This window comes from Callospermophilus lateralis, chromosome 20 (genome assembly GCF_048772815.1).
Source record: "Callospermophilus lateralis isolate mCalLat2 chromosome 20, mCalLat2.hap1, whole genome shotgun sequence".
NCBI lineage: Eukaryota > Metazoa > Chordata > Mammalia > Rodentia > Sciuridae > Callospermophilus > Callospermophilus lateralis.
Window position 1 is genome coordinate 20,433,749 of NC_135324.1, and position 71,919 is coordinate 20,505,667.

Below are 71,919 nucleotides of genomic sequence, written 5' to 3' on the forward strand. Positions count from 1 at the left end.
GTGACAGATGCCAGTGAGTCAGGTCACCCAGGTTTAGGATTATTACTACCATAGCGGAGTTGCGTCTGGCCTACCAGTGGGGCTCTGAAGTGCGTAAGGGGAGGGTATGCTAATGGGCAGAACCAGAAAATTCACCTAATTACTTTCCCTGGCTTTTTGAGCTACAATGCCCTGGTGTGGAGTGACAGTCTGTGTTTTAGTCTCGTTAGGTGGTGACAGATGCCAGTGAGTCAGGTCACCCAGGTTTAGGATCATTACTACCACAGCGGAGTTGCGTCTGGCCTACCAGTGGGGCTCTGAAGTGCGTCTTCATGTTTGGATCCCAGTTTCCCCTCTTCTCCTGCCCCAGCTGTTGCTCTTGCTCCCCTGACTCCTTAGCTCTTTGGGGCCTGGAATCTGTGCTGCCCTGTCCCTCCTAAATCCGACTGTGTCCCTGCTCCTGCCTCTGTTTGCTGACTTTTCCCTTCCCAGAGGTGAACCGTCATGTTTCTATCCTGGTCTTTGCCGCATTGGGGGTGGGGGAGGGAAGCTCCTGATGTCTCCATTTCTTAGCCTTTGCTTTTGGCACCCTTGACTCCTGGTCAAGATGAGTCCGGCAGGAAGGTTCTCGGGAAGGATCCCACCTCCTCTGACAGCCTCCGGGCTCAGGTGGAGATCCCAACACCTCCCCGTGGGCCAGGTCACAGCTGTCATTGTTACTGAGCGTAAACCTGTTTAGGTGAATGCCCTCTGCAGAATCATTTATCTTCCATTCCAATTTACACTGGAGACGTGGCTATTGTCCAAAGCACAGTGATTTATTAGGGTTTCTATTTAGAACTGTGTTTAAAGACACTGTGCCCTACATTGGGAGGTTGTTAAAGGAAGAAATTCCCATATAATGAAATTTAGAGCACAGCACTGGGTGTGGGGGAGGAGAGCGCTGGCAGAGGGAAGCAAAGTTCCTCCCCAGGAGCCCGGGGCCCTCTGAGGCATGTCAGGCTGTCCTTGGCGGTGACTGGGCAGATGCAGAAGGCCTGGGCAGTATGACTTCACTCATCTGCATGTGCTGGGCTGTGGAGCTGCTTTGAATGTTTTGAATAGTTGCCACTGTGATTTTATTATATAATGACTTGGTTTAATGTCACGGTCATTTAGTGAAGTTTTTGCATTCAGCTCAGGTAAGCTCTGAGAGGAAGCAAATCATTACCTGCGAACAGGGACCTTTTGCAAATTTGTTCTCAGAGAATGTGAGGAAGAAAAGGGTGACATCCCTTGTGAATTGCAGTCTGTAGTTGGAAAGAGCCCCGGGTGCAATGCCCTCAGCTCCCTGCAGACCCTTGGCAGGGTGGGCACGGTCTGGGCCTCCATGCACAGGTAATGTGAGCTGCTGTCAAAGGACCCCAGAACCTCAGTGGTCCAGCCCAGGCTGCTTTCTCACCCGGTGAGTGTGTGGGTGGGTTCTAGCCTCCTCCCCAACACCTCAGCCACAGTCCTGAGAACACCGTTTGGAGACTTCCCTGAGGTCATCCCGGTGTCCTGCTGAGGAATCCTGCGGCGATCCCTCCCCTACCTTGTCCCACCCCAGGGATTGGCTCTATTTTTAACTTGGGTGGTAGCAGAAGGGTCGATAGATAGCACATGATACTAAATTATTACTCTACATGGGAATGCTTCAGCTGTCACCTGCCTCGAATTATGAAACATTTTTAGGCATCTTAATTGCTGAAGTTATTTAGAAGGACAAATGGAGTATCCTTTTAGCCCATTGATTCTGGATAAAACCTTAGCCATAAAAGCAAAGATATCTGGTTGCTTCAGAAAGAAAAGTTACTTTTTACAAAAAGTGTTTTCCGAGAGTAATTATATTGTGAAATTTCAATGGTTTTCAATATCCATATTCTTTTTTCTTTCTCCTTTGAGAAACAGAAGTAAAAATACTAAGTAGACTTCAGATCATCAAAAATAATAAAAAAAAAATGGACCAGGGGCCAGCACTTAGTATTTTTATACCGCCACAAAACTGCTGATATTTTTTTTTGTTTTTTCCTGCATACATTTAAGGTGTGCAACATGATGTTTTTTTTTTTTAATTTAATTGATTTTATTTTTTTAAATACACGACAGCAGAATGCATTATGATTCTTATTACACATACAGAGCACTATTTTTCATATCTATATATAATGTTTTGTTACACACAGAGAAGTGATCCCTGTAGTCAGGACCTTCAACATACCCATCGTCTCACCGTTTCTTCTCCTGTGTGGTGAGATCCCCAAACCTAGTCACCCTCTGAGCAGCTTTCCAGTATGAACATGGCATCAACTGTGCATTTGATCTCAGGGCTCCTTCATCCTGTAGAGCGATGCTTGTGGCCCTTGGCCTTCATCTCCCCTGCATCCCTCACCCCACCCCTGGTAACAGCTCTTCCAGATTATATGTGGGATCTAAGAAAAAACTGTGTGCAGTGTGTGTGTGTGTGTGTGTGTGTGTGTGTGTTATTTAGCCCTGGATCCTCCAGTTTCTCCATGCGATCAGATGGCAGGCTCTCTGTTCTTAAGGTCGGTCATATTGCTCTGTGTGTGTGTGTGCGTGTGTGTGTGTGTGTGTGTGTGTGTGTGTGTGTGTCTTATTTAGCCCTGGATCCTCCAGTTTCTCCATGCGATCAGATGGCTGGCTCTCTGTTCTTAAGGTCGGTCATACTGCTCTGTGTGTGTGTGTGTGTGCATGCGTGTACACACAGCTTCTCCATGAAGTGCCCATCAACAGATGCTATGGTCCTTCCCTTTCTTGGCCACTGGGAGTAACGATGGGTGCTCTCGGGAACATGGGGGCAGGCGGCCTCTGCCTGCTGCTTTAGTTTCTCATAGCACTTCTGGTTCTGGTTCTTCCCCCTGCTCCCTCGCCATCACCAGTACCGACGGTCGTCTGCCTTCTTGATAACAGCCATCCTGTCAGACCTGAGGTGGGGTCTTGCTGATGACTAATGGTGGTGACCATTCGTCAAGACCTTTTGGCCATTTGTAGGTCATCTTTGGAGAAAAGTCCTTCCAAGTCCTTTGCAAGGTTCTCAGTGGGGTCATCGACTTTCTTTGCTGTTGCGTTGTGTGAGTTCCTCTGCGTTTTGGACGTTGGCCCCTCAGCTGGTGTAGGTGTGCGGACCTCTTCTCCAGTCTGCAGGCCTCCTTTCCGCTGGGTGGACGGCTTCCTTTCCTGGGCAGAGCGTTTTAACCCGAGCAGTTGAGCGTGCACACTGTGACTTTTGTTGTGGGTGTGTGTGTCGTCCTGTGCAAACCTCGTGGCCACGAGCAGCGTCAGGAGCTCCCACTAGATCTGCTGGTTGCTCAGCCTCAGGTGGGTCTGACGTCTATTCCTTGATGCACTTTGAGTTGATTTTTGGATAGGACGTGAGGGAGGGGTCCCATTCCTTCCCTTTTCATGTGGATGTTGAGTTTCTCCTTATTGAAGAGGCTGTCCCCTGACCACTGTGCCTTCTTGTCCCCTTCTTCTCGTTAGAGCAGGACAGTTGTGGACAACATCGGGGTTCATTTTGACATGATTACACAAGCAGGGAATACAGTGGGCTCCAGTTCAGGCCCTGTGCTCCCATTTCCCATATCTCCTATCCCTGTTCCTTCACCTGTACCCTCCTGCTCTTCCTTATATTTATTTATAGTTTTTAAATCTATGTTTTTTAGATATACTAGAAGGTGAGACTCACTGTGGTGTATCCCTACAGGTACCTACAGGTGTGGCCAGGGTCATTCCACTACTCCTCTCTTTCCCGTTCCCGCCTCCTGCCCCTCACCCACTTCCTCTGCTCCACCCACCAACCTTCTGTTTCCATGGGATCCCAACTCCCTTCCCGATGGTTGGACCATCTTAACCTACCTCTGGCTCCTGATCTTGTTCTCTTCATCCATGCGTCTGTGTGGTGCCTGCTCTGTGCTGTGGATTTCCACAGCTTTTTCATGGAAATTGAAGTCAGGGAGGGTGACAAATCTAGCTTCCTTTTTCTTTCCCAAGATTGCTGTGGCTGTCCGGGGTCTTTTGTGGTTGCATATGAATTGTAGGATTTTTTTTTTTTCTATTTCTGTGAAAAATGCCACTGAGATTTTTATACCGATTGTACTGTGTCTCTGTTACTTCGACTAGTGTGGACATTCTAACAATATTAGTTCTTCCAATTTATGATCACAGGGTTTCTTTACATTTATTTGTGTCCTCCTCAATTTCTTTCATCAATGCAATACCGTCCATATTTCCTTTTGTCTTTTTAATCTAATAAGGCACAATAAAATGAAAGATATAAAATTAAGATACACTTTGAAAACACAAATTTTGCATTCTGCTTCAAAATTTAAGTTTTTGATACTTGTTGACCCCTTACATTCTAATTTCCTATAAAATGATGTTAAGGCATTTCATATTAAATTGTGCCAATGTGTACACATTAACAGGCTCAGGAGGAGCACTTCAAAGCCCAGGGTCTCTGGGAATCCCACGAGTCACCTTGGTGTGCTGCTGAGCTGGTAACACGGCATCTTCTCAGTGTGAGCTGGTTCCCTTTCCCGATGCTGCTGAGGAATTTTTCTGTCATTGGACATCGGAGGGAAGGGCCGTTTGGGAGGAGTGTGAGCTCCTTTTTCACACCCACCTGTGCCATGGTTGCACTGTGGGCCTTCCTTGCTCACAGTGAGGTTTGGGGGGCTGGTTGCGCTGTGATTTAGCTTGCATGTTTGGCTGGCTGTAGAATATTTTGGCACTTCTCCACTTCTAGGTGGTTTTTGACTCATCCAATGCCCTCTAATGAGTGGCCAAGATGACTTGAGTGATTGACACTTCACCTCTGAGCCTCTCTCATTGCCTTGGGCCTGGAGAACCCACCTGCCTGGGACATCCACCCAGCTGGGTATAGGCCATAACTCAGGATGGAGGAGAGTGTGGGGAGCAGGCTCAGGATGGAGGAGAGTGTGGGGAGCAGGCTCAGTGGAATGTGCAGAGTGAGGCTGTGCGTGGTGGGCTTAGAGGGACTGACTTTGGGGAGATGAGTGGGAGCTAGACAGAGGTAGCCTCAAGTGACCTGTTGGAATATTCTAGAGAAGGTTTCTCCTGGTATATTCCAGATAATATGGTTCCCTTATTTTGCTCCATAAAATGAGGATTTGCACATTTAAGAGAAGCTGCACATGACTATTAGCTCTGTATTTATATCCAACTTTGGTTTAATGTTGGATATAATGTTTGGTTTATTAAGTATTTTGCAGAATACTTAATAAACTTATAAGGAGGAAAGGTTTACTTTGACTTACAATATGCCAGGGTTCCAGCCATGAATGATTGGCCCAGCTGCCTTGTGCCTGAGGGAGGAGGCACATCATGGAGAAGCTCAGGGCCATGGTAGTGGGCTGGAATTGCAAGCCCAAAAATGGATCAGCCATCCTGTTTAGTGATTTTTAAACAACAGAGCCAGACAGCTCAAGCCAGGATATGTCAGAGCAGATCCAGTCTCTCACTCATGCCACTGTACTGCGTGAAATTGAGCTTCAGAAAGGTAACTTCTCCAGCAGAATACAGGTTGAATTGCAAAGGGAAACAGGTGCCTGGGCTCAGGGAAAACAGACCGCAAAAATCTAAACAGGTGTCACTGGCAAGTAAAAATAGGGAGATTATAGTAGCCGTGGACGGGAAAGAATGGGAAGGGGTCCAGGTAAGGACAGACTCCCCCATAGTAGTATCAATGGATGGAGAGAATAGGAAGAGGTCTAGGTAAGGACAGACTCCCCCATGGTAGTATCAATGAATGGGAGAGAACAGGAAGAGGTCTAGGTAGGGCAGACTCCCCATGGTAGTATCAATGAATGGGAGAGAACAGGAAGAGGTCTAGGTAAGGACAGACTATCCCATAGTAGTATCAATGGATGGGAGAGAACAGGAAGAGGTCTAGGTAAGGACAGACTCCCCCATGGTAGTGTCAATGGATGGGAGAGAACAGGGAGAGGTCTAGGTAGGGACAGACTCCCCATGGTAGTATCAATGAATGGGAGAGAACAGGAAGAGGTCTAGGTAGGGCAGACTCCCCATGGTAGTATCAATGAATGGGAGAGAACAGGAAGAGGTCTAGGTAAGGACAGACTATCCCATAGTAGTATCAGTGGATGGGAGAGAACAGGAAAGGGTCTAGTAGGGACAGACTCCCCATGGTAGTATCAATGGATGGAGAGAACAGGGAGAGGTCTAGGTAGGGACAGACTCCCCATGGTAGTATCAATGAATGGGAGAGAACAGGAAGAGGTCTAGGTAGGGCAGACTCCCCATGGTAGTATCAATGAATGGGAGAGAACAGGAAGAGGTCTAGGTAAGGACAGACTATCCCATAGTAGTATCAGTGGATGGGAGAGAACAGGAAAGGGTCTAGGTAGGGACAGACTCCCCATGGTAGTATCAATGGATGGAGAGAACAGGAAGAGGTCTAGGTAGGGACAGATTCCCCATGGTTGTGTCAATGGATGGGAGAGAACAGGAAGAGGTCTAGGTAGAGACAGACTCCCCATGGTAGTATCAATGGATGGGAAAGAACAGGAAGAGGTCTAGGTAAGGACAGACTCCCCATGGTAGTATCAATGGATGGGAAAGAACAGGAAGGGGTCTAGGTAGGGACAGACTCCCCATGGTAGTATCAATGGATGGGAGAGAACAGTAAGAGGTCTAGGTAGCGACAGACTCCCCATGGTAGTGTCAATGGATGGGAGAGAACAGGAAGGGGTCTAGGTAGGGACAGACTCCCCATGGTAGTATCAATGGATGGGAGAGAACAGTAAGAGGTCTAGGTAGCGACAGACTCCCCATGGTAGTGTCAATGGATGGGAGAGAACAGGTAGGTATCTAGGTAGGGACAGACTCCCCATGGTAGTGTCAATGGATGGGAGAGAACAGTAAGAGGTCTAGGTAGGGACAGACTCCCCATGGTAGTGTCAATGGATGGGAGAGAACAGGAAGAGGTCTAGGTAAGGATAGACTCCCCCATGGTAGTATCAATGAATGGGAGAGAACAGGAAGAGGTCTAGGTAGGGCAGACTCCCCATGGTAGTATCAATGAATGGGAGAGAACAGGAAGAGGTCTAGGTAAGGACAGACTATCCCATAGTAGTATCAGTGGATGGGAGAGAACAGGAAAGGGTCTAGGTAGGGACAGACTCCCCATGGTAGTATCAATGGATGGAGAGAACAGGGAGAGGTCTAGGTAGGGACAGACTCCCCATGGTAGTATCAATGAATGGGAGAGAACAGGAAGAGGTCTAGGTAGGGCAGACTCCCCATGGTAGTATCAATGAATGGGAGAGAACAGGAAGAGGTCTAGGTAAGGACAGACTATCCCATAGTAGTATCAGTGGATGGGAGAGAACAGGAAAGGGTCTAGGTAGGGACAGACTCCCCATGGTAGTATCAATGGATGGAGAGAACAGGAAGAGGTCTAGGTAGGGACAGACTCCCCATGGTAGTATCAATGGATGGGAGAGAACAGTAAGAGGTCTAGGTAGCGACAGACTCCCCATGGTAGTGTCAATGGATGGGAGAGAACAGGTAGGTATCTAGGTAGGGACAGACTCCCCATGGTAGTGTCAATGGATGGGAGAGAACAGTAAGAGGTCTAGGTAGGGACAGACTCCCCATGGTAGTGTCAATGGATGGGAGAGAACAGGAAGAGGTCTAGGTAAGGATAGACTCCCCCATGGTAGTATCAATGAATGGGAGAGAACAGGAAGAGGTCTAGGTAGGGCAGACTCCCCATGGTAGTATCAATGAATGGGAGAGAACAGGAAGAGGTCTAGGTAAGGACAGACTATCCCATAGTAGTATCAGTGGATGGGAGAGAACAGGAAAGGGTCTAGGTAGGGACAGACTCCCCATGGTAGTATCAATGGATGGGAGAGAACAGGAAGGGGTCTAGATAGGGACAGACTCCCCATGGTAGTATCAATGGATGGGAGAGAACAGGAAGGGGTCTAGATAGGGACAGACTCCCCATGGTAGTATCAATGGATGGAGAGAACAGGAAGAGGTCTAGGTAGGGACAGATTCCCCATGGTTGTGTCAATGGATGGGAGAGAACAGGAAGAGGTCTAGGTAGAGACAGACTCCCCATGGTAGTATCAATGATGGGAAAGAACAGGAAGAGGTCTAGGTAAGGACAGACTCCCCATGGTAGTATCAATGGATGGGAAAGAACAGGAAGGGGTCTAGGTAGGGACAGACTCCCCATGGTAGTATCAATGGATGGGAGAGAACAGTAAGAGGTCTAGGTAGCGACAGACTCCCCATGGTAGTGTCAATGGATGGGAGAGAACAGGAAGGGGTCTAGGTAGGGACAGACTCCCCATGGTAGTATCAATGGATGGGAGAGAACAGTAAGAGGTCTAGGTAGCGACAGACTCCCCATGGTAGTGTCAATGGATGGGAGAGAACAGTAAGAGGTCTAGGTAGGGACAGACTCCCCATGGTAGTGTCAATGGATGGGAGAGAACAGGAAGGAATCCAGGTAGGGACAGACTCCCCATGGTAGTGTCAATGGATGGGAGAGAACAGGAAGGAATCCAGGTAGGAACAGACTCCCCATGGTAGTGTCAATGGATGGGAAAGAACAGGAAGAGGTCTAGGTAGGGACAGACTCCCCCATAGTAGTATCAATGGATGGGAGAGAACAGGAAAAGATCTAGGTAGGGACAGACTCCCCATGGTAGTGTCAATGGATGGGAGAGAACAGGAAGAGGTCTAGGTAGGGACAGACTCCCCATGGTAGTGTCAATGGATGGGAGAGAACAGGAAGGGGTCTAGGTAAGGACAGATTTCCCATGGTTGGGTTGTGTCAATGGATGGGAGAGAACAGGAAGGGTTCTAGGTAGGGACAGACTCCCCATGGTAGTGTCAATGGATGGGAGAGAACAGGAAGAGGTCTAGGTAGGGACAGACTCCCCCATAGTAGTATCAATGGATGGGAGAGAACAGGAAAAGATCTAGGTAGGGACAGACTCCCCATGGTAGTGTCAATGGATGGGAGAGAACAGGAAGAGGTCTAGGTAGGGACAGACTCCCCATGGTAGTGTCAATGGATGGGAGAGAACAGGAAGGGGTCCAGGTAGGGCAGACTCCCCATGGTAGTATCGATGGATAGGAGAGAACAGGAAGGGGCCTAGGTAGGGCAGACTCCCCAATGGTAGTATCAGTGGATGGAGAGAACAGGAAGAGGTCTAGGTAGGGACAGACTCCCCATGGTAGTGTCACTGGATGGGAGATAACAGGAAGGGGTCCAGGTAGGGCAGACTCCCCATGGTAGTATCGATGGATAGGAGAGAACAGGAAGGGGCCTAGGTAGGGCAGACTCCCCAATGGTAGTATCAGTGGATGGAGAGAACAGGAAGAGGTCTAGGTAGGGACAGACTCCCCATGGTAGTGTCAATGGATGGGAGAGAACATGAAGAGGTCTAAGTAGGGACAGAGTTTCCATGGTAGTATCAATGGATGGGAGAGAACAGGAAGAGGTCTAGGTAGGGACAGACTCCCCATGGTAGTGTCAGTGGATGGGAGAGAACAGGAAGAGGTCTAGGTAGGGACAGACTCCCCATGGTAGTGTCAATGGATGGGAGAGAACAGGAAGGGGTCTAGGTAGGGACAGATTCCCCATGGTAGTATCAATGGATGGGAAAGAACAGGAAGGGTTCTAGGTAGGGACAGACTCCCCATGGTAGTGTCAATGGATGGGAGAGAACAGGAAGGGGTCTAGGTAAGGACAGACTCCCCATGGTAGTGTCAATGGATGGGAGAGAACAGGAAGGGTTCTAGGTAGGGACAGACTCCCCATGGTAGTGTCAATGGATGGGAGAGAACAGGAAGGGTTCTAGGTAGGGACAGACTCCCCATGGTAGTGTCAGTGGATGGGAGAGAACAGGAAGAGGTCTAGGTAGGGACAGACTCCCTATGGTAGTATCAATGAATGGGAGAGAACAGGAAGAGGTCTAGATAGGGACAGACTCCCCATGGTAGTATCAATGGATGGGAAAGAACAGGAAGGGGTCTAGGTAGGGACAGACTCCCCATGGTAGTGTCAATGGATGGGAGAGAACAGGAAGAGGTCTAGGTAAGGGCAGACTCCCCATGGTAGTGTCAATGGATGGGAGAGAACAGGAAGGGGTCTAGATAGGGACAGACTCCCCATGGTAGTGTCAATGGATGGGAGAGAACAGGAAGGGTTCTAGGTAGGGACAGACTCCCCATGGTAGTGTCAGTGGATGGGAGAGAACAGGAAGAGGTCTAGGTAGGGACAGACTCCCCATGGTAGTGTCAGTGGATGGGAAAGAACAGGAAGGGTTCTAGGTAGGTACAGACTCCCCATGGTAGTGTCAGTGGATGGGAGAGAACAGGAAGGGGTCTAGGTAGCGACAGACTCCCATGGTAGTGTCAATGGATGGGAGAGAGCAGGAAGTGGTCCAGGTGGGGACAGATTCCTCATTCTGAGCAATGAATGGAGATAACATGAACGGGTTCTAGGTCCGACCTATATTTCCCATGGTGCTGCAGCTGCTGGGACGTGTGGTGGGTGCTAGTGGGAATATGGGAATAAAGGCTGCCAAAGCGTCTCATGGGACTAGCTCCCACGAGGCTTGTCAGCTATGGCTATTGAAACCAGAAAGCATTGCTGCAGCAAGATGGTGCAGCCCTGACTTTGTGAACAGGAGGCTGCTTCTACCAGGGAGGAAGAACGTCCATATTGTATGAGCATGAATGCAGGTCTCCTGAAGGGAGCCTCACTGTTGTGTAAGAGCAGGGACTGCTCCCTTTGCACAGCCCTGACCTCACACCTGATCAGGCACACATGTGGTTAACTGCTTGTCACAGTGTGCTGGAGGAGCTCTCTGTGGTCGTAGAAACCACGTCACTCACATAAGTACTCATGCAGCCAAAGATTGTTGGTGCAGCTCAAAGCAGTTTTGTACATTTTCACATTAGTGTTTATGCCTTTACTGGCCATGTTGCTCCCTGAGAGAGGGCACCAAGTCTATAAATGACTCAGTGCCCAAGCTGTTTCCGATCACCTCCCTGGAAACAGACCTCTCCTTCCCAGTATATTGCCTTTTGAACCTGAGTCACAACATTAGCCAGAGTTCATCTTAAACCAGAGCTATTTATGCATACAGCTGTCTTATCTGGATTGCAGGCAGGTAGAAAGCCAGGCACTTTTTTTTTTTTCTAGAATCTGGGTTATTGCAGAGTACATCTGCTGATTGAGTCCAAAATTGGAACTAAAAGGACCTAGAAAGGATGAGGGTGTTGAGGGCCTATGAGGCTCGTGAGTAGACTTTGAGAACCATATAGTAGAGATGAAGATGATACTTAAGTCTTTACCAGATATTTACATCCCACTGAAATATGAAGGTAGTGTACTTTCTTCTGTTGATAAAAGAGATACTGAGTAGCAGGCAGGTTCTGATATCTTAGGAAACACCTGTAAGATTGCTACCATTTAGGGGACATGCAAAACGGAGATGCTGCCCAGACGGAGCTGGCGGGTGACTGTCACTTACAAAAACCTAAAATGCCAGACGCTCGTCAATGCAGGAAGGGCCATCTTATGTTCCAGCAGGGGAGGAGCGTCCACCCCAGGCTTTGCATGGTGTCTTAGTTGGGGTCTCCCCCAGAAAGACCTTGAGACTCAGGAAGTAAGTGAACACGTGGGTGAGGTGGGGGGGCTGGAGCAGAGAGTCATGAAGGGGTCCCCAGCCAGCAGGTCCCTGCCATCGGCAGGTCTTTTCAGAGCCCCCTGAGGAACCTTCTAGAAAGCACATCACAACTCTCATGTGCCATGGCCGAGGCTTTCCTTCAGAGCCTGGAGCTGGGTGAAGTCCTAGGGAATCAAAGCAGTTAGGCAGCGGGGAGGGAGAAGGCAGCGTGGGGACAGCTGTGCACTGTGGTGGCAGCTCAGCTCACTGTGCTGAGAGGCCGGGGTGTGGGGGCACCCCCAGCCAGCTGCTGCATCCTGGGAGCTAGGTGTAAAAAGAATGAACCGGTGGAGGGTTCCCTGTGCCGTGAGGCCCTGGGACACTGTCAGGGTCTTGGGCTTGCGCATCTTCCTGCGGGGGAGGGGAGCTAAAGGGGTCAGTCCCACCCTCCAAGGGCACCTTATTTAATCCCAAGGCTTTTCCATATCGGTTGGGGAGGAAGGAACCTTAGGCAGGAGAAAGTAACTTTTCCAAAATAAAGCGGCCACGGTTGCAGTGGGAACGAGAACCTGGCCGTGCGTGGGAACTGATGTCAGCAGTGGCAGTCCTTCTCGGGAGCTGGATGTCATTAAGAAGACTGCAGCCACAGCAGCGAGATCACCGTGGCATTTCTTTGTGGAGCTCACGTCAGTGTGCTTTCTGACTTGGTTTCCCTTGCTCCATTCATGGGGAAGACATTCATTTTCTCTTTGGACCGATGGGTAAACTGAGTCCCAACATGCAGTGCCTTGCCCGGGAAGCGTGGCATTAAATGAAGGTCCAACCCAAGCCTCTTCCCAGAGTGTGTGCCTCCCGGTGGGCAGCAGAAGACAAATGTTCTGTGCAAACAGCACTCTCGTTCCCTGTAGGTGTGTGCTCCTCTGCACTCAGTTCCCACAAAACATTTCCTAAGGTCAGAGTCCCTGTTTGCAGAAGTTTTGAAAACCCCACTGTTGCCAGAAGACACAGCCTTACTACATATTCTCGCCTCCCCACTGTATCAGATAGTTGATGTGACTACCTGCCATTCTCTAGGAGGAAGAAAGACTTAGAGGGGATGTGGAATCTGGAGAAATGGCAGAGGAGAGAATTGAGACCTTTTTAAAAGGAGTCTCAGGCTGTTACAACTGGATGTATCTGAGATTTTGCTCAGACTCTAAAGGAGAACAAAATTAGACCTTACCAAAAAAAATCACACAGTGACAGTTTGCTCATATGGACATTTGGATCCTGTGGCTTTCTCTGACTTTGGAAGGACTCGTGGTAAAAATGAATGGCATGAAGATGAAGTGTTCACTGTGTGTAGTTGTCCCCTCATCTATGGGAGAATGAAGTCCTGCCACGGCAGGTGACGTGAGGCTGAGGGTGGGCTGCATCACTTTGTAGTCTGTCCCCGTGGTCCTCAGCCCTCAAATGCACTGAGGTGCGTGTGATTCTCAGCACATCTGAAACACCCCATCAATTAACTCCTCACCTTTGTGAGTTTCAGGTTTTCTTCCTGACGTTCTTGTGCCAGAAACGAACGTAAGAAGGAATTGAATGTCACCCCTTGATTATGGGACCATCAGGGTCCACCCGAACTGGAAATTTCCTCTTGGGTGTCTTCCTTAATATAAGAGTCAAATAAAAATGGGCACAGAATAGTAAAAGAGTTTTAAATAGCGTGTGCACAGCTGCTTACTCATAATGGTTATGTTTTACACAAAGACCAGGAAATGATCCTGGCCTGGCCAATCAAGATGAGGTTTTGCATGGTCATTCATGCTGAAGAGAAGTGGGCCGTTCTTCTAGTTGTGGTTTCTTTTTTCTAGTTATCTGTTGCTGCTTAATGAAGTGAAGCCATACTACGTTGAGTGGCTTACGACAATAGCCGCCTTACATCACTTTTGCTCCCAGATCACACTGGTTGGGGATGGGTGGTCCCCTTCAAGATGGCCTCAGCTGTACAGCTGGTTTCTGGGTTTCCCTGGGCTTCTTGGCCTCAGTCTCGAGTCTTCTCCCCACGTGCCTGTCCACACGACAGCTTGGCTGTTATGGGCAGTGCTTCCATGGTAGCTAACCCTGCGGATCTGCGGTGTGGCCAGTCCCCCGGGTGATGCGGAAGCTACTGGTCCATGGGCCACACCTGGGAGCCAGCCTTCTCCAGGAGCCTGCCATTGCTGAAGCAGAGGGCTCTATACCTCTTAAGACGTCACCACATAACAGACATCTCATTACTTCAGTGACATTCTGGTGAGCCCAACGCTGGCCCATGATCATTGTGGGGGGTGGGGGTGGCTACACATGTGTGTGAATATGTGGGGGTGTCATTGGGACCACTGAAGTAAGTCTGCTATGCTGGCCCTATGCATTACAATTTAGGCCCAACCCATGACCTTTTGGGGGGAATTTGACTTGCATGCAGCCTGCTAAGGTGTGAAATTGGTACTCTGCAGTGGTTCCCATCCTGGGGCTGGAGAGATGGGGACAGCGTGTGGGGCTGGACATTTGTGGGACGATGAGCTGACACTGTCCGGCAAACGTTAAAAACCCGTGTGATCATCTGCTCACACGCACACAGTGCCAGAGAGACCACGAGGCCTGTTAAATCTTGAAATGAATGTTTAGCATATTATTTATTCATTTATTTAAAGAGAGAGAGAGAGAGAGAGAGAGAGAGAGAGAGAGAGAGAGAGAGGAGAGAATTTTTTTTTAATATTTATTTTTTAGTTTTCCGTGTATACAATAACTTTGTTTGTATGTGGTGCTGAGGATCGAAACTGGGTCGCACGCATGCCAGGCAGGTGCGCTACTGCTTGCATGCCAGGCGAGTGCGCTACTGCTTGAGCCACATCCCCAGCCCTAGCATATTATTTAAATGATGCCCCCACTATAACTTGTTAGGGGCAAGCAATGAAGATTTTAAGTGACTTGATTGCAATGCAGAGAATAAGTTCTGCCCTGCTGGAAGAAATTCTCTGAAAGAGCTAAGGAACCTTGGGTGTGATGTTCACTGTGCTGCTGTTTAGCAAATACCTGGCTTCCTCTCTCCTGGAGGCGTCCTAGGAAGGGGAAAAGCGCTTACATTAAAATTCAGGCTGGCGTTCTTGAGCACACGTTCATCAGATGTAGCTATGCTTGCCAGCATCATTAAAACTTGATGATTTGTTACTTAACTCTTTGGAAATGTGTCAAAGCTGGAGTCCTTACCCTTGCTAATAGGACTTTTACAGCAAGTCTGTGAGTTGATGTCCTAAAGCACTACTCCTTGTTGATCAAAGTCTCAGGCCCTGTGAGGTTCATGATCATTCCCGTAATTAAGATTTCTGCCTGATGTCAATCCCCTAGGGACGGCCCGGCTTCCCCAGAGGGTTGTTCCCTGATTTAAGACACCTCGTTAGTAAGGGCCTCTGTGGCACAGGGAAGGTTGCTAAGGACAGACGGAGTCATGATAAAATAGGGTAGCTGATAATGTTTCAGAACTCTGGCCTGCCACATACCGTGCAAAATTATGATCATAGCCCCTTTGTTTTCAAAGCAAAGGTTGAAATAAAAGGAACTAATTACATAAATTGTCAGCAGTCACACACTGATAATCACGGTGCCAGGATTCATCCCTGGCAGGGTTAATTCTGGGGTTGGGTGCCTCCTCCTGTAGGCCCGTGTGCAATGACAGCCCAATGAAGAAGGGTGGCTCCCAAACTGTGGTCCATGGACCCTCTCCTGGGGACTTGGGGACCAACACAGGATCTTGGCCATACCCTGGTTTGCTGAGCCAGAGACACTGGTGTGAAGCTCAGTGCTCGGTGTTTTCTTGGTTCTGGTGATTGATAGGTTGTCAGATTTGAGAACCACTTAAATCACCTATTTATTTTTTGCAAAAAGTGCTCTGTATGACAGGGCTCCCTAAGGCGTTGCACCACCCCTCATGGGTGGGGCGTCCACACGCAGCCAAGACCAGCGTCTCTGCAGAAGTGATCCGTGTTCAGCCAGGACCCGGCCGTAGCTCAGACTCCAGACCAGCTTTCCACATCTGGCTGGGAATCCAGATCTGCTCCGTCTCCCGACTCTCCAGCTGGTTCTGTGCTTCCGTTTTCTCTTATTAAAATATAGATGACGATGCTTGCTTTCTTCCCTCACAGAAATAGTCCAAGAATTAACGAGCTATATTAAACTCTTTCAGTTCCTGGAAGAAAGGCAGTAGATAAACACTATATTAATATTTTAAGCTGGTTGACTTTTTTATGTGAATAAGAGTCTTTTTTGTTTCTCTTAGTGATCAAACACATTGCCCTTTCCTAAAAGAATTGTTTTGATTTTTAAATTTCTTCTTTGAAGGCACCACATCTCCTTCTCGGCACAAGGGGAAGCTCGTTGAGATGAGAAAGCACTTTTTTCGGAGAACTGAAGTTTTAAAAAGGTCCTGGTTTTCCTAGTGACGGAGGCAGTGTGGTGAGACAGGAGGAGCACGGGGCTACAATACAGTGGTGCCGGCTTCAAACTCGGCATGTTCCTTCCTAGCTCTGCAGATTAGGGTGGCCCTGCCCCTTTGTTGGCCTGGCCTTAATAAACTGTGAAAGGTGACAGTATAGCACAGAGTGAGTCTAGACTCTGGCCTCAGAGACCTGCATGTGACTCCTGGGTTGGCCACTCACTTGCTGTGTGACCTTAGGTTGGTTATTTGCCTCCCCTGATCTTCCCTGTCCTCATAGATAGGAGGAAGGTAGGGTTGAGTAGAGAACTGACTCTGAAGTACTCAGCCCACTGCCTGCCCCCTGACCGTGAGTGCTAGCCACTGCCGTCATCTGAGACTTCAGATGTAGACCAGCGCTTCCCCAAGAGGCCCTGCACTCGCTCGCTTCCCCAAAGCTCTGGCTGGCTCACATTTTTATTGAGCACCTGCTATATGTCAGGCTGTTCGGAGCCTGGAGAGGTGCAGTGGACGTGGTGAAATCCCTCTCCTGTCGGAGCTGGCAGGCTGGGGGCAGGCCTTCTCGCAGGTCCTGCGCCAGGTACACGCCAGGACTCACTCTGTGCTGGGTCCACGGAATGAACTTCCCTGTGTACTGGAAAGTGTTCGGCCCAGACAGGCAGCGGTTCTCCTGGCCTTCACCTCTCGGCACAGGGGGAGTCCTCCTTTGGGCCTGGAGAACTCTGCTTCCCCCTTACGTTCCCCGTGCAGCCTGGCCCCTCAGTGGTGGGTGGTTAACTGTGACAGGAAGTGTTCACCTGTGCATTTGCTGGGGATCAGGGATCCCAACAGCTGACAATCAGTGCAGGCTCTGCATGAGAGTGTGGCCTCTTGGTCATCAGGATGCTGAACACCTTTCAGTGTCCGTCTCTCAGCTGCCGATCCCTGTTTGCAGGCTAAGCATAAGTTCTCTGTTTTTTTAGGAGATGTTTTTTGTTATAATTATTAATTTAAATTAATTGTACAAGTTAATAGGTTTCACTGTGACATTTTCACATACACATATAATGCTCTGACAACGTAAGTTGCTTAAATAATGCCCCCACTGCATCTTTGATGGGGTTAGTAAAGACAATTTTAACTGATTTCCTTTAAATACAGTGCGTCTTCTGTCCCTCCATCCCTGTCTGCAGGTCCGGAAGGAGAGGGCCTGGGAATTCCTCTGCTGGTCTGCGTAGGGAGCGGCGATCTCTCTGGAGGTTTGGGGACATCTGAATGGCATCGTGCCACCCTGCCCTCCTCCTGCTTTGGCTCTGTGGTCCTGGAGCCACAGTGAGAGATCTTAGCTGATGGAGACATTATTCACAGGAAGAAGTGCACTCTTATTTCTTACAGCATAAATTAAACATCACAGTAGACATCAGACTGGGGAAGTTACAGGAACTAAGGTGCCTCCAGCAGGATATTAATGCCGTCTGGGTAGCGCTGGGAGGGCACTGAGATCACCCTCAGCCTTGCACACAGGCTGGGCCTGGGCTGCTGAGATGCACTGCGTCCAGGAGATCTAGAGAGACCTGGAAATACAGGCACAGAGGCAGGACTAAGGGGCCTCATCAGCACCTAGCAGTCACACAGAGCCACTGTCGGGACAAGCTGGAACACGTCAAGACCAGAGGTCAGGCGGGGCTGAGGAAGGGGCCAAGATGGTACCTGGGCTCAGGCAGAGGCTGTGCCAGGGTGCTTGTCTGCGTGGCGCGGGTGTGCAGTTTCCGGTCACTGGAATCAGGTCAAACCAGGTCATTGGGCTAACCTAAGGCCAGTTTAGGGCCTTGTGTTTAAGGAGACTCCAAGGTATAGGGCATGGCTTAATCTCCCGGCCACCAGTGACAGGCTTGAAAGCTCACAGCAGAAATGAAATCTCTCACTGTCCTGGAGGCTGGCAGCCCAGAGCCGAGGTGTGGCAGGGGTGGCTCCGTCTGGAGGGCTGAGGTGTGGCAGGGGTGGCTCCGTCTGGAGGGCTGAGGTGTGGCAGGGGTGGCTCCGTCTCCCCAAGCCTCTTGCTGCTGCTCTGCTGGCAGTGCTTGGTGTTCCTCGACCCCAGGTACATCACTCCACCTCTGCAGCTCTCGCGACACTACCTTCCTTGTTCATCTGTGTCTTCCCTTCTCATGAGGGTACCTAGGATTGAACTTAGGGCTCATGCTGAATCCAGGATACCCTCATCTTGAGATCCATACTTACATCTGGAAAGACCCTTGATCAAGTAAAGTCACCTCCACAAGTTGTCGGGAGCTCACTATTGCACCGACCATGAGCATGTGAAGGTACAAGTCAGACCAGCTGGGTTTTAAACCCGAGCGTGTAACGGTGATGGTACTTTCAGAAGTGTTTGCCGTTTTTCAGGCACTCATTCAGGATTAACAAGTACTCACTGCACACCTACTGTGTTCCGGGTTCTACCTGATGTGTCTGGGTCTTAAGTAACAAAGCCGGCAGAAATCAGTCCTTGTGGAAGCCACTCTGTTGGGAGTAGGTGCATACAGACGAGTCGGTAACTAATTGGAGTACATGCCTGTCAGATGACAGTGGGCATGTGGAGGTGTGGAGTAGGGGCAGGAACAGGGGGCGCCGTAGCACAGAAATGGGGCTCCAATGCAGTGGCCCTGGGAAGCCCCAGTAAGAGCTACCATTTGAGGAAAATCTTTGGAGAGGAGAGGGGCACGCCCAGGGGTTGTGTGGACAAGAGGCCTTCGAGGTAGAAGTGACTGCAGGCCAAGGACTGAGGTGGGAGGAGGCCGGGCACGTCTGAGAAGGAGCCAACAGTCCAGGAAGGCAGGGGAGAGTGGGAGGGAGGAGCCCGAGGGTGAGGCCGAGAGAGGACAGGAGGCCAGATGACGTGCCTAGGCCTGGCTGTCCTGCTGGGACGTCTGTCCTTCTTCCGAGTGGCCGGGGGTTTTAGGATGGTGCGAGGCCTGTGATTCCATGATTACAGCAACCCACAGTTTATTGAGGAAAACGGCCTCAGGTGGAGGCCAGGGCAGAGCAGGGAGGCCCCTGGGCAAGTGGCCTAAGGGAGGAGGAGATGACAGGCCCAGCACCATGGAGACCTGGGGGAGTCACGGGGAGTCCTCATGGGTCCGAAGCTTGACCCCGGAGATGCTGGCTGCTGAATGTGAGGGTGGACCGAGGATGGCTCAAGGTTGGGAAGCATCTCCTGAGACGGGGAAGTGCCCCTGACCTCTCATACATCAGGCCCTGGTGGCCCTGTCTTGTGAGGTTGGTGGTATCACTGTACCTACCTTATAGATGAAGACGCCGAGTCTCAGAACTTCAGTGAGCCGTCTAAGAGTGTGCCACTAAATAGCACCTGCAACAGGATCTGTGCCCATGTCTCCAAAATGTATGATCCCGAAGTCCAGTTAGTTTCCACATAACTAGGATCTTGTGGTCTGCAACCACAGAATTGTACAGGTTACGTGCACAGTAATGTGAAAGTGCTTTATAAACTAGAATGTTCTGTCCAAATCTATCTCAGTTCTCTCTTGCTGTGTGATAAAGTACCCCAAACTTCGCGATGTATAAAACAGCAATGATTCACCAGGGTCTCTCGTGTTTCCTGATTAGATCTCTTACGTAGTTTCAGGCAGGTAATGCTTGGAGCCATCGCGTCATCTCAGGCTCTTCCTCACTCCTGCCTTGGCTGTTAGGGCTGCAGCCAGGATTCTCGCTGGCACACCTATGTGTGGCTCTTCCATGTGTCCTGAGGTCCTCACAGTATGGTTGCTGAGTTCAAGAGCAGCCATCTCTAAACCGAGGAATTGGGTTGATATGGTATCATCTGTGAGAGAGTCTGGAGTGTCACACAGAGGCCCTTCTGCCACACTCTTCATTTCACCCGCTTCAGGGAGAAGGGAAGTGGACACCATCTCTTGATGGTGGGTGGCAAAGTGATGGAGAGGAACAGATGGGAGTTGTTGTACGACTAGCTACCTTTGGAAAACACATTCTGCAACCGGGTGGAAGATACTGCAGGGTAAGAGGGCTTGACAGAGCCAGACAGGCTGGGCTGAGCGCTGGAGAGAGACTAGAACCTGGGAACCATCTCTCCAGGTACCAGCAGGGCCAGCAGGTGGTAGGGCAGGCAGAGGACAATGGGTGTCTGGCCCAGATCAGGAAAATCCCACACATGGTGGCCTTTGTTCCCATTTCTTTAAATGACTTGTTCCCAAACTTCTACCAAGAACTCTAGGTGATACGTATTACAGGAAAAAAAAACCCAGAAAGAAAAGAGCGGTTATAGGAAAAGACAGTAGAAGTACCCACAGTCAGGGTTGCATGCTGGTGCTGGGCCGAGCCATGCCATCCTGCTGGGTGGGGGCCCTGTGGACAGGTGAGAACCCACAGACCTGGGCGTGGACCCCAGCTTGGCCTCTTCTAGCTGTACTGTCTTGGGCAAGTTACTTGGCTCTTCTGTCCTTCACTTCCCCATAGAAAATGGTGATGATAATCAAGCCAATAACATGACCCAAGGCTGGAAAAGGAATTTCTCATGCATGCTAGAGTACACGGTCACCATTCCACAGACAGCTTTTCCCCAAAGGGTGTCATTTACAAATACAGCATGCATGTTGTCACGTATTTGCTTTTTTTTTCCGCATAAAAAATTTATCTTGAGCATTTTTCTTTATGGCTCTGGAGATAACACTTGTGTAAACATGTGTATTCCTCCATTGGACACATGTCCTACAATTTGTTTAACAGCCTCAAATTGTTAGATATTTAGCTTTAAAAATGCTTTACCTATCACATATAATCCTTCAGTTGTCAACTTAAATACTTGTCTAAATATTTTCTTATTGGTCGGTGCATTCATTAAATGAGTAATGAGAAGTGGATTTGCAGCATACAGAATGTTCTATCCAAACTTTTAAATTCACTTTTTTTAATCATGAAAAATTTCAAACCAGCAGAAAATCAGTGTAATGAACATCAGCATATGTCTAACGTGTGCATTTATCCTGTGAACATTTTGCCATATTTGTTGGATCTGTTTTTCTTAATTACTCAAAACCAAAATGCATCCATCACGACCTTTTGTCTTTCTACTGTAGTAAGGACGTGTTCCCATAAGGACGGGAGCACGTCCCCGCATGACCTTTATCATAAGTGGCGACGTGACTGACCAGGCCTCATTGTCTTCCAACACGGCCCAGTTCTCTTTGGCCCTTACAGCATTTTTTTCCCCCAAAGAAGACCCAGTCAAGGACCGAGTAGTGCATTGGATTCCCAGGTCTCACCAGTGCCCGTTCTAGGACGGTCACCACCCTTGGCTCTCCCCTTTCACATTGAAATGGTGCAGACACTGGGCTGCTGGCCTGGCTCTGCAGCAGTACCAGGTGATTGGCAGGGACCATTGCCCAGGGTGGTCAGAGAGGTGACTGTGGAGCACTGTTTACGCCATCCCGTGGAGACGGGGATGTGCTGTCTGGTGTGAAATGCTTGGCACAGAGCACCCAGTGCACCTTACTGAGTGGGTGGCCCTTTTCAGAGATTCCAGAGCTTTGCGGTGCTCTGAGCCTGTGCCTTGGTGGCATACTTGGGACCCCTCTGGCTTTCCTCTTCCTGGTGTAGTTCAGATCAACCGGAGGCTCAGTTCATCAATCATAGCAAGCAGGGGTTGTCAAGTGACATTGATCTGCGTCCCTGCTCTACCTGCCATGTTGATGTAGTGGAAAAGCAACTATAGCTGTTCTGCAGGGTTCTGGTGCCCCAGGGAGTCACTTAGTCACTGAAATCGTCACCTGGGCCCCCAGCCACCGAAAGCCTGCCGTTTGCTCACATGAATGATGGCGTGTACAAAGCACAGGCCGGGGCTCAAATGCCAGCTTGGACCTCAGGCTGATTCCTGGGCTGTGAGTTGCCTCTTCCGTAATTAGGAGCCAAGGCTGTGGAGATATTGCCGGGGTTGAATCTCAGCTCAACTCTTTATCAGCTGTGAGAACCTCGGGGCGACAGCTTACCTTATCTGTGAATCGTCACCAATAGTCACACCTGCCTTTGTGGCCTGGTGTGAGGACCAGCTAAGTAGACACAGCAAGGCACCTGACCACTGTGCCAGCAGACCCCGAGGGCTGTGTGAAAATGAGCTCAGCAGGCCTGCTTGGGGGAGGATATCTTGAAGGGATGCTCATCAATTACTCGGGACCTTCAGTGATTGCTCTCCTCACAGTGATGGTCGTGTGTGCTGGAACCAGGAGGCTGAACACAGAGAGGCAGAGGAGTCTTTCCAGGGCTAGCATCCTGCCATTTAAAAAATAGAAACGACAAGCGTCCTGCCGTTTCAGCTTGGAGAGAGATGTCACCACCACAGGAAGAGGTGACATGGAGCTTCCCAGGCTGTTCAGGTGACCGTCCGCTCGGCACTCAGGGCTTCCTTTCAGAAAACAAAATGTTGGCTTCCAGGGTGCGGATTGATATAGAGGTTCCAACTGAGAAATTCTGGCACCTGAAGATTAGACGAGGTACAGCTCAGATTTGCTATTCTTTCAACTAATGGAAATGTCAGTTCTTTGAAGTGTAGTTATATCATTCAATTTGGGGATAAGAAATGCACAGCCCTGAAGGATCCTTTTGAGAAATCAGAGTTGAGTCCTTGCCCGTTCGGACCTTTTCTGGCGATGCCCCTCATACTTGGAGGGGCTGCTGTGGTTGGCTGGCCAGATAAAATGCAGGTTGCCCAGGTGAACTCGAACTCAGAACAGCAATGCGTACTTTTTTTTTTTTTTAAGCAAAAATTAACTTACTTACATGTGGGTGGATGGTGATGTCAGAATATTGCAAGCATTTATTTGCTGGCCTGCCTTCAGGGCAAAGCTTCTTAGACTTGGTCTGCATCTTGGCCACCCGGCAGTTCTGTGAAGAGGCTCACGGTGGCCCCGCGGTTGCCATATTGAGGTGCTGTTCTAAAGGTCACACGTGCGTGGAAGGGGTGAGAAGAACAGTTCTCTAGTTTGCTGGCACGGGAGCATCATTCGTCGTTCCTGTAGAAGCTGCAGATACCCTACCACAGCCACGTGCTGGGTGGAACACATTTTCCAAGTTTGGGAGGCTGGGAGTCAAGGTCAGCTTTGTGGCAGGGCTGGACTTCTCGAGAGGCTCCGTGACTTCTCTTGCTGCCCCCTGCATACCATCTGCTTCGGTGTGGGCACCCTCCTGTGTTGCTCCTCGTGTTATAGTCAGCCCTTACCAAGAGACCGGAGCAGGGCAGATGCCCGTGGATGCCATTCAACTCGGGTACCTTGGCATGGTTTCTCTCTCCAAACACAGTTAGGTTCTGTGGTTAGGACTCTGACCTGTGGATTTTGAAGGGATGGAATTCAGTCTACGACACCATGTGAGACCCACTGAGACAGAACTAATGTGGAAAGGACTTTGAGAAGCTTATCCATTTGGGCAGATAAAAATGTTGATTGAAGGATGATATCTGGGATATCTTTTATCAGGCCTATTTTAAAACTCTGGGGGGAGATCTTTGGTCCCTGAGCTTGAGCATGAATTGGAACCATCTGCAGAACTTGCGAGTCCATTTCCAACTGCAGAGCTAGGCGGCTGCTGCCCCTCCTGCTGTCTGGCAAGCTCGCGGGGGCAGCCCTCCCTGGAAGGGGGGGCAGCAGTAACATGCTCTTCCTTGGCTGGAGAGTGCATTTCCCTATCAGACGATAGTGTTGCACTGCTGCATTTCACACGTGGTAAGGCACGGGAAGCAGAGCCAGTTGTTCTCATGAACAGAGAAACGTTGCCAAGTTGTCCTCGCCATCCCCCTGTGTGCTTCTTCTCGTTCAGTTCTCAGAAGAGTCCGCAAACTGCATTCCAGGTCTTTGTCTCTCGAAGACAGTTTTCCAGATGTGAGGAGGATTAAGATAAAATGTACCTCCTTTGGGGATAGAGGTAAGTTTCAGAGACCCCAGATCACAGGGCCCAGTCGGCAGGTTCTTGGGATCCTGTTAGTAAACATGTAAGTAGTGCCATGGAAGGAGGACTCGATGGTTTTTCTTACAAATCTCTGAATCACTTTCAAGACGGACTGTTTCTGGCACATTTGCATTATAGAATTCAGCCAGGCCAGGTAAATTCAGAGGTCTTCAGAAAATGCATCTTTCTCTACAGATAGTTTTGGAGGCTTCCCCATGAAAAACCAGTGCTCTGTCACTTTCTGTGTTTCCTGAAATGGGCTGCTGGATTGGCTGGTGAGCAATGTTAAAGGTCTTGCTTATAATCATGGACCATGGGTCAAGTTCAGTCCCGCTTCAGTGCAGCAGGTTGAGAATGTTCCCTGTTAGGACCTCAGTGAGGAATGCATGCTTAGGAAGCCACTGCCGGGACCTGGGGAAACAAACGCACTTTATAAATGTCAGGTGTTTATTTATATGATTATGTAGGAGAAAAAACTTACTGGGTTTTTTTTTTAAACTCTTACTTTCTTTGCTCTTCCTAACTGATGAATCAAAACACAAGGTCTATTTTGACATATAGTAGAAGAACTTGAGGTGGGATTTTTGCTTATTTTGTTCTTTAAGAAACCAAGGGACCAGAGTGGACATGGCTTGACCAAGGTCAGCCGGCTTGTTCTGACCAAGATGGGTCTGCACACAGGATCCCAACTGCAAGCTCCAGTCTCCTGGGCTTATTCTCCTCTAGTGGTCTCCAATTCACAGTGGACTGTGGCTAGGTTTTAGTGTTAAAACTGATAGGGAAAAAGAATGTATGATTTCCCGACGTCAACTGTGGACACACCAGCTAGTGATTAAGGCAGATCCCTTTGTCTTTTCTATAACAGTCTTTGGCTGTTGGGTTCATTAATAATGCTGCCAGAACTTTGTCAGTTTCACCATTTGGAGTTTTTGTTCACTGTGGTTGAAAACACAGGATGTGGTGTTCAGCATGTTGGCTCAGATTTGACGCCGGTGTGCGTGTCGAGGTGCAGACTCTCCAGTTGCTCGACTGAAGACCATCTGGTCATAGGTCCAGGGTGGATACCTAGAAGCTCACGGCAGTGGTTCTTTACCAGCCAGTGAGCATTTGAGTAGCTCAAGCCTGGCACAGCAGCACCAGCATGACCAGGCCTGGCTCTCTGCCCAGTGGAAAGTGTGGATCCTGGGGCGTGGGTGCAGCTCAGCGGGGGAGTGCTGGCCTAGCATGCACAGGGCCCTGGATTCCATCCCAGGCGGGGGAAGCAGAGAAAGCCTGGGTGGCTGAGCATTCCTATTCATTTGGGGAGTCAATGAAACCTGACTAATGTATAAAGACAAGTTTTCAGCATTGAGAGGTTAAATTTTTCTAGGTTAGTAAGAGCTATAAAATAAAGGCTAAAATTGGGGTTTTAAGTAAAAGCGACCTGTTTCTGATCACAGATGTGCATCAATCAGTGCCTGTGCCTCAGATCCTGCTGCTGCAGTTCTGACTCCGCAGGAGTGGGTGTGTCTCAGAAGTGGGGTTTCAGCGGCCTTCCCAGAGGCCTGGATCCCTGCTGTATGGAGGCTTCTGCTTTACCCTCCAGATGACCACTAGACTTTCCTTCACCAGGCTCTAGTCTTAGGCAGATGGACACTACAAGCTCCTTGAAGACCTCTTCACCCGTGGGGAGTCCCGGCAGCACTTGAGGAGTGGGGGAGACAGCAGAATGGGAAGTTGGGGTGTCTTATTCTCTAGGCTCCCATTTTAAGGAGATTTCTTTGGACTGACTGGCCCTTGACCTAAGGTCACAGCAGCCAGGAAGATGGCCCATCCATGCCTCTTTCTTCCAAGTTCGGAAGCTGTTGCTTATCCTTGCCCCCTCTACCCACGGAGCAATGGAGCCCTGCTGCCAGTCACGTGGGGTCGCAGTTACAGCTTTCATGGTGTGCTTGTGGGCTTTACAAACAGTTCCTTTGTTAAAACATCTCATTCTTCATTTGACTGCATTTATTTCCTGTCTACCTACTTCCCCGACATTTTGCCGGACATAGGAGACCTGTTCCCAGCACCTCAGCTGTCTGGCGGGAATGCTTAGACTTCCCCTGTCTATTTCTCTAAGGTTCCGAGAGACAGGGATGGAAAGCTAGCTGCAGTTCTAACATTTACCTTCCAGCCGAAATCTCTGAAGAAAGACTGGCTGATCCCAGATGGCTGAGAACAAATAAATTGAGGATGATCCTCAGGACAAAAAAAAAATCTTAAGTGAACTTTGTGGTTTTTCATTCAAATGATACAATATGATTAAAATATAAAGGAGTCTGCTCCCAGGGAGAAATACATAAAGAGGTCTTTACTTGGTCCTTGAATTCTGTGCCTCTCGATGTTTGCATGGTCAATTAATCCCTAAAAGGGACGACTAGCAGGCTGTTTGCTTGGATGGTGCAGAGGGCTAATTGTTGATATTGTTACACAAAATCATGTGGGCAAAAATTATGCCTCTCTTTAAAAAAATGTGTCTTTGGTATTTGAAAGGAGAGCTCTCATCCTGGTCCTCAGAGGAATTCAGCCTGCTGATGTCAGAGTTAATGAATAATGTGGAAACTCGGGGATAGGAAGGATGGGTGAAGACTGCATTAGAGATTAATGGTGTTAGAGTCCTGGGAGAGCCACATTTTCTGCTGATCAAAGACTCGGAGGCTTTCATCTGCAGTGCCGGGGAGAATGTTGAACATCTTGGAGTTTGTCGTATCGCCTTTGGTTAAATTTTAGCAGCCTGCTCTTCAAGATGCTCTAAAGAACCACTCCCCCTCCCGCACACGCACGCTCACACGTAGAGTCCAGCTGTGGTCTGATCATTCATTCAGCAAACATTTTCAGAGCACCTACTAGGTGTTAGGCATTGATTAAACATCAGGACAGTGGTAAGCCTAAGACACACGCATTCCCTTCTCTCCTGGAGTTCACAATGTGGCAACTTAAATAATAGAACAAGTGCACAGTTACTTTCTTAGGTGATTTTAATTCTTGTGATATTAAGTATTAGAATAACAAGAAATCCTCTGTTGTCAAAAGACCCCAAACATTGGATGAATTATAATAAGACTCATTTCTAATGGGGACCTGGATACCTCCCAGAGTCAGGGACATCCTCAGAGACCAGAAATAACAAAAGCACTGAAGAACCACCGGGCAAGGGGGGGGGGGCGGGGGATTGTGGGCTGAAGTCCAGATCACCTTGTCTTGGAGCCAGAGGGAGAAGTTCTCACACATAATACATAAAAGGAAAGTTTGCTTGTGTGTGAGTCAGTAGACAGCTAGTATTTGGATATTGCTCCTCAGCTGCGGCAGTATTCCCAAGAAAATCAAATTGCATTCAGAGCATCAAGAGGAACAGTCTGGTATGAGGTGGGCCTGGCATCTGTGGGTGCAGCTTTGCCAGGTCACTGAGCTTGGAGTGGGCCGGCCCTGACGGTGGGGAGGTGACAGTGGAGTGGCGGCCAGGCTTGGGGGCCCAGCAGAAGGTGGGACATTTGGATAGGTGGCTGGGTTGGAGGGCTCAGGGGGGTTGGAAGAACTGAAAGACTGATATGGCTGGAGAGAGAGGGGGAGGGAGAGGGTGTGCAGGCCTGTACTTGAGCTGAGATAATGAAGGCCCAGTCGTTATGCGGACATCTGAAAAGCAACGGGCTGGCATTATTAATGATTTTAAGCAGTGTGATAATGTCGCAATTGCTATTTTTAAAGCTCCTTCAAGCCTCTTTGCAACAGGAGGGAGTAGGAGGTGGCCCAGGTGAGGGAACAGGTGGTTCCAACCCCGGTGGGAACCAGAGCACTGTGTATAGAGCACCGTGGAGTCTGGGGAGGGAGACAGTCCCAGAGAAGGGCACAGACCTTGTTCGATGTCTCCGTTGTAGTCCCGGGGTTGAAAAGGAACAGGTAGGAACCTCCAATGGGAGCACTGCACATGCACGTTGTTTTTTTTTTTTTTTGCTTGAAACAGTTGGAAATAAATGTATAATCTACAATTCCAGGACAACCGACTCCAAGCCACAAGTCCCTGTAAGGGATGAAGAAGAAAAAGTGAATCGCACTAGATTCTAGGGTAGAGGGTAATGTGGAAAGGGGCTGTGATCTCATCTGGGCAAGCACTGCCCACTTTCTCCGACCCTCCCTGCTGCCCTGTGTGCACACCTGGGCAGTCTCATGTCCATCTTCCCTCTGCTCCATCCCGCCTCCCAAGGAGGGACCGAGGAGGCTCCTGCCCCTCCGGCCTTCCATGACTTCATTTGGCTGATTCTTATTTCCTCCAGATGTTTACATTAATAAGAGAAACCAACACAAGAGCAATCTCGTGGCGATGCTAAGAATTCTAATGGAGAAGTTTTTAGTTATACCCATTGCAGATAAAACAAACAGACAAAACAAAACAAAACAACCTGATGTTCAGGCAGGCCGAGGTTGGTTAATAGACCAGGATATAATCTCGGGCTGTCCATTTAGAAGAAATATCAAAATTAGTTCTTGTCTTGGGGTGGCTATGTCTGTTTCCTAAACTTTAAATTGAATATATGGGACTGGGGGAATAACTCAGGGGTAAACACTTGCCGAGGACGTGTGAAGCTCTGGGTTCAATCCCCAGTACTGTGAAAACAAACAAACAAACAATGTCTCGCTCAGAGAACTTGTTAAATGCCGACTTGGATTCTGTGGACTGGGGTTGGGCTCATGTTTGCATTTCTAACAAGCTTTACAGGAGACGTTGAGGCTGTTGGTCCACAAACTCCCTCACCCTGACCCCCGCTTTGGCCACTACTAGTGCCTGCTAGGCACTTAGTGAATACTCAGTGTGTGAAATGATCCCAGGGGAGAAATGTCAAGGTGTGCGTATGGAGAGCCTATTGTTACTTGGACTAATGGTTGCTTGAGCAGGAATTTTTCATTTAAATGTTGATCCAGTGCCTCCTGGGAAACAGGGGTGGTCCTGCATGGAAGATGCAGAGATGACTGAGATGTGGCTGCTCTGGCCTGGGAATCTGAGGTGGCCATTGTCTAGGGCGCAGCAGTGGCCCTGGATCAGTACCACCCACCCAGGCTGCTTGCTCTACCACTGTGCCCGGCTGTAACTGCCCTGCAGGTGGCTGAGTGTTTTATATACATCCTCTCATTTGTTCCCTCGACACCTTATACTCCAGATACCTTTTTTTTGGGGGGGGGGGTGGGTGGGTACCGGGGATAGAACCTGAGATGCTAAACCACTTGGCCACATCTCCAGCCCTTCTTATTTATTTTGATACGCTTAGGGGCTTGCTAAGTTGCTGAGGCTGACTTTGAACCTGGCGTCCTCCTGCCTCAGCCCCGCTAGTTGCTGGGATGACAGGAGGGGCATTGCCACTGTTTTCATACATAAGGAAATCATGGCAGAGGGCAGTCAACTGCCTAGCCCACAGGTTGTTAACTAGTAGGCAATCCAGGGGGACATGGGAGTCGAAGGGTCGCTGATTCCTATTCCCACGGCACAGCCAGTGTGCTCTTCGACCAATCTGGATCCCTGCAGTGAAGACTGATAAAGAGATGGAATAGGAAGAACAAGTACAGAGAGTTTTTTTTTTTTTAATTTTTTTGAGAAATAGATAAAATATAGAGAAAACGGTATAACAAGTGCTAGGCTGTTCACATTGATAAAGATGCACATGTTGTTAGTCTGGCTTGCTTCATAGTTTTTAGTGTGAAAGAGGGCATAGGAATGTGCATGGGATATCAAACCGGCTTGTACTCTCCTGACTGACATCCCTTTACCCTCTCCTGAGTTAGAGATGTGTACTTCTAGGCCGTGTTTTCCTACTGTGGAGCAATATTTTCCTATATTGTAGATTTTTTTTTTCGTTGAGCTTTATCTGTGACAACATATGTATGCTATTGTTGGAGTGTTAAGATATTCAGAAATTATAATATGCTATATGTACCGGTGTACCGTGCACATTTATCACTTGGCTTTATTTTTTGCTGTCTGTGTCAACTCAGCTTTTGAATGTTCCATTGCATTCCATCTTGGTCTACCTTACTGTGGATGGATGTTTAGTTTGTTTGTGATAATGTTTCACCAATGCAGCTGTGAACATTCTTGAACTGAACAGCCTTGGATAGGATTGCAAGAATTTCTATGTGGTTTATACATAGAAACGGAATTGTTAGATTATGGAGTACGTCCTTCAAAAATTATCAAACTCTATTGGGAATGATATTCGCCAAATTATATTGTTATATTGTGTTCATGAACGACTATGTAATAGCAAATCCCACCATTATATGCAACTACAACACACCAGTAATGAAAATATGTATTAATCTTTTGCCAGATTGTTCTCAAAAGTGATTGCAGAAGCTCAGTTCTTTGCAGAAGTATACACTGTTATGAGCGATCTGTAAGGTCACCCTCCCCTCCATTTGAGGATCATGAAATGATTTTCCTCTGTTACTGTAATTTGAAGGACTTTGCCTTCTGGGCGAACTGGAGAGTTTTTACCCCACATTTTTTTTTATTGGTGCATTATAGTTGTTCATATCGATGGGGTTTGTTGTTACATATTTGCACATGCACACAATACACTGTATATCACTATTAACAATATAATTTGGCCTCTATCACTCCTAGCACTCCCCCACCCCAACTCCCACCCCTTGGTCCCTTTCTTCCATGGATCAGATGACCCTCTGATTTCCATGAGATCCTCTCCCACCTTTCTTTTCCTGTTTTCCTCTCTAGCTTCTGCATATAAGAGAAAACGTGTGTCTCTTGATCTTCAAGTTTGACTTACTTCACTTAACACAATGATCTCTGGTTTTATTCATTTTCCTGTAACTACCATAATTTCATTATTCTTTATGGCTGAATAAAGCTCCACTGTGTATCTATACCACATTTCCTTTAATGATCTCTGTTCATTAATGTCTGTGAAAATGGGGTTAGTGGATCTTTCTTCTCCCCCCATTGCATTCTTCCATCCATGGATACCTAGGTTGGTTCCTTGTTTGGCTATTGTGAACTATTATATTGCTAATATAAGCATGGGTATGCATGTATCACTAGTAAGACGACTTTAATTCTTCAGGATAAATACTGAGGACTGGCATAGCTGGAAAATATGGTAGTTCCAGGCCTAGTCTTTTGAGAAGCCTTAATACTGATTTCCATAGTGATTGTACTAACTTATGACTCCACTAACAATGTAAAAGTTGCTTTTTACCCACTTCCTCTCCAGCATATTATTATTTCTACTCTTGATGACTGCCATTCTGACTTGTGTGAGATGAAATCTCAGGGTAGTTTTTTTAATTTTTAAAAATTGTTTGAATTAGTTGAACATGACAGTAGACTGCATTTTGATACATCATTTTGATACATCATTTTCTCATTCTTCTGGTTGTACGTGATGTAGAATCACACTGGTCGTACAGTTGTGTATATACTAGGGTTAGGGAATGCAAGTTGGTGCAACCATTATGGAAAGTGCTATGGAGATTTCTCAGAAAACTTGGAATGGAGCCACCATTAGATCCAGCTATACCACTCCTCACTTTATTCCCAAAGGACTTAAAAGTTAGCATCTTACAGTGACACAGCCACCATCAATGTTTGTAGCAGCTCAGAGTAGTTTTGATTTGCATTTACCTAATTGTTAATGATGCTGAACATTTTTGAATATAGTTGTTGGCCATTTGTATTTCTTCTTTTGTGATGTGCCTGCTTGGTTCATTTGCCCATGTATTATTTGGGCTATTTTGTTTTTGCTGTTAAGTTCTTTGAATTCTTTGCATATTGGGGATATTAATCCTCTGTCAGAAGAGGACACCTGTAGGTTCTCTCTTCATCTTCCTGATTGTTTCCTTTGCTGGGCAGAAACTTTTTAGTTTGATGCCATTCCCTGTATTAATTCTCGGCAGTATCTCCTGAGCTTTCAGGGTCCTATGGCGGAAGTCACTGCCAGGGCCTATGTTGCTGGTCTTTGATCCATTTTGAGCTGAGAGTATTTTAAAGATGACCATCATTCGACTACTCTGCTCATACTTCAACTTAGGTTTTCTACTCATTCGTAGCAGTTCTTTTGGTTTCTCATTACCGTTTACTTTTTGATGTATTGAAAGTAGCTATTTGTGTCCTGCCATTGTTCATGTTATCTTACGGTATCTGTAAATCGATACTTTTCATTTGGGCGCATGACAATTTTTCTTTTGTGGATGGTACATTTCCTTATCTGCGGAGAGGCAGCATCCCATGCCATCCCATCCTGTTGGTCCTGTCCTCCCATCTGGTCATAGTACACAGACAGAGACCATCATGGGGTTGAACAGCAGGGGAGGCTGGAGGCGGGCCCTGGGGAGTCCTGGTGGAGCAGCTGCATCGCTTTGGCTGAGTGTAGAATTATTTTTCGGGACTGTGCTGGGCAGCAGCTCTGAGATGAGGGTGGCTTTTGCTTTTAATACCTCTCCTTCACAATAGTCCTGGGCGGGGGCTACCAATCAAAGTGCTAGGGGAGCAGACCAGATCAGAAATTCAGTAAACTGTCTAATGTGTAACGTTAGCTCCCTGTTTGACTTCTTATGCACGTTGGTTGCCCTGTTTCTATCGGTGTCCCTCAGACGCCTAAGAATAATGCCAATGTCAATGTTATTGCCTGACACAGTTCCAGACTCCCCAAACAGAGAGACTTTTAATGATCTCTTTACCTCTCTGTTCATTAATGTTTGTGAGAGTGGGCTCAGTGGAACTTTCTCCTCCTCCCACGGTATGTTGGGAAGATTAAATCAGATGACATGCTTTGAGACGCTGCCCACAGTTTTTGGTGGGCCACAGGTTGTAGCAGATCTAACATGCAAATGAGCACAAATTGGTGGTACCTTTGTCTTCTGTACCAGAATGTGAGCTGTATGAGAATAAGGTCTTTCTCTGGCTTGGTTATGTCTGTCACCCAAATGCCTGGAACCCAAATATTTGTTGGATAAATGGAACAGTTTGGCATTTAATCAAGATCTTTATTTGAGTGAGAAAATAAAGAAAAACATGAAGCTGAACTCAAGATTCGCCATGAACGTGCACACACGAAAGGGTATTTATGAGAAGAGTGGGAAAAGAAAAGAGAATAAAAAGGGATGAGAAAATGAGAATGAAGAATGAAGGAGACATTGTCTATGAAATTAAGAATCGTTTTAAATTTAAAAGTCATTTTGATGCCTGGAGTTATTTCTGTAACTGAACAGTATTTGTTGAGTGGCCAATACGATCACATAAAACTGGTCATCGAGATGGTAAGGGGACCACGATTCAGCTCTAAGTGCTTGATTTAGTGTTTACAAGTCTGTGGAGAGGGACGAGAGACGGGAATCTGCAGATCTCTGACCTTTTGCATTCTGGGAAGTGCTTTAGGGTGGACAGTTGCTTGTGCTCTGGAAACACTGATAATGTATACTGAAGAACTTTGAATCTGTATTTGGGTCTTGTCCATCCCAGTACTACGTAATCTCATAAAAGTGGTTTTAGTAGGCATCTCTTTCCTTTCTCATTTCTTCCTGATAACACTCTCCTACTTGGTTTTGAGGTGTAGCCACCCAGTCTCACTTATTCCATTTGTGCGCAGAGGGACTGTCTTCCGTCTCCAGGAGTGGCTGTGTGATAGGACCAGGGTCCCTGGGGGTGATCTTGGCTCCAGGATGATGCCAGGCCCCAGACATAGACCTTCCTTTTGGGGACTTCTTGTCAAACTGTCCTGAGAGAGGAGTGACCGTTTAAGGAGGGCTGCTGTGTTGGCTTACTCAGGAGGAGGGACCTTCCAGGAAAAGCTCACCTGGTGGAATGATCCCAATGGGGAACTCTGCCCACATACGTCAGCTCAAAGTGGGCGAAGCCAGTCGGGGAGCCGAGTTCGGAGCATGGTGGAGCATCTGAATCTGTGACTGCCAGAGCTCTTCTGCCTTGGCCGTTTCAGGCAGGTCAGCAAGCAAATCCCCTGCTTCATTCCTTCTGTGTGTGGGGGGGGTGGTTAGTTGGGATTCAAAGGGACCTTTTTAAATACACTTCAAGGTTTTAAAAGGCTTTCCAATGGAGTTCTGGAACGTGAAGCCCTTAGATATAGGCTGGTGAGAGTCTGTTCTAGGTAGTGACTTACTGAAGACAGGTCTCCAGAACCCGACCTCCCATCAGTGTTGGCACATCCGTGGTGAGAGGCATGTGAATTAGGGCATGTAGGGCTTCTTGAGATGATCCCAAGATCTCTGCTTCCTGGCAGCTCCTGATGGCCTGGCTGGTCCCCTCCCGGGCTCCCAGGTATGCCCTGCTGTTCACCTGCTTTGCTCGTGTTTCCTAACATTTGAGAGCACCAGGAGGCACCACCGCTGTGATAATCGTGCCAAAAGGAGCTACCATTTTGAATTTGCCTGATACCAAGTGCCTCCCCTAAATCATTTCTCTTAATTTTCTCAAAATCCCAAAGAAGCCAGGCAATGAGGGAAGTGGGTGACAGCTTATCTCCCACACGACCTTCGGTGTGCGACAAGTATTACTCCAGAGACTTTTCCGTGGTGTCACCACCTGGCTCTTCCTGGCTGGAAAGTCTTCAGTCTCTTCAGGTGGCTGTCTCTGGGCCAGAGCCTTCCACCCTGTAGTATCTCTTAAAGCATCTCCCCCATGACCCTGAATCTCCCCACCACTCCTTTCCTCTCCTTCTCGTTTTTGCAGTTGTTTTCTTCTTAGTCTTTCACAGTTGGCACAAAGGACTCATTAAACTCACGGCTCAAAGTACTTCACTATGAAGAGAATAAGGAAATAACTGTCTTTCCTTGAAAATCAAAACCGAAACCAGAAATCATCACAGGAAACAAAGGGAAACCCTTGGAATTAATTTTCTGATTTCATAAAGGAAAAAGGAGTTAGTTCTCTTGTGGAAACATGGTGACGTTCGTATTCTAAGAGTATCTCACCCTCACTGGGCTGGTTAGCAAGCTGAGTCTCCGAGCGTGGACTAATGGCTAGAGGGCCGCAGAGTGAAGACGAGGTCGAGCCCTAAGTCAGGCTGTGCGGAGAGCCCTGCTGTTTTCCACCAAGCCCAGAGATTGTGGGCACGGTCTGGCCATGCTGTGTCCTTAGGGAAATGATACCAGAAAAAGGCCACAAATGACAGATTTTAGAAGAATACCCCAAAACACAAGCTACAAGATCTGTCAGCTTATCTCTTCTCCAGGTAGTTATGGAAAGGAGCCAAGAAAACCTTTGCAAGTCCATGAAGATTTCTGAAAATGTGACCCATGGTGGCCCTTGGCAGTGAGTCCGCTCTATGGACTCCTTTTGCCCTGATTTAAAATAAGTTTGATCTGTGCTATATGTGACTCTACTGATTAAATTTTTTTTTTTTTGCAAACAGTACACGTTTATAACCCATTCATGGCTTTATCTGTCACTATTTAGTGAGCTGTGATGAGCACTGTAAGTCCTTTTGGTCCTTCGATAGTAGCTGGACACAGTCCTCTGTTATCCTACTGACAGTGGTGACTGTTTTTCCCAGAGAATCATTACTGGATTTTTACATTTCACATGAGAATTTTTGATGAATGGAAAATTTCTTCTCACTAGTTGTGGATAAATCCTTGTTTCACTTATAGGAAGCCAATGGGTGTCTGTTTAATATCATAAAAGGATCTGGGCAGAGCTAAAGTAGAACAGTTAATTCCGTATGTGTCAGCTAGCACAGGAATGTCTTGTGAACCTGATATTGAAATATGGTTTTTGATGAGTACATTTTTGGCTACAGAAATTATACATCACTTTGTAAAAAAAAAAGTTAGACCTCAGGATAGAGGATGCCTGGTGTTTGCTTGCTTTCATGTTTATTTCTTTTTTTTTTTTATATTTATTTTTGGTGTTGCTGGGGATTGAATCCAGGACCTTGTGTATGTGAGGCAGGCACTCTACCAGCTGAGCTAAATCCTTAGCCCCTGTTTACTGCCATGTAACCGTGTCTTTGCCAACTATGGCAATTTGCCACTTGTAAGTTCCCAGTATTCTGTGGCAGATGTTCTTTCATGGCCCGAGAAAGTACCAGATATGCACAGCTCCAGGTGTTTCCTGTAGCAGGGTGACATGACAGAGTGCACATGCCGTGCAGGGGGTGATCTGAGCTGATGTGGACATGGAATGTCAGTTGCTAGACTCCAGGTAATGATAGAAATACTCCTCCAAGCTCTGGATGTTAGAGATAATGTGCTTGTTTGTTTGTATGTTTGGATTTCTTCAATGTCTTGTTTTTTGGGCTTCACATCATCACAAGACTCCTTACAATACAGTATCAAAGTTAGGAGGAAGAGCTACGGTGACAAATGCCAAAGTAAAAATGAAATCTGGTGAGAGAGAAACTACAACAGTAGACAATTTCCTCAAGATTAGTTCTGATACTAGTAAAAGTTCAGAGGCATCAAAAATGTAAGACTCTTAGGCCAGTCTGGATTACAGCCTGCTCACGGGGAAGAGTCTTGGATGGCAGGTGCCGCTCGTGGAATGTCACCGCGCACTGATGGCGGGGCTTTGGGCCACCGTGTGCAGCCCTGTCAGGTGACATTTAGCCTGCGGTTGCTGCTGACAGGTAGGAAAGGTCTTCAGGTCTGGGATGGTTTCATCGAAGGATGATGGGGGATTTGGTTCAGAGATATGCAGGTCACGATTTTCCTCCTCCTTTGGCTGGTTTGAGACTTCAAACTCCACGTCAACGTGTGGACTCAGACACCCTTTGGCCTCCGATGTATTCATTTTCTAGTCCTTTCTGTATCTGAGCCAGAGGAAACACTGTTGTTAGGATTGTCAAAGGAGTGGGCCACTTGGCCACGGGCGTGCATATGCTGGCTCTCAGTCAGTGACATCTTGTCTTAGTGCTGTCACGCCTACGGCCCAGGCCTTCATTTCATCCTTCTGAGGACTTCGTGAGGCCCAGACCACTGTTCCCTGAAGTTTTAGGTGAGAAAGCTGAGCGTCGCCCACGTTTGTGGTTGAACCAAGGCAGGGTTGTGTAGCCTTGGGAGCAGGAGGCAGGCTGTAGGGGCTGGGCTGGGAACTGTGATGGCAGCCTGTGCTGGTCCTTAGAGGCCTGATAGCCCTAGGAGACGCCTGTGCCATGCAAGAGCAGGCGGCAGATTCCCACGTTGCTTCCGCTGGCTCTGAAAGACTCGCTCCTTTACCTTGGGTCTCTGAAGCTTCTCGGGTCATTTCTTTGTGCTTTGAATGTCTTTGTGGCCACAGAGAGAGGAGACTGCATTACCTGCTAAATTGGGTATGTGGCCGTATCCTATTTCCAACTGAACTTTCCAGTACTTCAAAGACTTGAAATATAGTTTAATGGTATTTTAGCTGTCACTGGAATTAAAAGTCGAGTGCCATTGTGTGCTGGCTTGGTCCCCCCTTCGGCTGATATTTAGAGAAGTAATTCTTCTACTTGAGCCTGGTAGGATGTGTGGACCATGAAACGAACAATAAAGATAGGCCTCTTGAGGGGTGCCTTGGGTTATTTATTTCTCCTCAGTACTCCCCACTGAGAACAGCTTGCTGCCTACATTTTTAACCCACGGTAGCTCTTTGCCTCAATAGAATGGTAAGGAGACATGAGATCTAACTCCCCCAAATCTGTGTCATCCCTAAATCACACTGAAAACCACAATGAGACCTATAGTCCTTAGGGTTTCTAGCAGAGCGGGGTGAGAGCAGAGCTGGTGGCTACTGCCAGGTGCTGGTGAAAGATGCCCAGAATGTGCATTCCTCAAGAGGCTCACGTGGGCAGAGCAGACTCCCAATGCCAGGGAGCGATGACACCCTTCCTCGTTCCTCCTCTGGCTCCGTCACGGTGTTCCAAGCACTTATTGCTTTTGGGTGACCTGCCGAGGCTTGTTGGCTGCTGGCCTCACCTCCCAGTTGGAGTAGCACATCCGCAGCTTTCTCCCCTCTCCCCCTGGCATTGTGTGGTCTTTATGTGCAGGGGAACAGGCTGAGCGAGACGACAGGCCCAGCTCCGGCCTTGGATCTCGCCTTGCTGGGCATAGCTTCCGGCTAGAGGCACTTGCTCTCACCAGACACTTACTAGGTTGATGTGCCTGGTAGGGAACCAGCCAAGGTGGGGGCACAGCCCTGGTTTTGTCCTATTGATAACCTGGGTAACCTTCTGCACCCTCCTACCCGTAGCATCTGGAGCAGGGGCGACAGCAGTTGTAACCTGGTACAGGTCAGGAACATTTGCTGTTTTCTGGGAGCACCTGAGAAGATAGGGAATGGAGGGTGAACCGATTTTTATGGAAGGAAGGACTTGTCAGGTTGGTGGGCTGGAAAGAGCGTGCTGTATCAAAAAGGACCCACATTCAAATCTCCAAAAAACAAAAAAATACAAAGGGTCCACAGACCTGTGGCTACTGGCTGGAGGGCTGAGGTCTGGGAGGAGCTGGGGTGTGTTCATAGGAGAGCACTGAGCATGGAGGAGCCTGGCCGTGTCTCGGGAGCAGCGGTTGGTGGTGGCCTCTGCATCTTGTGGGAGAGGCAGCTCTAGTAGTTTCTTGAGGCATCCAAAGGACCTGCCAGAGAGGAGGAGGAGGACCTTGCGTCTGCGTACATTTTTCTGGACGAATTCCGCCAGGAAAGACGTTGCTCTCACTGCAGCCTCAGGCTTCCGTCTGAGGTCCTTACTGCTGGCCTGTGGAAGAGGACTTAGCTTTTCAGATGTCTGTGGGCTTTTACTGGTTTTGCTACTTGTGATTCCTTGGAGGTCAAGGTGCAGAGATATTGTGGGTGCACTGATGAGTGTGAGCCTCTTTCCCACGTGGTTCCCTGCCGATGGGCAGATGCTGTCTCTCCACCTGCAGCATGCCCCAGAGCTGGAAATGTGCTGGAGGGCGGCACAGGAGCCTTCAGCCTGTCCAATACCCTAGCTGAAACGAGTAGACCATCGGAAGAACATCACAGCTTTCTCATCTCAGGGGTCATCAGCCCTGGAGGATATTTAGAATAACAGATATTCCTTTTATTATTAAATACTCACTTTATGGTCTAGAGAAAAACACAGAAAAAGAAAACTCCAATGTCTTCGGTCTAGTGAAATAGTTACCTGTCACTGTGTAATAAATCACCCCCAAACATGGTGGCTTAAAGCCATTCCTTGCCTGGTGGCTTCTGTGGGTCTGGGACCGTGGCTGGCTCAGAGGGGCAGTTTGGGCTTGGGTTCTTCATGGAACCAGGTCTGGATGTCAGCCAGGCTTGCGGCCCGTGACAATGTCAAGGACGGTTGGAGGGCGTGCTCCCCGGGGCTGACGCTCACCTGAGTGGCAGTAGGCGATCAGCCAGCAGTCTCTCCCTGAGGCCTTCTCCCAAGAGCTGGTGTGCCCTTAGTGGGCGGTTGACCTTCCTCAGCGTGACTGGTTCAAGAGAGGTCATGTCAGAAACTCAGCCCAGCATTGCTTTGGATCTCAAAAGTTATTTGGGGTTGGTGCCCAGGCCAGCATCCCTCACTGTAGGAGGAGACCGCCAAGGGCATGCACTTATGAGGGGGCAGTTACCCCTGAGGTCTGTCTTGGGTGCTGTCATCCACTAATCAGCCCTGTGCTGAGGGATGCATCTCTCAGATGCCCTGCACGTTTGAAATGTCTCAGCCCAAGGGGGTGTCAGCATCGTCCTGTACCTCTGTGGACGCTCCCTCCCACTGTGGTACTTTTTCAATTTGAAGCCAGTCTTTATCTGGGTGTTTTGAAGGACGGCTGCACAACCTCTTATCCTAGGTGTCTTTGAGTATAATTCCTCACAAAGCCCTTTATACGTAACTACCAAGGGCACGTGGATGGGAGAAAACCCCTGATCCGGTGTGGAGCCATCGAAGTGCAGCACTGTGTTTGAAAACTTTAACTAGAAGTGAAACGTGGTCAGTTCTTTAGCTTCAGGTGGGTAATTAATGTGCTTGTTTTGCATGGGAATTCATGGGGCCCTTTTTACTCTAACAGTTCAAATCCTGACCAACTTTACTATTTTCTCAGAAAAAAAGAGCCATAAAAAGGTTTTATAGGGTCCATTCCATCAGCTTTCTGATGGGTTTACTAAACCTCTCAGGGAATTGCTGTGTCAGCACACATCACTTTTAAAAAGCAGGCACTTGGATGAGGGATGTTTGTTTTCCTGGTTCCAATTCTGCAGCTCTGTCAGTTGCTGACTCTCCCTGCCACCACAGATTGTTATAGTATTCAACGTTCATGTGTTCCTTCTCAGTACCCGCTGGGGCCATGGCCAAAATCCTGATTGGGAGTGGGTGGTGGGGTTGGAGACTATATATATGATGGCTGAACAGCTGGGATAATCTATGTTTTTGAGGCAATAATCATGAACAATGCAAATTTGGCTATTAAAATAGAACCAAGGGGTGACATCTTCCTGGGAGGGAATTTTAAGGAGAAGTCACAGTTTTAGAGTTTGATGATGGCATCTGTGGCCAGGGCTCACCATCACACTCAGTGGGCGCTCAGTTTGCAGTGCAGACCTAATGCCTTTGATCTGACCCCTAGGAGCCATCAGCAGGAAGTCCTCCTCCCCCGAGTCTCCTCTGCTCAGCCAGGGCCACCAGCCGGGCACTCCGCAGCCTGTCCGTCTCCACGGTTGGCTGTTATGATTGCCCATCGACTCCTTGGTGTTTCTTGAAGAACGGTGGTTCTAGGAGGCAGGGACTGCGTTAGTGCAGGTCACTGTTGAGTCCTGGCTCTGGGCACACTACCAGGGACCCTAGTAGGCACTACTATTAGGTATACCAGTGCTGCTCAGGGCAACTGGAAAGGCAAGACAAGCCAGTGCCTGACGTGGCGGGAAACTCCCTGGGCATGTGGCCTCAGCTTGCCTGGATCTCAGTGCCCCAGGGTGCAGTTCTGTCCCTCTCTTGCGCCTTTCTTCTTCAGGGCACCAGTGCTAATTCCAGGCCACCCCTGCCTCAAGGGGTCAGTATGGCCCCAGAAAATCCAGAGCGTGGCGGTGAGAGTTTCTTCTTCTCTTCAGCTGGTCCCAGCACACATCTCAGGCTGGGAAGCATTCAGCCTTGGTGGGACAGTCTGGGGCCACCTGTTCCCCTGGCCCATGGATTGTCATTGGAAGGACAGACCACAGTGACAGGTGGAACTGCAGAGGATGGACCTGCAGGGATGGGAGCCTGAGGGTTTTAACAGTGACTCGTCTTAGGAGAGAGGAGAGATGGGGCAGCTATTCTGTCTAGCAAACCAGAGGAGCCAAGGCCCAGGAAGACCACAGTAATGTGGAAAAGCAGAAGAGGCTACAGCTGGAACCCCAGTTTCCTGAATGTGAATAACGCTTACCTTATCTTTACGCTACATTGCTCTCTTACAAATGCTATCATGTCAATGCTTTCCGATATACCTGTCTATACTCAGAGCAGCTTCGACCACTGGCATCTCCGAATTGTCTGGGGAGAGCAGCAGGACTTGTTGTTTTTAGCTCTGTACATATTGGCTGAGCAGATTTTACCCACCTGGGTGATAAAGTTAGGCACAGCTCTGTAGCCGCTAAAGCAACAACAGCAACACAAAGATGCCAAGTGAACCCGTGTTTCTAAACATAGAAAGCAGGTACATTAATCTAGGAAGACAATGATTTTCCTGAAATGAATCTCAAAGTAGAAATGTCTTGAGGGTCTCCCACAAAGGATATTGAGAAAAGGTCCTGCCCTGTGGCTTCATCCACCCTCGGAAGCCAGTGTTCTGGGTTCCTTGCCCGTCCTTAGCACCCATGCAGGAGGTAAGGTAGGCACTCGGCATTTCTTCTCCAGCTGTGTGCCTTACATCTCTCACCTCCATAGTTGCTGGCATCTTGTCTCTTGTCCCCAAACACACATCTGTGGAATGTTCATGTGTGTGTTGCAGACATGAGGAACAAGGTGTCCACAAACACCACTTTTGTGTCTTGACACCAACGCATCTTCCTGTTGGAGTGTTAAATGCACAAAAGGTATCACTGAGTGGTTCAGAATGTGATCGATAAACGGTTAACTTATCAATATGATTACTGTTTGCCCCTGAGACTTATGGGAAGCCTGACTGTGTGTCAGTTCTGGTGTCAGGCACTTAGGAACGTGAGCTGATTTAGGCAGTCCTGGTGTAGATGAATAGTGGTCTGGGCAGAGTCGAGGCCACGTGGCTTCTTTCTGTCCTTGGAGTTCACATTAGGAGCAAGGTCATTGCTTCCTTATCTCTCTCCTGAGTGAATAAGTGGCCAGAACATTGTATGTGTGTCTCCTTCCCCAGACCCACATCATTCAGGATCTGTCTGCGGCTCTGAGCAAGGTGGCTGTAGTTTCTGTCCCAGCCAGGTGTTCCAGGGCACACTGGAAGGCTGACAAATGTGTCCACTGGAGCATCCCCTCCTGTATCAGTGACCTTGTCTCTGGCAGATCAGAATAGCCTCACTGGGCAGATAGAAAATGCCTGGGTTGTTCTCCAGCTGGGCTAAGGGCAGGGTCCTCTTAACAGATAAAACTAACCAATAAGTTCTCATACTCGCTTTAAGATGAAAAATCCAAATGATTCAAGTCTGAGCCAGAGACATTTAAGTAATAAGTGTAAACAAATTCCCTAGAGTAACCCAAACTGACCAACTGCCAAACCGAGTTTCAACTGAATGCCTGGTTCTTTTGCTAATAATGCACAGGTTCCCATTTCCCAACTGCCCGTGAGACCTCAGGATCATAATCGTCCCTAAATTGTGTCTTGCTTTGAGGATTAGTTGCAGTAAAGCACTGAGCTAGGAGCTCTGTCCTAATGCTGGCATTGTAGCCTCAGTTAAAACCATGTTCATGGTTCCCTTTGGTCAGACACATTTCTGTTATGCCCTGCAGATGCCAGACCTTTGACTGTAGAGAATGGTGTGCTAATGTCCATCCAACAAAAGGAGTTAGAGAAAGCCCCCCAAGTGGCCCATCTGGGACTCTCACCTGGAGACAGAGTGATCCACTTCTGTCTGCGTCTTGCTCCACAGGAAGGGAAAATGACTTCTGGCCAGCTGTTGCGGCTGCAGTTTCTCGGCTGCCTCTGGCAGGAGCCAATGCCTTTCCTTCCCTCAGGCTGCAGAGAATTCAGGATCTGAGGACGCAATGAGGGGCAGGTCAAGTGCGACTGGAAGGACACGTGAAATAGCAGGGGATGCTGCTTTTGCCCTTACACACTCCTCACCGTTCTAGAAATCAACGGCAGAAGATCTCCGACGTTTCTGTGAAAGTCTGCGTATTTATCATTCAAAAATCCAGAGTTTACACGCTGCTCTGGTAACTTCAAAGGTCTGTAAGGTACTAGTTTTCCAATGTCTCAGTAACCAATGAAGCACCTGCTAGTGAGTCCAGCTGCCCTGGAGTTTTGGTAACTCTGACTTTTCCTTTCACTGTCACATTTATGAATTGATTGAAGCAACAGCATCAACTTTGTTTCTTTGGGAAAATGGCTAACAGTGAAGACAGATTTACCCAACCTTGAGGCTTGTTACTTTCTGGGAGTATAGGAGAGGGGAGGGAAAAGCCAGATAAAAGGAAACGTGCCACTTTAAACGTGCGGGGTTTAAAGTGGCCGGCAACCAGAGATGCCGAACGAGGGACAGAGGCAGCAGCACTGGGAAGAAGGAAGCGGGGGCCTCCAGCAGTCCTCTCCTCTGACAAGCAGCGAGAAATCGGGCAAGAAAATGGTCAGAACCACTCTTTTCAGAATGTCCGGAATCCACCCATGGCTGGCAGCCATCTGGCAGGCGCGTATTCAGGGAGGAAGGGGGATCTTCATGAGAAGAGTGAGCTTTGGTGCAGCGTCACTTGCACTCTTCCCTCACCCCACAGGCAGCCTTTAAACCACAGACCTCCGTCTGGGTGGAGACAGCACCATGGTGGCCTCTGTCCAGGCAGAGGACGGGGCTCCCTCAAAGCATCAGTCCCCGAGTGCTGGTATCATCTGACCTGTTTGACAGTTGCTGGAAAGACTGCCCCCTGCAGAGGTATTTTAAGTGGACCTGATTTACATATCATCGAATGAAATTCTGCTCCCTGGACGCGCTTGTCAAAAACCCTGAGAGGGAAAACATTTAAATTGGCGGTTGCCTGCAGTAGAGCCAAGAGTGTGGGCAAGTCATGGGCTAGCCAAAAACCTTAAAGGGAAAGCCTGGCATGATGCATCCTCAGAGGCTTGGTAAGCGTATTCCTGGAGATCTAGAAGGCCATGAGTACGTGTGCATGCCCAGGGTGGGGGCACGCTCTGGACCATCCTGAGCTCTCACCTCTGGCTGGTCTCGAGGCCCTGTGCAAACAGAAGGAAAGACTGAGATGAAGTTCTCTACAGGGTGGCTGAGCGCTGACCATGTCTGTGCCCAGCTTGCACACAGAGCTCCTGGGCAGAGGCTGGCACACTGCTGTGTTGGGGTGTCTAAGGAGGTCAGTTGTGTCCGGGCAGGCCCTAAGCTGAGTGTTTTAATGGCCAACAAGACATTTTACAAAAGCAGTTTAGAAGTCACTAAACAGACAGTAATCAGCACCCCAACAGGCCGTGGAGGGGCAGATCTGCCTTTTGGTCTTGTTTGAAAATGCCAAGTTTTTATATGAAAAAACAAAGAACACTGCCCCCCTCCCCTCAAAATCCCAGGAAATTATGGTCCAAACAGGGAAAGAACAGTCGATGGAGATTTCCCAAGGAAGATCAATGTTTGAGTAAATAGACAAGAATTTTAAATTGGCTATTTTACATTCGTTAAAAACTAAAGCAATCATGTGTATAAAATTAAAGGAAAGTAATTTCTCCAAATAGTAATTTCTCCAAAGTAATTTCTACTTATAAAGGTATAGGAATCATTTTTAAAGTTGCCTAATAGGAATCCTGGAGTTGAAAAGTACAATAACTGTAATAGAAAACTCTTTTCAGAAAAGATAAAGAGTGCACTTGGGCAGGTAGGAAGAAAGAACTATCGAGTTTGAAAATAGGTGACTAGGGATGATCCAGTCGGAGGGACAGAGCGAGGAAGAAAGTGAACGGAGCCTTGGAGACCTGAGGGCTGTTAGGTGCCTCCATGTGCCTACAGCAGGTGTCCACAGGGTGAAGCAAGGAGAAGACACAAAAAGGATGTTTGAAGAAATCGTGACTGAGATGTCCCAAGTTTGATGAAAACGTTTCCTCCATGAGCTCCAGGTGGGGCAGATTCATATTCACACAGAGATAAATCACCACCCAGCTGAAAGCCAGAGCAGAGAGAGCCCTGGAGACTGCAGGACAGAGGGACCTGTCCATTGAAAGAGGTCCTCAGCTTTCACACCAGAAATAACAGAAGCGGGAGGCTGTGGGAGGATGAATAGCCAACGTGCTTGAGAAAAAGGCGGTTGACCAATTGATCAGAACCTCCTGCGAGAACGTAGACAACGCTACAGCCCTTCAAAGTGAGCAGACACTGAGCCAGTCCTGTGCACAAAAGTTAACTGAAAAACGGATCAGAGACTCACGTAGAGGAGTCAAAACTGTAAAACGCTTTGAAGAAAATGAAAACACAAGGCTTCATGACCTTGTATGAAGCAACGTTTTGTTAGACATTGAATAAGAAGCACAGCAGTCAGAGAAGCAGCAGATGGAAGGGCGTCAACGAGCCAGTAAAGAGGTGACTCCCAGAATGCAGTGCGGCAGAGCGTCCCCCCAGGATACCCCCTGTCAGACATGAGCTTGTTTTCTATATGGTGTGGATGTTTTCAGCCGTCCCAGCCGTCCCACCTGTTGAAGAATGTTCTTTCCCAGTCGAATTGCTGGGTCCCCCACTGAAGGTCAACTCGCCCTGTGTGCACAGGTGGCTTCCTGGGCTCACATCCGTCCCATTGAGGGACAGGTGCATGCTGGCGCTCTTGCTCTGCAATCTTGATTATTGTGGGGCTGCGGTGAGTTCTGAAAGTGGACTTGGGTCACTGGGGATGTGGACTTGAGGCAGGTGACGTGAGCCCAGCAGGTGGCTGACAGGATGGCAGTGCAGCCTTCACATTCAATGAGCCAGCTGGGGAATTTCTCCAACGGTGTTTGCAGATCGGATCCATCTCGAGCACATGGCTGAGGGTGCTAGTTCGTTTGACAAACACAGAAACAGCACGTGGGAGCGTGGCATTTGTGAAACTCGTGTCACCCGAGCATCATTGTGGCACTCTTGATATACTATTTGCCAACTCTTCTCCCAGTTTTTCTATGGCTTGATTCATTTTAACGCCTGATTATTTTAAACAGCAACTCTACATTAAGTATATCCTATGGGTGGGACTGAATCCAATGTGCTTGCAGTTGTTCTTCCAACATGTGTTAAAATACGTACGTAATCATTTACACACAGTTTGTCTACCTGACAATTTCTTAAGGCACCCTAAGGCCTACAGGGCCCCTTTGGGGAGGCACAGGTATTTGAAGATTGGTTTCCTACTGTGAAGAATCCCTTGACCTGGGTTCTGGTTTTCCACCCTGTTGGTATGCTGTGGCTTGCTGAGCAAGGCCCATCAGGAGCCTCACCATAAAAGGTGAGCAAAGCACGTGGCCTGCGGTAGCTGCTGTCCATGGAGAGCCTGCTAGGAGGCACGACCTTGGCGCGACCTTGACGCGACCTCACCTGCTCCATTCATCATGGGCTCCTGCTGCAGGTTTGTGGCCCCTGGGTCCTAGCACAGAGCACCTGTAAGTGTGACCTTACTTGGAAATAGGGTCTGTCTTCACAGGGGTAACTGAATTGAGGAGAGTTCACCCTGGATCAGGATGCCCAGAGTGCAATAACTGGTGTCCTCATAAGATAAGGGAAGTCTGACTGCTCTGGCGGAGGTCCTGGGATGGTGGAGGCTGAGACTGGCGTGGAGTGTGGGCCAGTCAGGAACACCCAGGACGTGGGCAGCCAGGGAGCTAGGGAGACAAGGCAGGATGCTCCCGGAGCCTCTGCGGGGCGCGTGGCCCTGTGGACGAGGTGCTCTCAGACCTCCAGCCTCCACCCGATCATCTCTGCAGTTCTGATCTGCCCTGCGAATAGCGGTTCATCCCAGAGCCCTGGGGAAGACCGCGCCTTCCTTTCCCTGTCTGTGCAGCTGAGGGCAGGGGTCCTCACGCTGTTCACTGCCCGTGTGCGTCCGGGGGTCCTGCAGCAGGTTCTCACACGTGGTGACGCTTGGTGTCTTTTGAACGAATGAGTTGATACAGCCTGTTAACAATTCTGAGAGCTGCACATTCACTGGATTGTGAAGAACCCAATCCCGGGAGAGCTTATAGAACATGTGCACGGTGTCACAGCCATCAGACCTTGTCCTCATTCTCTGCCACTGCAAAGCCTAGTGACAAGGTGGTCCCTGAGGACTCCTGGCAGCTGAGAGCCATGCTTCTATGGAGGCAGTACTTTGAATCTTTTGCAAAAAATATTTGTTGAGGTTGTGGCAAAATTGGGAACCCCAAGAGAACTAAGGAATAGTACCTAGTTTTGATGTTTTATTCAGTATTCATTGAACACTTACTGCGTACCAGGCCCCTGAGCATTGTCTTGATGAGTTAAGGTAATGTACTGTTCGTAACAGTCTTCATTTCCGCCGTGCCCGTGGAGAATTCGAACCCAGGAGTCGTGCCACATTTTGGATGGCATGTGAGGAAGTAGCCAAACCTAGATCCCATCCAGACCTGTGAACTGTGACCCTGGGGCTCCTGACCTGCTAGCACCTCCCCTCGCTGGCTCAGCCCTTCCTCCAGGTTCTGGCTCAGCGTCTTGCAGCCTGGGAAGAGCCTTTCACCTCTACCACAGCTCAGCTCCCTACCAAGCCGGATGCTGGTGCCTCCTGAGCTAACACAAGCTGCCCACCTCACACACAGTGGGCATCTAATCAGTGTGGCCTCAGATGGGGAGTTGGGGTGCTTGGGGGTGCTGGGGAGAACCAGCAGAAGTAGTAATAATAATGATAGTAATAGTCCCAATTTGTAGCATCTGTCAATTTTCAGGGTGTAAATATACTCACCGTGGTTGATTTCAAGCTACCGGTAGTTTACCAACAGACTTGTAAACCCTTGGGGAGGGTTTTTAGAACTCTTCCAGGACCTTGGCCTTCTGAGCTGTTTGCACTGTCACAAGGCCATGCACCTTCTCACGGTGGCTCGTCACTTCCATTAGAATCTCTTTGAGGTGCTTGCTAAACTTAGGTTTCCCTGGACTTACTGAGCCGACCATCTCAGGGTGGGGTCTTCCCAGTCTCCGGGTTGACGGTGACCCTGGTGTCTGCAGTCTCTTCTCCTCATTCCAATGACTTCCCCTGGTCTTACCAGCTTGGGCTTGTATCTCTCAGGACCTGGGAGTATCGCTCTCCACCTGGGCGAGGTGCGATGCTCCTGGGGGCTCCCTTGATCATCGATATTCAGCCCCATTTTAGCACCGTGAGCACCCTAACAACGCTTTCATCTTCCCTTAGAAAGCCCCCCCCCCCACATGCCTTCAGCTCTGTGGGGTCAAGGTCTTTTGCCGTCATTTCCCAAGTGCTTATCTCAGTCTCTGGCAGGTAGCAGGTGGTCAGTAATAAAATACAGGAATACACAAATAAAAAGAGATTGTGGAATTAATGAGCAATTAGGAGCACTTAATTTCTACTCAAATTTCTGCCAAGAGCACACAGGAACAAAATATGTCCTTTTTATTTAGCATTAGCATGAAGATCACATCTTGCCCCCACACCCAGCCACTCGCTCCGAGGAGGCAGGATCCAAGTTAGCATCAACAGTCGTAGAAAAAGCAGAAGGAAACCGGAAGTACCCTGGGGTTGTTTGTCTTACTCATCTAGTTTGAGAAGGATGCACATGCAGTAAATTTAGACGTTAATGGGACAACAGCCCTCGCCTCCTAAATAGTTCCCAACTAAGCTTGGCATGGTGTCGGTTGGAATGCACGAAAAAAGCAGAATGACAACCACATAATTTTGCAAATCACAGAATTTCAAACAAAACACACCCTTTTGGCAATCTAGGCTGACTACAGATTAAGGGAGCCAACATCTCTTTTCCATGCAATCTGGGATGTTTCCATTTTCTGACAGAATGTAGCGCCGGCTGCATTCAGATGCAAGCTCTTAATGATCAATACTTGCCGACTGGACTCGGCCAGCTAGTGGCCTTCATACCCATGCAAGCAGGAAAGGACAGTGGGCCTTTGGGGTTTCTGTCCTTTGTGATACATGTGTTGACACAGTGGGCTGGTGGTGTGCGGAAAGACTTTCAGATTACGATAGAAACAATCCCTAGACTTTGGTACTGAGTCTGTCTCTCACTAGCCAGGTAGCCTCAGATAAGACACTGATCTCTCTTTTTGATGTCCTCACCAGCTAGAGGGGAATGATCCCAGCTCCTTTGTTAGCAAATATATTTGTTCCCAGGAGTTAATAAGATGGTATGCTAACGAGGGTTTGTTCATCTTGAATACGATACACAGTCCCTTATTATCAAGAATAAATTAGCAAATGATGTGCATAAAAAAAATCGTAGAGGCATTAGAATGTGAAGCCAGCCGAAAGGGTAGAAGTGTTTAGAGGACATTATTCTGGAAAGACTCGGGGGTCTTCGTATCTAGACAGGATCAGTGAATCCGATCACCGAGTGCTGGTCTATGTCAATGTAGGTTCGATGGGAAGAGGGCCAGAAAGTAGGTACATCTGATGGAAGGAGAACTAGCGAGGGGTCATTGCAGGAGGGAAGAGTTGGAGCAGGGTGCAGGGTAAAAGTGTAAGTCCGTGGACAACAGGGTGAGGTTCGAGGTAACCAAAAAGGCAGTGGGGTGGGGAGGGCAGAGAGGAACCGGGGCTGATTCCAAGGGGGGTTCCTCTGTGCTTTAGGCCTTGGGTCACAAGCCAGTCAGTGTTCAACATTCATTTCTTTAGTACTAGTAGCAGCGGTCGGAATCATACTAATGATGACAATAGCCCCAATTTGTCGCATTAGTCAATTTTCAGGGTGTAAATATACCAACCATGGTTGATTTCCAGCTCTCAGTAGTTGACCGACAGGCTTGTCAGATTTCTGAAAATTCAACCGTCAGCTCTTGTCAGTTGGTATGAGCCAGAAAACTGGATAAGTTAAGTATGATGTCATAAAATCATATCCCGGAAGGTCTCAAAGAGTAGAGAGAACTGGCTGGCACAACCCCATTTCAATTTCTTGGCTTCATTGTCAAACCATGAAATTCCTGTTTCATCTGCACGCTCCGTCTCCAGCTGGATCATGTATAGTCCATACATCAGTGTGTCTAAAAGACAAAGACTATTAAATATACGACCATAAGATCATTATTAGATACAAATATCAACAATAAGTCCTGAAACTGTGACATAGTCAGTCAGCATTCAAATGCACCTGATTTTTATATATTTTTTCACACACACATAATATATATCTCTATATCTATATAAATTCATTCCTTTTTCTCCAGAAAGGAGTAGAGTGGATTCACGTGCATCAGGATCTAAAAAAGCAAGACCTGCACACTGCATTTACTTGATACATCCCTTTCCCTCGGTGGGCTTCTCCTCTCTTCCCGGGGACCCTTTATTTCCTTTGCAATTGATTTGTTGGATCACTGACGGTTTTCGTAGCCGACGGCCCCTCCTTGGTGCGGATGTGCTCTCTCATGGCCCGTTTTTTCAGAAAGTGGGGATGAGCTTCCAAAGCCGTGATCTGAGAGCATGTGCCTGCGCGTCCCTCTGCGGGAGGGTCTTCCATAGCGGGGTGACCCTCCCACCTTCTCCTGCTAGGAGACCTCTTGAGCTGGTCGTCTTTCAGTGGTACCAAGACTGCTCAGTGGGTCCAGCCCGAAAGGAGGACACTCACATCACCAAAACGCTCCCCTCATCGGAATCAGATGTTCTCCTTCTCAGTCTCAAACACGTAAGTCAGCATACAGGTGTGAACAGTTAGTACGTCAAGCCATCTATTCTATTCACGATCACTCCACGTTTGAAAGCTCCTGCTGTGTTTATTTTCTTGGCGATGAATTCGGGGCTCTGACTGGGAAGTCATGAATCCAGGGTTTGGTGAAATATGACTTTGCCATGAGGCTGCCCTGGAAAGAGTCCCTTGCTAATCTCTTCTTCTTCGCCTTGCTTTGGGAAGGAGTGAGCTTTCCCTTCTCTCCTTTCAGGGCTGGCCTACCACGGATGTAGCTTGCGTCTTCTAGAAAGTTTTCTCTTTTAATGTTTGACTTTCGATGGACGGTGCCTTTCCAAGGACATCCAAATCTGCCAGGGTGTGCAGGCGGGGCTCGATGTGTGCCTCAGGGGCGGGCAGATGAATAGTCAGGTGACCTGGAATGTGGCTGCCCGCTCCGACCTTCCCTGGCCACTAGTTAGGCCTGAGACACTCGGAAGGTTGCTCGTCTAATTTGAACTGTGAGAGGCTTTGGCTGGAGGGTGGTTCTGTGTCCCCGTGATAAAAGAACCCATAAAACAAGCCAGTGCCTGATGGCTCTCCTGACTGTCAGTGAATCATGTCTAATAGCATCTCCATGTAGTCGGTGCCAGTTTGCTTGCAGTGCATCCCTCTTCCGTGGGCTTGCTGCTCAGCAGGCCCTGAAGCAACCTATGAATAACTTCCCAACAGATGCTGTTTATGAATTGAAGCAAATGGCTTCCCTGTTTCTCTTTTTTTCTCACTTCAATAATTTTCAGTTACATTACGATGAATATTTATAGTCCTGTAGCAGGGCATAAAAATGGAGAGCAAGCAGACCTGGGCACTGTTTCCTACGTGAGTGCTGTCCTAATGGGTTCCGGCTGACTGGTTTTAATAATGTTCTGCTGATGGGCCGAGAAGAGGATGCAAATTGTGGATCAGTCGTTTTCATTCACTATTTCACCAGGATGGGCCTTAATGAAGTGCTGGCTGCAGCTGTCAGTCACCTGAGATGCCGCCCCTTGCCCCGGCCACCCGACCCATAGTGTGTCTGCCTCCTGTCTGCTGCTTCTGAGTGACTTCAAAGACTTGACCTCCATCAAGACTCTGCCATTCATGTAGGAGCTCGTTAGATTTATCTGGTCACTTTCTGTAGGCGTGGCCTTTGGGGATTCCGGTGACCACTGTGTTAGGCTGAAGTCCAACGAACATGACATTCCTCTGAACTGAAACGCAAAATCGCAAGGAATGTGTTCGTTTTGATTTCCCAGCCTCTTTTATAGAAAGGCATTGAGCCGCAATCCACTCTAAAATGGGCTTTTCAAATGTTTCATATTACCATGTTCTCCTAAATATCGCAAGAATGAGAGGAGGCATATCTAGACAGAGCTCCCAGATTTCATTCTGAGGGAACTACTCTATCTTCAGTGGCTCGCGTTTCAAATAGCTGATAGACCTTCCTTGCATTTTCTATCTGACAATAATGAGTTCGTTAACTAGCCTATATTTTCCAAACCATTGACTGTGTCATATTGGCCCACATACAAATAATTGCCTGTTTGGCTATTTGCTTATAAATAAGAGTGTTGAAAATGGTATGTAAATATGTATATGCATGCATAGTGAATATATATTGAAGCCTCCCAAAATATTTAAATCGTCCCATTTTCTACTCTTGCATTATGAAATACTCACCAGCTACTCAAATAGAACCACATTTATTATGCATGCAAGCCCACAATATCTGCACCACCTATCATTTGTATGCTGTACACAGACGGTTGTGCAGTAACACAACAGTAAAAAATAAAACGGCAATTTGGAGAGGAGCATGTTTCTTGCTATAACTGCAGCAGAAGTGGATAGTGATTTTCCTTTGAGAAGGAGAGGCATAACCCACAGTCCTGAAATATTCAAAACATTAATGAAAAGCCCAAGAATTTAATATTTGATCTAGAAATGTTATTTTTAAAGAAACTGCTGTACGGTGTAATGTCTCAAACTGATTATCCTGCCTCCCAAAAATGTAAATCTAAGATCCTCTGGAAGGATTTTCAGGCCTGGAGCTAATGACCTAAGAGTAGACCACGGGTCTCCAGCTTTGCGGAACAGTTTGCTGCGGTAGTTCCTCTGTTTGTTTTAAATGATGACATTATATTATAGAAGTAACCAATGATAAGTGACACAGGAGGTTAATGTGAATCTCGTCCCCACACAAGGACAGCTGCAGGTTTGTTATTTTAGGTGGCTACATGCATATGTAACAGTCACACTGTCACAAAGGGACACTTTCCTTGATATGCAGTATTTCATCTTTTACCACAAGAAACTTCTGGATCTTTGCTTCCTTTTTGCCCTGTTCTGTGGCCAGAGACTCTCCTCATTCCTAAGGAGGCAAGTGTTGGATTCTGGAGTTCTACTGTGAGGGGCTTTTAAGGAGCAGGAGGAGGCTGGGGAGAGCTTCTGCACGGAGGCCACGGCAGCGGAGCATGGAGCCACTCTCCAAGGCAAGGTGCTGTGAGCGATGACTCCAGTGTGGAGAGCTGTGGGTGGGGCCTGGGCTGCAGGAATGGTGGGTTTCAGGAGAGGTAGACTGGGGCACCCAGCAAGGAGGGCGTTGGGTTCAAATGCAGACTGCAGTTCAGGGTGTGAAGAAAAAAAAAAGTGCCCAGCGACATGAAATCACAGCCGTGCCACACAGCGGGTCCTGAGGTCAGAGGACTCGGGCAGTTTCTCTGGACTTTGTTCCCATTGCCTCGAGGGCAAAACCGCCTGAAATATTAGGAAGATCAGTGAAACCAGTTCAGAAATCAAGACAGTTATTCCTCTAGATTTTTAAAAGAATCCTTTCTTAATTTCATTCTGCAAATCAGAAAAACGATGCCTGGAGTGAACACTAGCCCTGTTGGGCTTCAAACCTAGGTCTCTGTGACACCAAGGACCTTCACCCTGGCTGGTACTTGGCTCCGCCAGGTGCCAGGTGCTTCGTTGGCAGACCTCGTCATGCTGTGCGGATGAGGTGGGAGGGTACTCCATAGAGGTGCACTCCATGGCTGGCTGCTTCAGCTGCCTGAGCGATTGCCGGTCAGCTGTGGGCAGCACCTGTTCCCCCCTCCCCACATGAGAAGGTGGCCACTCTCCCCAGGGCAGGCAGGGTTGGCAGAAGCTGTTTGCATAAAGCCTCTGTCTCTGGGTATCCAGAATGCATAGAAGCACAGACAAATATATCCCTACTATTTTTATTACATAATGTTATCAAAGAAGTCCTCAGTATATAGAAAATATTTGTGTTTCCGGACTTTATGTGCCCCCTATAGCAATAAGTTGGGTAAGTAGATGGTTTTTCCTCTCCTTTAGAGTGTTCCCATACGCTCTGCTCTCGAGTATGTTCTTCAATCCTCATATCCTGAGCGACTGGATCACTGTTGTGTTCCTTTCTTATCCTTCTCCTCTGTGTCACGTGTAACCCATAGTCCTTCATTCGTCCATCTCTTCAGTTATATGACAAGTAACATTTGCCGAGCAAACGTCGCACGTAGCCCTGGAGATGCCTCAGCTCGGAGGCTGGAGCTGGAGACCACCCTCAGGGAGGGCTACTTAGTGGGGTTTCAGGAAAGCCAAAGCTTTCTAAGCCACAGTGAGGTGAACGCAGAGTAAGGGCGGTACCTGGGAAGGTTGGGCTGATGGGGATGTAGGTGGACTGAGACCTGAAGGACAGGTGGGAACCGGTAGGTCAAGTGCGTGGGAACAACAGAAAAACAATTCCCTGCACGCGGACCAGGAAATGAGGAGGCAAAACTGGAGACGAGACCACGGCCCTGTGCAGCAGTGAAAGAGCTCTCTACAGTCCAGCATCAGCACGTGAGGGGAAGGCCCCAGTGGTGACGGACAGTGGGGAGGTCTTTGGAGACCAAGATTGGAGAGGCACTTAAGCATACTGGGGCCCGATTCTGAAGGGCCGGGGAAGCCATGGTGAGCGTCTTGGCTTTCATTATTCCAGGGTGATGTGCAGTCAAGATGGGCTTTAGGCAGAGTGATGACGTGAGATTTGCATTGTGGAAAGATGACAGTGAGCGCAGTATGACAGATGCGTGGGACAGCCGAGCCGGTAGTCGGGAGGCCACTTGGCACACTGCCCTGGTGCCCTGGAGCATGCTGGTGGCCTGAGCGGAGGCAGTGAGGAGGAGCAGCAGCGTGGCGTCCCCGGTTACTTAGCAGCAATTTCCCCAGTGTGGTATCTGAGCTGCTTCCCAGTGTGCAGCAGACCCCTGCAGCTAGGGTCAAAACAAGCACGCAGCTCTCCTGAAGGCCCTTCCTACCTTCTTTACCTCTTCTTGTGGCTGTTTCCCTCCTTCTCTGATCCAGGTGCTTTGCAAAGCTTTCCTGGGAACTTGCATTTGTATACAGACTTCATACAAGTTTGTATGCTCTAGAGCACTGTGGTTGACCGCCTTGATGGTGGTGTCCCATACAAACGGGGTTGGGTTCTGACCCTGCCATTAATATCTAAGTCGCCTCGGGCAAGTTGGCTGTCTCAGCTTCCTAACTTTGAAGATGCAATAATAATGGCAGTCATGTTTACCTACTGTGTTAAAACCCACCCCTGCTCCACCACCATGACATCAGCAGGGTGTGATTCCTCAGGACTGGAGAGGGGCCCAGGCTTCCTAACAGGCTCCTCCAGGAGACTCCAAACCATATGTGGAAGAAGACTGAATTGGACCAGCATTCTTTTTTTTTTTTTTTTAATTTCATTTAAATAGGAATTCAAAATTTTTAAGATAATAGAAACTAAAAATTCATTATTGGGGGATTCAGACTGTGTAGAACACTAATGCAGACAGGCCACTGTAAGTCCTGAATTATTTTAGATTTCGTGTAAATAGCAGTACATTATTTTACTCACACAATTCAATAACGAGAGATTAGATGCATTTAAGAGTGATTGTTGCCCCAGTCATCATAAAAGCATGCATTTTTAACAAGAATACTTTAAACAGCGTGGAAAGTAACTAATGGCAGTTTCTTGTGGAAATTACTTTTTTGTCTCTGGACAAAGGGTTCAGAGCCAATCAAAAACCAATCAATATAAACTCCAATATAAACCGTAATTAAGGATGACAAATAGGTTCTTGAATGATGTTCAAGAATACATTTTTAAAAATAGAAATCCCAAGTTACATTCACAAACCAAACCATCAATGTCTAGAGGATGTGCGCTGGCAACATTGTGCCATTCACTGCAGATTTTGATGGATACCAGCAACTGGCTCCACATGCTTCATGGTGGTGTTTTAAAAGCGTTCTAGATTTTCACATACAGAGAATCCATTTTAGCCACCTTAGGATGCTTGGTTACTTTACCGTAGGGTCACCTGGTTCTGAGATTTCTTTGTAGGACAGGCAGGGACATTTATGAAATGCATGGCTGTTAGAACTTGGAGGACTTGCACATTATTGAGAGAGTTGAGGTCAATATCTGTTGGGCTGGGATTGTGGCTCAGTGGTAGAGCGCTCCCCTAGCATGGGTGGGACCCGGGTTCGATCCTCAGCACCACATAAAAATAAAGGCATTATGTTGTGTCCATCTACCTAAATAAATAAATAAATAAATAAATAAATAAATAAAAGATTCTCTCTCTTTAAAAAAATCTGTAACGAACTCTTGCAAAGTAAGAATGTATCTGCTGTCCATTTTACATCAAGGTACATAGGGGAAAAACCTGGTGGTATCATCTTGGAGTAATTTTGGATCAGGTATCTAACAGGATCAGATATCTCACTTGGTGAGAAAACAAATGTTTTGCGGCACACCTTTGGGGGTGCCACGTCCAGTGCTCCGTTCACTTCAGAAAGTCATTATGCCCATAGTGTATGATGTGGAAATACAGGTAAAACACCAATGCATTCATCCTTCATAAAACTATCATGAAGATCAATTTGTTTGTAAAGCGGCTGAGCATTTCGAAGAAAGGTTTACCTTTATTACACCTTTATGTCAGGTAGTTTATATTTAAATAGGAACCTTGTACTAGAAGAAAGACAACACTTCTACGCTTTTAGCATTCATAATGAGTTATTTACCACTTTATATTTTTACCATGCTGCCTGATCAATAAAGTGTAGATAATAGACAGTGGATAAAGCTGTAGCTTATATCATTAAACAGCACAAATTTAAGTCCATGACAACAGTTTGCTCTACTGAAGTAAATGCCTTTTTTTGCACCACTAGCTACTTGTGTTTTCCTGTTTGAAATCAGTTTTTTAGGGATCATCTTCTCTAATGCAGACACCCAGAAATCATTGTCTTTAAATTACATCTGCAAGCAATCTGTGGGTCTTATTTGAATTTTCCCCCTACAAATGACTTTTGAGCAGTGTGGTCTGTTTTTAACAGGCATCCAGGGAGACTGGGGATGTTTGTGACTCAGACCTTCTTCATATGAGGCATGGCTCTGCCAAAATCCCATGCTACCTGGCCAGGATTACCTTTTCAGGAATGAGAATGAAATACCCACTCCTCTCCAGCAGGGAGCGGAGTTGGAGGATCATTGAGGAGCCCAGTTTGTGCAGTCTGTCGCTCCTCAGGGTAACTTGGCTTGCTCTTTGCATCCTTTGGATTGGGAGGAGGTCTGGCTAAAACTCGAGATTTACGTTGTGTCCTACCTGGAGTTTACTGGTTTGCTTGTCTCAGCTTGGAAGATACACCTGGAAGGAGTGACAAAGTGCTTTATTATCTAGAATTCCTTGGTTTGCTCTCCCTTTCACTATTCATAGAAATAACTTGATGTGATTAACTGGTATACCTGGGTTCTCCTTTATTTCCAGCTCTAACCAAGCTACGAATAAGAGCCATGGATTGAGCATCTTTGACGAGCAGAGCTTGGTGTTCTAGCGGTTTAAATACATCATCTCATTTATTTTATGCAGGAACCCGACAAGACTAGACCCTGCGACTTCTTCCATGTTTAGAGATAAATAAACAGAGTTTCAGGACGGTGGAATAATTTGCTCAAGGTAGACATTCTATTTAATCCAGTTGTGTGTGGACATTCTCTGCAGCCCACAGCTCCTAATTGCAGGAGACCAGGTCATTTCATTCCTGTGAGGACCTTTTTGGCCATCTGTACAATGAGCAGTTCACAGTAGATCTCTTCTAGGACTTCTTACGACAACACAAAATCTTGATTCCATTAAATTAATACTTGTCTATGGAATTTAATTCTCGGTAATGAGTGTTTTGACTTTGACCCTATGCAAAATGTGTAGTTAATACATTAATAAGCATTTTGGTAGGGCCTGTTATCGAGGGAGTTTGGCCTATTAAGTCTTCCTGTGGGAAGAGCCTAGGAAACGGCATGATCCCGTGTTTCTGATGTACCATCTTCCTCTCCAGAGGTCAAACAAAAGTCCTTTCGGAAAGGCAACGACAGAGAAGGGTTCTCAATTATAAGACTGTGAGTGCTTAGCGTTTATTCCAAGAACTGTCCAGGCAGATTTCCCCCCCAAATGGGTTGCAAGGCCAGATTTGCCGTGAACAGAAACCATTAGCTAAAAATTTATTTAGAAATGATGCCTGTGGCATCTCTAGGGCATGCCCTAAGAAGATAAAAAACAGAGCCCTTTCTTAACTCAATTAGGAACACACAAGTGATAACTCCATTTCCTTGTGTTCTCTCCCAGCGTGAGATGACTCAGCCAGAAATAGCACGATAATATCGCAGCTGTTCCTTTGCTCACAGAGCTGGCTGTTGCTTATCTCAATGATATTTTAATACAAACACACAACTGTTCACCCTGCTTTATGGCTGTCAGAATTTTGCTTCATATTTAACAAATGCAGGTTTATGAGCAGATGCATCATTGACTCAGATGTACTTTCCCCTCATTATGTGCCGTGGAAAAGCTCCATGTTGGAGAGGGCATGAGGCACATCTGCCCTGAGAGATGGTTGGATCTGAGCCCTAGGTGCAGGCCGGTATTTCCCACCAGCTCCATGGCTCTGGGAGCTTCAGTCTCTATTGTTACGGCTGAAAGATCAAAATGTCCTTCTGGGACCCTGAGCAGAGATCTCCTCCATTCCTGACGGCAAGCTCTGTTGAATATCACCACTTCTCCCAGGTGTGCTTCCAAATATCGAAATGGGTTCCCAGAGCACTTGGACTTTTCCTCCCTCCTGCCCCCCACCCTCTCCTTTCTCTCTCTCTCTTCTCATCTAGTTCAGGTTCTGAGTGAACCTTTGGAGCCAGGCCCTCTTGGTTTTGAGTTTGACTCCCTGTTGGGAGCCCCATGGCCCTGGTGGGTTCTGACTCCCTGTTGGGAGCTCCAGGGCCCTGGTGGGTTCATGACATACTGACCTGTTGTTCCGTTTCTCTCCTTCTCCCTGTTCTCCATCCTTATCAGCTCAGTCACAAGAACCTTTTAGCTTCTTTGCTGAACCAGTTGCAGGACTTGTTGGAAAGTGGGTCTGAAGCCTGAGAGGACCTGGGCCAACCACTCTCTGTGGTCCCTGGCCAGGTGCCGGGGCAGTTAGCAGGTACTTCCACCTGGTAGATGGTTTCAAAACCATTGAGATGGGCCTGGACATTATTAAAGAAAACAACTAGTTCAACTGGAAAATAGAGTCTCTTGCAGAGAGACTCTGCAAATCAGCAGCTGAGGAACTTCAGGGGACCACGTAAGCCACGGAAGTGTATTGCTGTGACTGAAGAATCTGTTCCAGCCAAAGTCCTGGGTGTAACCTCACATACCAGCCACAGAGGCGCACACCAGGCCTTGCCTGGGCCAGCTGTGTTCCTAGGACTTTACCTGCCTCACCTGGGCACCGTGATTCAGAGGCCCTAATCCCCATGGGGCCCCTGGCAGGGCCTGGCCAAGCCTCTTCTGTACTTCGGCTTTTTTGCTGGTACCTTTCTCCCTTCCCCTCCCTGTTCCCTTTCTTCCCTGACCCTTGACACAGAGAGTTGGAAGATCAAAAACACTTAACGCGAAAAACACAAATAACTCAATCAATGACTGGGCTAAGGAACGGAAGAGACACTTTACCAAGAAGGAAACGCAGTCAATCAACAAACATATGAAAAAGTGTTCAACTTCTCTAGCAATTAGAGAAATGCAAATTAAAACTACTCTTAGATTCCATCTCACTCCTGTCTGAATGGCAATCATCAAGAATACAGGCAACAATAAATGTTGGTGAGGATGTGGGGAAAAGGTGCACTCATACATTGTGGTGGGACTGCAAATTGGCACAACCACTATGAAAGCAGTATGGAGACTCCTCAGAAAATTGGGAATGGAACTACCATTTGACCCAGCTATCCTACTCCTTGGTTTATACCCAAAGGACTTAAAATCAGCATACTACAGTGACACAGCCACATCAGTGTTTACAGCAGCTCCATTCACAATAGCTAGATTATAGAACCAATCTAGGTATCCCTCAATTGATGAATGGATAAAGAAAATGTGGTATTTGTATACAATGGAATATTACTCAGCTTTAAAGAAGAGTGAAATTATGGCATTTTCCAGTAAGTGGTTGGAGTTGGAGAATATTATGCTAAGTGAAATAAACCAATCCCACAAAACCAAAGGTCAAATGTTTTCTCTAACATGCGGAAGCTAATTCACAATAAGGTGGGAGGCATCCTGTTACCTTAGATTAGGTAGAGGGAAGTAATAGGAGGGGAGGGGAAGGGATGTGGGGATAGGAAAGATAGTAGAAGGAAACAGACATTATTACTGTATATGTGACTGCAGGACCAATGTGATTCTGCAACATGTACACTAGAAAAATGAGAAATTACGTCCCATCTATGTATGGTCTATCACAGTGCATAAATGCATTCTACTGTCATATGTAGCTGATTAAAACAAATAAAAAATTTAAAAAAAGAGGAGCATTTTGCTTGGGGTTTCTTGGTGGTGAGATGTTCCCTCCCACCTGTAGTGCGTCCTCCTGACCCTAGTCTTGTACTGAGAGAGCTGGTGCCTCTCTGGCCCTCGGTGGCTGTCCTGTAGAAGGTGCATGAAGACTTCTTGCTGTGTGTTTGCCCGTTGTCCTCATTGACCCCTGGACTGGCAGCCCGATGATCACGCCCCTGTGTCTCCTGTCCTGGGTGCTTTGATTCGAAGAAGGAAAATTGAAATCTGCTGAATACTCTTTTAGGCCCAGTTTTAAATGCTTTCCAGAAATTAGCTGACTTAACAGAATTCCAAGGGAGTCTCCACTTCATCTCCTTCCCTTCTGTGGCTGAGAGAGATGAGAGGTTGTAGGACTTGCTGAGCCCCACACAGGCGCGTGGGAAAGTGAGGACCCCCGGTGCAGGCCTGCGCTCTGGCCGCGGGCTGCAGCACTTCCCCTCCACTCCCTTCCAAGAGCTGGCAGTCCTTCCCGGGGTTCTGGTCCATTCCTCTCGGCCACACGCTGTTTCTGTGAGGTCAGGACTCAGTGCATCACTGTGTGCTCCTCAGCCCTTTTGCACCTGGGGTCTACCCTGCGTCTGTCCTGCTGTCTGGCCCATTGGGCGGGCAGATCTGGGCTGAAGGATGGTCTTCTCTGGGGATCTTCCTGGAATCCTGCGCCTTTGCTCTCAGGGCTTCCCCACCCTCGGGTGAGTGTCTACACAATCGCCATCTTCCCACCGTGTTGGATAGCGTCCCCTGCGCATCTCAGGTCCACGCAGGTCGGCTTCTGCTTCTCTGGCCGTTGCTGGCCTCTCGCGAGGTACGGTTCGTGTGGAGGAGAGACCAAGGGTCGTGGTTGAAAGAAGGAGCTGCAGTTCTCTGTGTGTGGTCTCTCTCACTCAGAGGGAGGGGCCAGAGCGTCTGTCCTGCAGGGTTTGGTGATGGTGAGGCTCGATGTGCACCTATGGCAGCAGGTGCGTGTGGCACAGTGGGCAGCACTTGTCGTTAGTTAGGGCAGAGATCCCATCTCTTCAGGCTGCTTCTCACCCTCCCTAGAGGACCATTAAAAATCCTTGGCCCTGGGGCTGGGGATGTGGCTCAAGCGGTAGCGCGCTCTCCTGGCATGCTTGCGGCCTGGGTTCGATCCTCAGCACCACGTACAAACAAAGATGTTGTGTCAGCCGATAACTAAAATAAATAGATAAATAAATATTAAAATTCTCTCTCTCTCTCTCTCTCCCTCTCTCACTCTCTCTTTAAAAAAAAAAAAAAAAATCCCTGGCCCTTGGGGGTTGGTCAGCCACGGGACTGGGTTTGGCAGGGGAACTGTGCGAGGAAGTAGTAGCTGTTGCTTCCAAGTACCACCTTCACGAGCCATGGACCGATTGCCCCTTGCTGTCTCTCCCCTCTGCCATGAGGCCAGCTCAGCCCTGCACAGGGGAGCTCCTGTGGAGATGCGGCACAGCGCAGGGGAGAGTCAGCCAGGTTCAGTTGGGTTGGCAGAGGTGCAAACGTGAATCAAGTTTGTTGTTCAAGCCAGGGAGGTTCTGGGATTGTTGCATGCAATCACAGAACTCAGGCTATGCTAATTGGTATTTTAATATACTTGATTAGTTTGTATCCAGTGGTTCATTTTTAGGAACATTTTTTATTTTAATGTGGTAAAAACATGGGAGTCGTTTTCCAGGCTATTTTTTCCCCAGTATCAAGTGCTCTCTTAAAAATCTGAAACACATGCCTGAGTATACGCATGAAGTAGAGTAATAGCTAACATGTGCCAAGCATTTACTACACATTAAGCACTTTTGAAAGTACTTTGTGCCCGTCTGGTCCTCAGAAAGCTGGTGAGGTGGCTCTGCTGTGGGGTCCTTTCTTGTGCCCGTCCTGTCCTCAGAAACCTGGTGAGGTGGCTCTGCTGTGGGGTCCTTTCTTGTGCCCGTCTGGTCCTCAGAAATCTGGTGAGGTGGCTCTGCTGTGGGGTCCTTTCTTGTGCCCGTCTGGTCCTCAGAAACCTGGTGAGGTGGCTCTGCTGTGGGGTCCTTTCTTGTGCCCGTCCTGTCCTCAGAAACCTGGTGAGGTGGCTCTGCTGTGGGGTCCTTTCTTGTGCCCGTCCTGTCCTCAGAAACCTGGTGAGGTGGCTCTGCTGTGGGGTCGTTTCTTGTGCCCGTCCTGTCCTCAGAAACCTGGTGAGGTGGCTCTGCTGTGGGGTCCTTTCTTGTGCCCGTCTGGTCCTCAGAAACCTGGTGAGGTGGCTCTGCTGTGGGGTCCTTTCTTGTGCCCGTCTGGTCCTCAGAAAGCTGGTGAGGTGGCTCTGCTGTGGGGTCCTTTCTTGTGCCCATCCTGTCCTCAGAAACCTGGTGAGGTGGCTCTGCTGTGGGGTCCTTTCTTGTGCCCGTCCTGTCCTCAGAAACCTGGTGAGGTGGCTCTGCTGTGGGGTCCTTTCTTGTGCCCGTCTGGTCCTCAGAAAGCTGGTGAGGTGGCTCTGCTGTGGGGTCCTTTCTTGTGCCCGTCTGGTCCTCAGAAACCTGGTGATGTGGCTCTGCTGTGGGGTCCTTTCTTGTGCCCGTCCTGTCGTCAGAAACCTGGTGAGGTGGCTCTGCTGTGGGGTCCTTTCTTGTGCCCGTCTGGTCCTCAGAAAGCTAGTGAGGTGGCTCTGCTGTGGGTTCCTTTCTTGTGCCCGTCTGGTCCTCAGAAAGCTGGTGAGGTGGCTCTGCTGAGGTGTCCTTTCTTGTGCCCGTCTGGTCCTCAGAAACCTGGTGATGTGGCTCTGCTGTGGGGTCCTTTCTTGTGCCTGTCTGGTCCTCAGAAACCTGGTGAGGTGGCTCTGCTGTGGGGTCCTTTCTTGTGCCCGTCTGGTCCTCAGAAACCTGGTGAGGTGGCTCTGCTGTGGGGTCCTTTCTTGTGCCCGTCTGGTCCTCAGAAAGCTGGTGAGGTGGCTCTGCTGTGGGGTCCTTTCTTGTGCCCGTCCTGTCCTCAGAAACCTGGTGAGGTGGCTCTGCTGTGGGGTCCTTTCTTGTGCCCGTCTGGTCCTCAGAAACCTGGTGAGGTGGCTCTGCTGTGGGGTCCTTTCTTGTGCCCGTCTGGTCCTCAGAAAGCTGGTGAGGTGGCTCTGCTGTGGGGTCCTTTCTTGTGCCCGTCCTGTCCTCAGAAACCTGGTGAGGTGGCTCTGCTGTGGGGTCCTTTCTTGTGCCTGTCTGGTCCTCAGAAAGCTGGTGAGGTGGCTCTGCTGTGGGGTCCTTTCTTGTGCCCATCCTGTCCTCAGAAACCTGGTGAGGTGGCTCTGCTGTGGGGTCCTTTCTTGTGCCCGTCCTGTCCTCAGAAACCTGGTGAGTTGGCTCTGCTGTGGGGTCCTTTCTTGTGCCCGTCCTGTCCTCAGAAACCTGGTGAGGTGGCTCTGCTGTGGGGTCCTTTCTTGTGCCCGTCTGGTCCTCAGAAAGCTGGTGAGGTGGCTCTGCTGTGGGGTCCTTTCTTGTGCCTGTCTGGTCCTCAGAAACCTGGTGAGGTGGCTCTGCTGTGGGGTCCTTTCTTGTGCCCGTCCTGTCCTCAGAAACCTGGTGAGGTGGCTCTGCTGTGGGGTCCTTTCTTGTGCCTGTCTGGTCCTCAGAAACCTGGTGAGGTGGCTCTGCTGTGGGGTCCTTTCTTGTGCCCGTCTGGTCCTCAGAAAGCTGGTGAGGTGGCTCTGCTGTGGGGTCCTTTCTTGTGCCCGTCTGGTCCTCAGAAACCTGGTGAGGTGGCTCTGCTGTGGGGTCCTTTCTTGTGCCCGTCCTGTCCTCAGAAACCTGGTGAGGTGGCTCTGCTGTGGGGTCCTTTCTTGTGCCCGTCCTGTCCTCAGAAACCTGGTGAGGTGGCTCTGCTGTGGGGTCCTTTCTTGTGCCCGTCCTGTCCTCAGAAACCTGGTGAGGTGGCTCTGCTGTGGGGTCCTTTCTTGTGCCCGTCCTGTCCTCAGAAACCTGGTGAGGTGGCTCTGCTGTGGGGTCCTTTCTTGTGCCCGTCCTGTCCTCAGAAACCTGGTGAGGTGGCTCTGCTGTGGGGTCCTTTCTTGTGCCCGTCTGGTCCTCATAAAGCTGGTGAGGTGGCTCTGCTGTGGGGTCCTTTCTTGTGCCCGTCTGGTCCTCAGAAAGCTGGTGAGGTGGCTCTGCTGTGGGGTCCTTTCTTGTGCCCGTCTGGTCCTCAGAAACCTGGTGAGGTGGCTCTGCTGTGGGGTCCTTTCTTGTGCCCGTCCTGTCCTCAGAAACCTGGTGAGGTGGCTCTGCTGTGGGGTCCTTTCTTGTGCTCGTCCTGTCCTCAGAAACCTGGTGAGGTGGCTCTGCTGTGGGGTCCTTTCTTGTGCCCGTCTGGTCCTCAGAAAGCTGGTGAGGTGGCTCTGCTGTGGGGTCCTTTCTTGTGCCCGTCCTGTCCTCAGAAACCTGGTGAGGTGGCTCTGCTGTGGGGTCCTTTCTTGTGCCCGTCTGGTCCTCAGAAAGCTGGTGAGGTGGCTCTGCTGTGGGGTCCTTTCTTGTGCCCGTCCTGTCCTCAGAAAGCTGGTGAGGTGGCTCTGCTGTGGGGTCCTTTCTTGTGCCCGTCCTGTCCTCAGAAACCTGGTGAGGTGGCTCTGCTGTGGGGTCCTTTCTTGTGCCCGTCCTGTCCTCAGAAACCTGGTGAGGTGGCTCTGCTGTGGGGTCCTTTCTTGTGCCCGTCTGGTCCTCAGAAAGCTGGTGAGGTGGCTCTGCTGTGGGGTCCTTTCTTGTGCCCGTCTGGTCCTCAGAAAGCTGGTGAGGTGGCTCTGCTGTGGGGTCCTTTCTTGTGCCCGTCTGGTCCTCAGAAACCTGGTGAGGTGGCTCTGCTGTGGGGTCCTTTCTTGTGCCCATCTGGTCCTCAGAAAGCTGGTGAGGTGGCTCTGCTGTGGGGTCCTTTCTTGTGCCTGTCCTGTCCTCAGAAACCTGGTGAGGTGGCTCTGCTGTGGGGTCCTTTCTTGTGCCCGTCTGGTCCTCAGAAACCTGGTGAGGTGGCTCTGCTGTGGGGTCCTTTCTTGTGCCCGTCCTGTCCTCAGAAACCTGGTGAGGTGGCTCTGCTGTGGGGTCCTTTCTTGTGCCCGTCCTGTCCTCAGAAACCTGGTGAGGTGGCTCTGCTGTGGGGTCCTTTCTTGGAGGAGCAGGGGGCATAGAGCAGGTAAGCAGATTGCTTCATGGCCAAACGGCCAGTGGGCAACCCAGCCTAGGTTTAAACCTGGTGTCCCGAGTTTAAGGTCTGCGCTCACCCTGTGCAGCATTCAGCCACGCGTAGCCACACGCGTGCTGGCTCACTGTGAAGTGCCAGGAGGGTGTGCGTGTGAACACACACTGTCATGGAGAAGTGACGAGGGGTGTGCTGAGGGCCTTCCCAGACCCCAGGTTCTGACTTGACTTTCTCATTGTTCTCCGCGAGTATGATGCCGGCTAGAGGAGGCTGCCCATTGGCCTCTGCTTGCTGTCCCACAGAAGAGTATAGGTGGACCCTACAGTGGTGTGGACGGTGCCGGCTCTTGAGGGTCACTCTTGGAGGATGTCTTGGCACTCCCTGTCACAGGGCTGCAGAAAGGACCCAGCCACCACTCTGGTGTTTTGAGTCCACCTCCAGCTGAGGTTTCTGACTTTTCCACGATGACCCAGAAAGATCTGTGCTTTCGTTTGTATGAAAGTGTTAAACATGAGCGTAACACAGTTGGAGCTAACCGGGAGGTCAATGGAAAGTTGAGGAAAATGGAAATCTTACAGCTGTCGGAAGCAGTGGACTTTCAGTGGGCTGGAACTGGTTTCAGATTCTCACTCGGCTCTGTGCGAATCCAAAGCACGTTGCATATAGTATATAGCTTTAGGTTCCTTGTCTGTCAATTGGGGATGATGAGTTCCTAAACCACTGGGATACTGTGAAATTAGACTTAATATCATATCTACCTAAATGCCCAAAGATGTAGAAAGTAGTCATTTATAATTGATTATTAAGGAACAAGAATCTTGAAATAATAACTGCTCATTGCAATATACTGGTAGGTATCTGTTTGTCCTCTCCCAAAGGACTTGCTAATAGATGGGCAGTATGAATGTTGTGGAGGAAAGGGGGCTGCCTGTTAAAGGTGTTGGTACTATTTGGCAAACTGGAAGCCCAGCGCACCCCAGCCGTGATTCAGTTCCCAAGCAGAGTACAGATGAATGGGTATTCTAAGACAGAAACTATTTTAGCAAAGCCATGGAAACAGGTAAAGCAGAGGCGATAAAATAGAGGGAAACAAATAGATTTTATAAATATAAAGTGAGAACCAAACCACCCTGGCAATTACAGCTTCCACATGATTTATGTCTTTAATTTTTTTAAATCAGTGACCCATGGAGTATTGGCATAAAAATTTCAAATTCAGCAAAAACCTAAATCACTGTACGGAAACACTGAATTTTTATTAGTTATCCTTCTTTCATTGACTTCTCTCCCAAGCAAAATAAATTCTTCCCTGAATAAGGCAAAATGAAGTATTATATTTACTAAGGTATTATTGATCTGTGAGTCTTAGCAACCAGGAACGGCACTTGACTGTAAAATCAGTGGTGCACAATTACCATCCAAAGGCGCTTTTTCTCTTAGTTCTGTTCAACGTCAACCCTTACTATCAGGATTACTTGGTAGAAAGCAACAGAAATAGATTTTGGCTAACTTGGGTAAAACACAAAAATAAGCAGAAGCAAAAAAAAAAAAAGTTTTTGGAAATATGTAAGTAACTCAGGGTCAGAGATGAACACCGAGCCTTCAGGAAGGGCCGAAACCAGGACGATGCCAGGGCTGTTAGGAGGCAGGGGTGGATGGCGCCTGTCACGTCAGGTCCCCTGAGATGCAAGACATTCACTCCAGTGAATTCCAGTCTTGATCATTTCCCTTAAAATTCAAAGGCACAAGGGAAAGGCTTGATTTGCCTTCACCAGCCAGGGGCAGGCAGAACCCTGTGTTTGATAGTGTATATGGGAAGAAGGCGCTCCCCACATTGGACATCTCCGTCAGCCTCCAGACGATTTAAGTCCTGTCAAGTACAATTTTATTTTAGCCCGTGAAGCTCAGGTTGGATTTCCTAACCTTTAGAACTTCAGATAATAATTTGTTTTTTTGTAAGCCACTATTTTTGTGATAATTGTCATAAAAGAAATTAAAAAAAAAATAGTGCAACAGCCATGTTTTAAAAATAAATCAGTCTGATGAGTCCAAGATGGCAGTTCAGAGGAATCTGTAGTGCTGCGACAGCTCTCCAAGAGTGAATTAAGTCAGTAGTTCTGCAACAGCAAACTCAGAGACGTTGGAAATTGAGATTGACATTTGTATCATGCTGAGTCTATGTGTTGAAGCTAAGGCATACTGCTACACAGTATTTTCATAAAGATATAACGACTTCCTAAAGACCCACCTCATAAAAGAGCAAGAAAAGTACATTTCAACACGTGTGCACGTCTAAGACCTTTGAAAACATGGGGAAAGAGGCAAAAAGATATCCCCTCATATTTACAATCCCCCAACAAAGGAGCCTACAGATACCGAAGGGGATGAATTCCAGAGAAAGACTACAAAATTAGTCATTCAAATGATAAACAAGCTCAAAGAAGATCTAAGGAACAAATTAAGAGAGCAGTACAGGAGTTGAAAGACCATTTCAATAGAGATTCTGAAAAGAAGCATTGGAACACCTTGAAATCAAAGACAATAATGCAAATTAAACCATGAGTTGCAAGCATGCCCAGCACATTAGATGACATAGAAAATAGAGTTTCAGACTTTGAACAAGGTATACGGACTTAAACACTGGGTAAACAGTGAAGAAGAAATAAAAGATCAAGATCAGAATACACAAGAGCTGTAGGAGAACATTAAGCAACTAATTCTAATAGTCATTGGAATTAAAGAGCATAGAGGGATATTGGCTAATGGCATTATGCAACTCTTCCATGAAAGAAAAGCAGGAAAACTTTCCAAACCTTAGGAATGAGACTTACATCCACATATAGGGGGTGCATAGAACCCCAAGTAGACAAACTCAAAAAAGGAAACTCTTCAAAGCACATCATAATCAAAATGCCTAACATAAGAATAAAGATAGAATATGAAAAGCCACAAGAGAAAGGCATCGAATCACATTTCAAAGTAAACAGATAGGGCTCATTTCTGACTTTTTAGTCCAGACTTTAAAACCCAGGAGGGCTTCGAATGAGGTAATCCAAGTTCCAAAGGAAAACGACTGATTAGAAATGTATACTTCCATATCCAGCAATGCTGTCGTTCAGTATCAAATAAGAGAACTTTTGCCTGATAAGGATATACAAAAAGAATCTATGACGACTAAGCCAGCATTACAGAAAATACTTAAGTAAATACTACACATAGAATTGAAAAGCCCCTGTGCTCCTGAGTGGATGAAGTCCACCAGAAGAGCAGTAAGGGAAATTAAGAACAGATTAAAGGGGTGGGACGGTAGCTCAGGGGCAGAGTGTTTGCCCAGCATTGCTGAAGCACTGGTTCAATCCTCAGCACCACATAAAAGATGACAAGTAAAATAAAGGCATTCTGTCCACCTATAACTACAAAAAATAAAAAAAAAAACCAAATTAAGTATATGAAACAAATAACAATGACACGAAGTAATACAAATATTGCAATGGCTCGATGTGAATGGTCTTAATTTTCTGACTAAAACACAGACTGGCAGAGTGGAAACAAGACCCACGATGCTATTAGAAAGAGACTCGTAGGTAAAGGTATCCACAGGCTGAAAGTGAAATGATGGAGAAGGATATTCATGCAACTGGGGTCTGAAAACCAGCAGGAAGAGCCGTTCTCCTACACGACAAGGCAGAAGTTAATTAGAAAAGACAAGAAAGGTCAGTCTACACTGGTAATGGAAACAGCTCAACAGATGATAGAATAGTAAATGTCTATGCCCCAGTTGTTGGTGCACCTAATTACACAAAAGAAACACTTGTTGATAGTAAGTCTAAGATAGACCCAAAGACGCTCACACTGGGTGATCTTCATACCACTCTCTCACCAGTAGGCAGGGCATCCTGACGTCTCATCAGTAGACAGTTCTGACCTCAATAACGCTATAGATCAAACTGACCTCATAGACAGCTATTGACGATTTCAGTCAACAGCTGAATCCACTTGTTCTCGGCAGCTCATGGAAACCTCTCCAAAGGCAGTCATATTCTAGGTCCCAAAGTGAGTCTTACTGAATATTAAAAAAAAAAAAAATCAATGTACTCCTTTGCATCTTACGAGAACATTATGCTATGAAATTAGAAATCAACAGCAAGAAAGATTACAAGAAACCACATAAACACATGGAAATTAAAAATATACTTTTGAATTAGGAATGAATCATCAAATAAATGAGAAGAAAAATAAATTCCTAGAATCAAAATAAGAAATAAAAATGGCCAACAAATGTGGGGAAAAAGTCACACTCATACATTGCTGGTGGGGTTGCAAGTTGGTACAACCACCATGGAAAGCAGTACGGAGATTCCTCAGAAAGCCTGGAATGGAACCACCATTTGACCCAGTTATCTCAATCCTCAGTTTATACTCAAAGGACTTAAAATCAGCATAGTACAGTAATGCAGCCAGCCACATTAATGTTTATAGCAGCTCAATTCACAATATCTAGACTATGGAACCAACCTAGGTGTCCTTCAATAGATGAATGGATAAAGAAATATGTATATGTATTCAATGGAATATTACTCAGCTTTAAAAAAAGAATGAAGTTATGGCATTTTCCAATAAATGGTTGGAATTGGACAATATCGTGAAAAGTGAAATAAGCCAATCCCCAAAAACCAAAGGCTGGGTGGGGGATCCAAGATGGTGGGCCAGCGGGAGGCAGCCTTCTGTGTCGCTCTGTAACCTGGGACTCAAATAGTGAAAATACCGCTTCTCTGCCAGTGATGAGCCTGTTCCTGCCTAGGAATCATGGCCACCATACCTGTCCAGAGCTCCAGGCCTCAGCGTCAGAGTAGGTCTTCCAACTACTCGCCCACGCAGGACTACTGGATACCCGAGCAGGACCATCAACACCCCTGCAGAACTTTCGGCCGCCCACCCCAGCAGAAATCACCAAAGCCACTCCCACCAGGACACCCGGCAGCTTCCCACAGACAGGAATTCTGGTCGCCACCCCTGTGTGGACCCCCATCTACCAATATGGGGCTCCCCGGGTCGCTCCCCCCTTGGAACTCTGCAGCAGTGGGCACAGTCCCCTACGCCCAGTGGCCTGCCCGCATCCAGGAAGCTCACCCAGGCTGAAAGTCAGCCGGCCCTGCAAGCCCCAGACTGGCCTCTGAGCTCATCGCCCAATGCCGACACTCGGCTCCAACACCCAACCCAACACCCCACCCCTGAAAGCAGGAGCCTGCGTCTTGGGTCACCTTCATCGCCATATTCCAGGTACCCAGTTTCTAACTTGCCCCTCTCCCCAGCAGCTGCTAACCCAGCACAGTGACACCCTGGTCACCTTCACCATCCTGAGGGTGACGACTCCAGCTAACAACAGAGTGGATGAGAAGGGACGCAGGAGAGATACTGATCTCCAACCCAAACCAGCCCTGGGTCTTCCTTCTCTCTCTATATTACCTTCTCCCTCTCCTTTCTCCCGCCCTCCCATCCCCAACCTAGGTGAAACAGGTAGGTCGTGAATCAGGGCTCTGTGAATAGTGTATCACAGTTGGGTTGTGGATTCTTTCCTTTGTTCCCCACTGATTTTTTACTGTTGTAACATTTTTTATGTTCCTTGATATATATGTGTGTTAGTTTTATGAGCTCTCCTGTCTTCCCACTTAACTTGTCTACCCCAAATTACGTCCTCTCTCTTCCCCTGCGACTCCTCTTCGTCTTGCTCTTTCACACTTCCTAAGGTATACCAACTCTCTATCCTCACCTCCTACCTCCTCACATATCATCCCACTCCTCGCCCCCGGTTCTTTGTGCACCATCAGAAACTGTAGACCCT